Below are 72,089 nucleotides of genomic sequence, written 5' to 3' on the forward strand. Positions count from 1 at the left end.
GTCCCCACAATGGGAAATGGATTTAGTGATGGAAAATATTATACTTTACTGAGAGCAGAATGGAGAAATAAATGCATATAGGAGAAAGGCTAGGAAACAGTTTGTTAGTGCTATTTAAAATAAAAACTTTTTATTTATTATCATATAGTCACTGGAATTTCCTTTTCTTTGTGGAAACTTTTAATGATTTTAGATAAAAATGTAAACAATATATTACATAAGTTTTTCAAATCTCTGAATTTTTTCAAGTAATTTAATACCAACATTAGAATATTCTTATATTTTAATTTTAGTCCTTTTACTTATTGCCATCTGGTTTGATTTTTTTTTTAAATAAAAATAAGAAAGAGAGGAGCCAAAGATGGAAGGAAGGAAAAAATTAAAAAATAAAACTGGTAAGTGTTGCTTCTTATATCTAAAATAACCACAGGGGCACCTGGGTGGCTCAGTTGGTTAAGCAATTTGACTCTCAGACTTATTCTCAGGGTTGTGATATCAAGCCCATGTGGAGCCTACTTTAAAAAATAATGATAATAAAATAAAATTACTAAAGTGTCCATTATTCTTAGTGGAAAAAATATTTAATAAAATCCATAACAAAAGCAACAGTAGTCCAAAAATGCAATTATATTAGTTATTACATTTAACTCTGATTATAACAGAAAATATTCTACCTTTCAACATGATTTCTCAACCAGGATTTGCCTACTCAATGAAAATCAATTGTGTAATAGTACATTTACCATATTGATTAGCTGTAGAGTTATGCTAAAAAAAAAAAACATGCATTCTTAGAGTTACTGTGTTATGATCTTTTCGTTAGACCAACTCCTGCAGAATGTGCCAGAAAGCACAGCATCCTTGAGTAGTCTGTTATTTTGTATATAAGGCAGACAGTGACTTCATGATCATTTTCCTCTCTTACAGAAATAAGAGGGTCTGTGGATTTAATCCACATTTCTGAAGTTCAGATCTCTCATTTTACAAGTGATAATAATGTCTCCATTTGTCTGCGTCGCAAAGATAATCAGAGAATCAAGTCAAATGAGATCACTGAAGTAAAAGTACTTGGTTAACTTTCAAACCACTATAAAAATATGTTATGATTTAGGGACATTGTCAGGTTTTATGTATGATTTTCTGCTTTTGAAAAGGCTAGTGTAAGGTTACAATTCAATTTTTAGAATTGAATTACACATACAGATAGAGATATGAGTGCCATTCTCAGTACATCTCTTATATTAGCCCTTTATTATAGTTGTCAGTTTTATCTTAATGGTCAGTAATAAATGTAATTTTTTAAAGTAATACAATACTAAGTAACTTTGTTCTTACCAAGAATTAGCCTTTCAGCTAGCAGTGTATTTGCTATAACTCTGATTTGGGGCTTTGGGTAGTGTTATCTAATCAGAAATATTCCAAATATAAGGTGGCTTTTTAAAAAAGTATTGTATTTTATGACAAATGCACAGAAGAGGAAAATTAAAAGTTGAATTATCAGGAGATTTTTGAGAAGAAGTCATGGTTGGAATAACTTAGACATTAAGAAAAATCAATGCTAGCTTTTACCTTTCCCTCAGGTTATCAAATTAAATAGGTTTTTACTTACATTTTAATAATCAGAGATGTGTCAAGTACATAATATTAACAGATTGGGAAAAATGGTTGCATTTTGTTCAGGCTTTTTGTTGCTGTTGTTTTTGTTCTTTTGAGAAGTCACATACCTAAAAATGTCTTAATTTTGTTTCTAACCTCATGGTAAAAGTAGATATCCTGAAAATTCTACAATAAAATAAAACTTATATATGTTGATAAAATATGTTTTTAAAAATTGTCTAAAATGCATAGCTAAGAAGAAAATAACAAACCCCAGGGGTTAAATGAGAGAGGTAGAGTGAGAGAGAGAGAGAGAGAGAGAAAGAGAGAAATAGAAAGGGAAGATAAGAGAAGAGAGGAGACAAGAAGAAAAGAAAGAAGGAAGGAAGGAAGGGAGGAAGGAAGGAAGGACGGAAGGAAAGAATATTATAAAGGAAATTTAGTAATGTTGTTAAATATTAGGGTCACAAATGAAATCCCCATGAGTCACCAACAAAATGTAATTGGAAGTGGCAACAAAAGCATAAGAGACCTAAGAATAAATCTAATAAAAGATGTGCATTACTTTATGTAAAAGTAAATTTTTATTGAATGATTATAATAGAACTGAATAAAAGGAGAAACGTAGATTCATGGGTATAAAGATATAATGTAATAAAGCAATCAATAAATTCAATTATTTTTCCATTAAAAATCCCAACTAATTCACGTTTGTGTGTGTGCATATTTGTTTGTGAGAAACTAGATAAACATAATGTAAGTACATGGAAGACCAAAGAGCTAACAGCTGCTGTTTTCAATTAGGTTCTTCAGAAGAATTTATTCTAGAGTAGGTATGCTTGTGCAATTGATTTTATAAAGAACACATGCCAAGAAGATACTAGTAAGAGACAAGGAGGGAGCCAAGCAAGACCATGATTCAGACCAAGTACCATAATAGATTTAGACTGGTTCCATACAAAAACTCTAAAGTAAACTAGTTCAAAGTTGTTCTATTATAATACAGTGGATGTTCTCTCATACTTCTGTACTAGTGCATTATTGGTTAGGGGCTAATTCTAGCCTTCTGTTTATGGACAAATCTGGGTTTAGTAGCACAAAGATATTAGGCCAAACATTTATCTAAACTGAGGGATATATAAAATAGTTAAAAAGGAACCCCCACAATGTGTACACTATTTGTCAAAATAATTTTTAAGAACAAGATGGAAGGTATTTGTCTTGCCAGTCACCAAGAATTATAAAAATAGTGCAATTTATATGTTGTATTTGTGGAAAAAGAGAAAAATAGACCAGAGGACCAGAAACAAATCAGTGAATATTTGATAACTTGAGGGCTCCTGAGTGGCTCAGTCAGTGAGTGTCTGACTCTTGGTTTTGGCTCGGGTCATGATCCTGGGGTTGTGGGATTGAGCTCCACGTCAGGCCTTGTGCTGAGTGTGGGGGCTGCTTAAGACTCTCTCTCTCTCTCTCTTAAATTAAAATTAAAAAAAAATTAAAAATGAATATTTTATGACTTGAAATTATAAGAAAGATGTCTTTGCAAAATTAGGAGGAACAACAATGGATTAAATGGTGTTGGGACATAAATAAAATACAGGTAGATTTCTCTTTCTTATTTATTTATCTATTAAATTATTATACCACAGAAATTTTAGAAGAAAACATAAAATAGGTTTTTAGTTAGGAAAATATTTCCTAAACAAGGCCTTGAAAGCAAAATCTCACAAAAATTCTAATAAATTAAACTACATTAACTACTTTTTTTTGGTTTTCTGACTGTATGTAGATAAGTAAATAGTGGAAATACAAGGCGAAAATATAGGTGGAGAAGAGCTTTGCAATGTAACCAAAGAAGGACTAAATAGCTAATAATTAAAACATACTTAACCTCACTAGTAATCAAAGAGACAGCACCTTTTCTCCCCTCAAAAAAGGGAAAATAAAGAAAGGTAAACAATCATGAAGTCATTATTTTTACTGACTATACCTAGAGTTGTTAGATATATGAAAATAAAACAGATTTTCTTATATGTGTTGAAGAAAACTTGTTTGAACATTTTGTAGACCATATGAAATAATAAAGTTGAATATGAATATACAAAAAAAAAAAGAGAGAGAGAGAGAGAAAACGAATGTACCCACGATATAGTCGTATCACTTCTAGAAGCATAGTACTTTTATAGAGTAGTACTTCTCTGGTATACTAATATTGTTGAGGCCTCAACACAGCCTGTTCCAAAGATGTCACCTGAGGATGTTGGTCTTGTCAGGAGAAAGGACAGACAAAATAGAGTGGATGAGCAGCACAACTGGAAAGTTTATTAAAGTGAAAGTACACTCTTGAGACATGAGAGTGGGTTAGCTCAAGGGTTTGGGTTTTATTGACCATGTTAACAAGAGGGTGGAATATCATTACCCAAATGGGATTTCTTGGAAGCAGGGTTTCATGCTTTTTCTTCTTTCTTTGGTGGGGGGTTTCATCTCATGGCACCTACCATCTTGGGTCTGTCTGGTTTGATCAGGCTCCTTGTGCTTTTTTTGGAACACTGCTAGGACAGACGTCTGACTTTCCAGATAACTGACCATGACTTCCTCTTTGCTGGCCTCCAGGCTCCCTATTAGAACCTAACTGAACTGCCTACTCTAACAGAACTTGTTAGAAAACCTCCAAATATCATAGTTACTAGCTATATATGACTGTTTAAATTTACATTTATATAAACTAAAGTAAAAATTCAGTTATTCTGTCACACTAGCTGTATTTTAAGTGTTCAGTGGCCACATATGGCTAGTGGCTACTGTTTTGGACAACACTGATAGAGAAAATTTTATTATTACAGAAAATTCCATTAGCACTGCCCTAGAGAAGCCCTCATATATATGCACAATGATAATGAAAAGAATTATTTATTGCAGAATTAGACAACAAATAATTGGAAGCGAATACCATCAAGAGGAAAATTAATTATGTATATCTGTAAAATGAAATATATCAGTGAAAGTAAATTATATAGAACTACATGTATCTATGAATACATGGATAAATCACATGGATAAATCACATAAAGTTAATAGGTGAAATAAATAAATATCATGTATCTGACAATTTGTTGAAATTCTCAGTCATTACTGTTTCAAATATTCTTTCTCTTTTTCTTCTGGTATTTTCATTACACATACATTGCTTGTTTTATAGTTGTCCCACAATCCTTGGGTACTCTGTTCTGGTTGTTGTTGTTGTTTTTCTTCTTTTCTTTTTAGTATTTGTTCCCTTTTTAGTTTTGGAAGTTTTTATTGAGATATCCTCAAGCTCAGAGATTCTTTCCTTAACTGTGTCCAGTCTATTGGTAAGCTCATCAAAGGCATTCTTCAATTCTGTTTAGTGGTTTTTATCTCTAGCATTTATTTTTGTCTTTTTCTTAGGGTTTCCACCTGTTTGCTTATGTTATCTGTCTGTTCTTGCATGCTGCCTACTTTATTCACTAGAGCCTTAGCATATTAGTCATAGTTGGTTTGAATTCCCAGTGTCATAATTCCAATGACTCTGCCATGTCTGGTTCTGATGCTTGCTCTTTGTCTTCAAAATGTGCTTCTTTTTGTGCACCATGTAATTTTTTTTTCTTGATAGTGAAACATGATGTAATAGGTAAAAAGAACTGCTGTAAATAGACCTTTAGTAATGTGGTGGGGAGATGTGGGAGCAGGAGAAGCATGCTATAGTCCTATGATTAGGTCTCAGGCTTTTAGTGAGCCTGTGCCTCTGTACTGTGAACTTCACAAATGTTACTCTGGAGTTTTGTTTGACTGGTTGGTTTTGGATTTTGTTTTCTTTTTTCTTTTATTTCTTCCTTTCCTCCCTCCTTAGGTGGGATGGGATGGCTACAGTGAGTTGGAGTTTTTCCCCTTTGCTCAGGTTAATTAGGCTCTGATAATACCTGAACAGGTTGGGCCTCCAGTTAGTTTTTCCCAAGGATAGACCTTAAGAACATAGTGCTCTGGTATATTTGAAAATGGTTCTTTTATCCCTCCTCCCTGCTGAAAGCATGAGGGGAATTTTCTCAGATATTACTATATGGGCCTGGTTAAACTCCTAGAGGTAAATCTAACAATATGGTGGGTAACTGTCCCCCCCCCCCCCCCCCCGCCACTCCCAGCCATGACCAAATCCACCTGGAGTTCTTTTTTTATTATTGTTTATTTATTTATTTTGAGAGAGACAGACAGACAGACAGACAGACAGACAGGTAGAAAGTGAGGGAGAGAGGGAATCTCAAATAGGCTCTACGGTGTCAGTGCACAGACCGACCCGGGGCTCAATCTCACAAATGGTGGGATCATGACCTGAGCCTATATCAGAAGTCAGACACTTAATTAACTGAGCCACCCAGGTGCTCCCACCTGGAGTTCTTAACTCAGCTTTGCTCACACTGGGTCTCCAGCAATTTGTCAATTACAGTTCAAGGTTTTCTCCTTGGTCTCGGTTCCCTAAATGGTCTCTGCTCATGAGTTTCTGTGCCCGTAAGTTGTTATTCTCTGTATTCACCTGCCTCTTCCATCTTGGGAGGAGTGATTTGCCCTGTATCCTCCCCTCTCTTATGTATCCTAGAAGAGTTGTTTTTTCAGTCTATTCAGCTTATACTTGTTAGGACTTCATGTTCCAAAGGACTTCCAAAGTCCTTATATGAGGAACCCAACAACACGTGGGGGCATAATGTTAAGGTATTATATTTACATGACAGTTAAAATATGCAAAATAGTAGATATTGTTTATGGATATAATAATAATATTTTTAATTACATGTTTAAAGACATGCATGAAAACTGCAAATTTAGGAGAGTAACTCTGGTAAGGGTGAAATATGTAAATGGAGTATAAAATTAGTTAGGGCCACACAAGTTTCTTCCTTAGATCATGTTTGATCAATCATGTAATCATGGAAAAGTCTCTTCCAGTGTTCAGAGAAAGCCTTCCAATGTGTATAGAAAGATCATTTAATTTCTTATGTTTCTAATTTGATTTTGGTGACATATAATCATTTTAAAAACAAAAATCTGAGTCAATCAGCCTTTTAACTCTGAAATTGACAAGGCAATCTGCTAAAACAGAAGGGAGGTGAAGGATACAAAAGGGAAAACCACTTCTCAATTCATTTATTTACTATTTACTACTCATTCATTTACTTTTTACATACTAATATATAATAGTATTTACTAGGTTCTATGCACTAGGAAAATGAAATTTTAAATTAAGGCCTTTATTTCCTGAAACAGCCCTATTAGTCAGTCATATCTTCATTTTGCCAATGAGAACATGGAGAAATAATAATCTACCATTTACTGAGTGTTTAATTTGTACTAGTCAGTGATATAATTGCTTAAACATGTTAATCTTCACAGCAACGATATAGGTAGAAACTAGAATCATTCACATTTTATATGTGAAACTATGTGGCAGATATATATTAAGAAACTTGTCCAAGGTCATACAACTTAGAGATTTAGTATTCAATCCTAGACAGTCTGGCTTTAGTACTTGTTCTCTTAAACACAATGTTATAGCTGCTTCTAGAAGTGAGAACCAGGAATCAATCTTAGTATGCCTAGCTGCCAAGCCCCATTTTCTAAATATTGCACTATACTGTCGATAGTCTTTTTCCTATAATGGCAGATTAGGTTGTTTCTGACCTGTGCTTCCCCTTGAAAATCTGAGCAAAACACTTTTAAATATTTATTTAAATGTTTTGGGAAGGTGCCAAGGCAGTAAGGAATTGCATTACAAGGCATTATTAAGGAAAGAAAAGAAGCCAGAAATTCCGGCCCTTAAATCTTGGGGTATATGCAGATTAAAAATATGGTGCCTAAGAGAGCCTACACAGAACTTTTAACAGACTCATTGGATGGAGGGAAAAATTGGAAGCTATTACTTTCAAGTGGGACACAAAAGATCTTAAGAATAAACCAAAGGGACAGTGATTAACCATAAATGTTCCAACTTTGAATTACCTCAATACCTAATTAGATTGATGTTATCTGCTAGCTGCCTGACAGAAGCAAAAGTAAATCCTTTCTAAACTAAGATCAGTACAAGAGAACATAGCATGTGGTGAAAGGTCTAACATAATTGTAATTCAAATCCCAGATAAATTATGAAAAAGATAATAGGGTAGAAGAAATAGTTAAAATGTTAATGACTGATAATTTATTAAACTAAAGCCTTCAAAGTAGAGTCTAAAGATCTAAGGACCCCATCCAGGATAAATTCAAATAAAAGTATACTTAGTTCCATTAAGTAAAAACTGGTGAAAGACAAAATGAAAATCTTAAAATCAACTGGAGGAGGTATAAAAACCCTATATTACCTTCAAAGAAACCAAAATAAGACTGGTAGTTAACTTTTAACAGAAACAAAGGAAGACAGAGATCAATGTCTGTGTATAAAATGTTGAAGGTTAGTAACTGCCAACCTAAAAGTCTATATCTAGTTAAAATATCCTTTGACAAATAAGCCTACTGAAGTCATTTTCAGACAAAAACTGAGATAATTTGTTACAAGCAGGCCTATGTAAAAGTAAATAACAAAAGATGTTTAGGCATGAAAAGTAGCCTTCTGTGCAAATGTTCCTGATTTGAAAAATGTGGGACCTTAAGATCAGGACTGGAAACATCTTGGTAGATGCCCTGGGAAACCTTGTATCCCCAATCTCCAAAGAACACTAAGCCTTTGTGGACTCAGTTTTTGAGTACAAGCTAAAATATAGACTCTTCCTACCCTAGAGTCCCACTCAGGTGTGGCCCTAAAAGACAGAAGAGAGGTGAGAAAAGAAAAGTTTCCAATGGGCAGAGATTTGGGTAGTATTGTCGTTATCCATGTTTTGTTGGTGTGTTAAAAGAGAAGTATCTCTAAGTAATATATATAAAGAGTCATTGGTTTGGATAGTTGGTGAGGTTGTTGGAAGGGAAATATTGGAAGATCAGAGAGAAAGTGGTCTGGGGAAGAGGCATGGGGTTGAAACTTTAAGATAATGCTTGAGTAGGAGCTAAGAAGGCAGAGTAGTAGGAGGACCATATACTTGCCTAGTCTCTCAGACACAGCTAGATAAATATCAAATCATTCTGAATGCCCAAGAAATCTATCTGAGGACTAACAGAACAGAAAAGAAGCCACGTTATGGAAGGTAGGAGGTGAGGAGACCTGATTTGGGGGGAGAAATGGATCATGGGTGCTGTGGAGGGGAGGGAGTCCTGGGCACAGAGAGAGGTGAAAGCACAGAGAGAGGAGCACACAGGGAATAGCACAAGGAAAATACTTCCCCAAAGCCATTGCCTGGGAAAACAAGTGGGGGTGATTTTTGTGAGTTTTTACAACCAGCGAGGCTCAAAGACTGGAATTTTAGAGGTCCAGGGTATGGCCAATGTGGAGCCCTGAGGACACTGCAGTGCTGCTGTGGAGAAGGAAAGCAGCACTGGAGACAAACAGCATTATCTGAGGATCCCATAGGACTGAAAAGATGATTCCCCTTTCTTGGAGGGCACCTGGGAGAGGTGGCATTGCCCTTTGAGGGACAAAAGAGCCTACGGGTGCCATTTTCCCTTCCCTGCCCTTCAGCATAAATTAACTTTGGTAAGCAGCACAGCACCAACACTGGCAGCCTAAACTGCTTACACCAAGACCCAACTCCCTGCATTTCACAGGTGTTGCTTTTCTCAAGCAAGTGTGCCTGAGAACCACAGCAGCAGACTTCTTTCCTAGAAGACCAGTATAAACCCCTTCCTTTTCCCCTCACACACCACATCTACTGACCATAGAGTTCTGCAAAGCTTCAGCTCTAGTGGAAATAGAATCAGGTCTCTTTTAATAAGCAGACCAGAGCACACGTAGTTAAAACTTGCCACACTCTGGCCAAGGCCCAAACACTCCCCACTGCAGGCAAGGAAAAACTCTGCAGAGAACTGACCTGAGGGAAAGAGCAGCCAAAACACAGCAGTAGAGTGAGTACAGCATACACCAGAAACACTTTTTGGAATGCCAGGCTTTGGGCATTGTATATTCTCTACTTCATAAAGCCATTACTCTCAGGAACAAGAAACATAACAGGGTTTCCTAAGACACAGAAGAAGATGGAGACCTAGACCTAATGCCAAGAAGGAGGAATTCATCCCAAAAGAAAGAGCAAGACAAGGTCGTGGCCAGGGATCTAATTGAAACAGTTATAATTGATATGCCTGATTAAGAATTTAAAACAACAATTGTAAGGATACTAGATGGGCTTGAGGAAAGCATAGAAGACACCAGGGACTCCCGTACCACAGAGATCAAAGAACTAAAAACTAGGCAGGCCAAAATGAAAAATGTAATAACTGAGATTTGAAACCAACAGGATGTAATGACACAGGATGGAGGAAGCAGAGGAATAAATAAGTAATATAGAAGATAAAATTATGAAAGAATAATGAAGCTAAAAAGAAGGAAAGAAAAATATTGGATTGGGAATATAGATCTGGGGAACCCAATAACTCCATTATGTGTAAAAACATTCATATCATAGGAGTCTCCTCTTCCCCAGGAGAGGGAAAGAGGGCAGAAGGTTTATTTGAGGAAATTATTGCTGAAAACTTCACTAATCTGGGGAAAGAAACAGACATCCAAGTCCAGGAGGCACAGAGAACTTCCATCAAAATTAATAAAAGCAGGCCAACACCAAGACATATCATAGAGTTAAGTATATAATTTAAAATTTTCAAAATAGAGTTAAAGAAAAAATACTAGAAGCAGTATGACAAAATAAGTCCCTAACTTATAAGGGAAGACAAATAAAGTTAGCAGCAGATCTCTCCACAGAAACTTGGCAGGCAAGAAGGGAGTGGCATGATATATTCAAAATGCTGAATGGGAAAAATATGCAGTCAAGAATACTCTATCCAGCAAGGCTATCATTTAGAATAGGAGAGACACAGAGTTTCCCAGACAAACAAAAACCGAAGGAGCTTGTGTCCACTAAACCAGTCCTGCAAGAAATATTAAAGGGGATTCTTTCAGTGGGATAGAAACCAAAAGTGACAAGACTAGAAAGGAACAGAGAAAATCTCCAGAAGCACTGACAAAACAAGTAATAAAATGGCATTAAATTCATATCTTTCAATAATAACTCTGAATGTAAATGGACTAAATGCTCCAACCAAAGGACATAGGGTGTCAGAATGTATTAAAAACAAAAAACAAAAAACAAGACCCATCTATATGTTTCCTACAAGGGACTCATTTTAGACCTAAAGACACCTGAAGATTGAAAGGGGATGGAGAAATACTTACCATTAAGTATATGCCAGAAGAAAACTAAGGTAGCAATACTTAAATCAGACAAACTAGATTTTAAACCAAAGACTATAACAAGAGTTGAAGAAGGGCACTACATCATAATTAAGGGGCCTATCCAACAAGAAGATCTAACAATTGTAAATACTTATGCCCCCAACTGGAAAACACCCAAATATATAAAACAATAACAAATATAAAGAGGAGTGCCTGGGTGGCTCAGTCAGTTAAGCGTCTGACTTTGGCTCAGGTCATGATCTCACGGTTTGTGTGTTCAAGCCTCACATCAGGCTTTGTGCTGACAGCTCACAGCCTGGAGCCTGCTTTGGATTCTGTGTCTCCTGCTCTCTCCGCCCCCACTTGTGCTGTCTCTCTCTCCCCCCCGCCAAAAAATATAAATAAACATTAAAAAAAGAACAAACATATGGGAACTTATTGCTAATAATGCAATAATAGGAGACTTTAGCATAACACAACAATGGACAGATTAAGCAGAAAAGCAACAAGGAAGTAATGGCTTTGAATGACACACTGGACCAGATTGACTTAACAGGTATATGCAGAACATTTCATCCTAGGGCAGCAGAATACACATTCTTTGCAAGTGCATATGGGACATTCTCCAGAATAGAGCACATACTCGTTCACAAATCAGCCCCCAACAAGTCCAAAAATATTGAGATTATACCATGCATATTTTCCAATCACAATGCTATGAAACTTGAAGTCATCCACAAGAAAAAATTTGGAAAGCCCTCAAGTACATGAAGTCTAAAGCACAACCTCCTAAAGAATGGATTAGTCAACCAGGAAATGAGCAGAAAAAAAAATACATGGAAACAAATGAAAACACAATGGTCCAAAACCTTTGGGATGCAGTAAAAGCAGCAATCAGCAGGAATTATATAGCAGTTCAGGCTAATCTCACAAAGCAAGAAAAATCTCAAATATGTAACCTAACCTGACACGTAAAGGAGCTAGAAAAGGAACAGCAAATGAAGAAGCCTAAAGCCAGCAGAGCAGAAATAAATGATATAGAAACAACAATAACAAAAATGGTAGAACAGATTAATGAAACTACAAGCTGGTTCTTCGAAAGAATAAAATTGATAACCCCCTAGCCAGACGTGAAAGATAAAGGACCCAAATAAATAAAATCACAAATGAGAGAGGAGAGATCACAACCAACACCATACAAATACAAACAATTGTAAGAGAATATTATGAAAAATTATATGTCAACAAACTGGGTAATCTAGAAGAAATGTATAAATTCCTAGCAACATATAAACTACCAAAACTGAAACAGGAAGAAATAGAAAATTTGAACAGACCTATAACCAGCAAAGGAATTGGATCAGTAATCAAAAATCTCTCAACAAACCAAAGCCCAGGGCCACATGGCTTCCCAGGAGAATGCTACCAAACATTTAAAGAAGAGTTAATACCTATTTTTCTAAAACTGTTCCAAAAAATAGAAGTGGAGGGAAAACTTCCAAACTTATTGCATGAGGTCAGAGTTACCTTGATTCTAAAACCAAAGACCCCACTAAAAAAGAGAACTACAGGCCAATATCCTGGATAAACATGGATACATTTTTTTTTTTTTTTTTTTTTTTACATTAAAAGAATCATTCACCACGATCAAGTGAGATTTATTTCTGGGTTGTAAGTGTGGTTCAATATTTGCAAATCAATCAACATGATATGCCACATTAATAAAAGAAAGGATAAGAACTGTATGACCCTTTCAATAGATGCAGGAAAAAAACATTTGACAAAATACAGCATCCATTCTTGATAAAAACCTTCAAAAAGTAGGGATAGAGGGAACATAACCTCAACATCATAAAGGCCATATACGAAAGACACACAGCTAATACACACTCAATGGGGAAAACCTGAGAGCTTTTCCTCTATGGTCAGAAATAGGACAGGAGTGAATACTCTTACCACTGTTAGGCTGGAAGTCCTAGCCTCAGCAATCAGACAACACAAAAATAAATAAATAAATAAAAGCATCCAATTGGCAAGGAAGAAGTTAAACTTTCACTCTTCACAGATGACCTGATACTCTAGTAGAAAACCCAAAAGACACCACCAAAAAACTGCTAGAACTGATACACAAATTCAGCAAGGTCACAGGATATAAAATCAATGTACAGAAATCTGTTGTATTTCTCTACACCAGTAATGAGTCAGCAGAAAGAGAAATCAAGGAATTGATCTCATTTATAATTGCACCAAAACCCATAAGATACCTAGGAATAAATCTAACCAAAGAAGTAAAAGATTTATACTCTGAAAACCACAGAGGACTTAGGAAAGAAACTGAAGACGACACAAAGAAATGGAAAGACATTCCATGCTCATGGATCGGAGAAACAAATATTGTTAAAATGTCTGTATACAACCCAAAGCAATCTACACATTTAAAGCAACCCCTATCAAAATACCTCTAGTGTTTTTCACAGAACTAGAACATACAATCCTAGAATTTGTATGGAACTACAAAAGACACTGAATAGCCAAAGCAATCTTGAAAAAGAAAAACAATGCCAGAAACATCATGATTCCATACTTCAAGTTATATTACAAAGCTGTAGTCATCAAGACAGTATGTTACTGGCAAAAAGCAAACACATACATCAATGGAACAGAATAGAATACACAGAAATCAACCCACAAGTATATAGTCAAGTAATTTTTCACAAAGCAGGAAAGACTATCCAATGGAAAAAAGACAGTCTCTTCAACAAATGGTATTGGAAAAACTGGACAGCAACATGCAGAAGAATGAAACTGGACCACTTCCTTACACTATACACAAAAATAAATTCAAAATGGATGTAATACCAAAACGTGTGACAGGAAACCATCAAAATCCTAGAGGAGAACACAGCCAGCAACCTCTTTGGCATCAGCGAAAGCATCTTCTTACTAGGCATGTCTCTGGAAGCAAGGGAAACAAAAGCAAAAATGAACTTCTGAGACTTTATCAAGATAAAAACTTCTGCACAAGAAAGGAAGTAATCAACAAAACTAACAGGCAACTTATGGAATGGGAGAAGATATTTGCAAATGGTATATCTGATAAAGTGTTAGTAACCAAAATCTATAAAGAACTTATCAAACTCAACATCCAAAAAACAAATAATCCAGTTAAAAAATGGGCAGAAGACGTGAGTAGACATCTTTCCAAAGAAGACATACAGATGGCTAACAGACACATGAGAAAATGCTCAACATCACTCATTATCAGGAAAATACAAATGAAAACTACAATGAGATATCACCTCACACCTGTCAGAATGGCTAAAATTAATAACAGAGCAAACAAGAGGTGTTGAGGATGATGTGGAGAAAGGGAACTCTCTTACACTGTTGGTGGAAATGCAAACTGATGCAACCACTCTGGAAAACGACATGGAGCTTCTTCAAAAAGTTAAAAGTAGAACTACCCTGTGATACAGCAACTATACTCCAAAGGATATGAAAATACTGATTTGAAGGATACATGCACCCCAGTGTTTATAGCTGCATTATCAACAATAGCCAAATTATGGAGAAGATCCCAAATATCCATCAGCGGATGAATGGATAAAGAAGATGTGGTATATATATATACAATGCAATATTACTCAGCAATCAAAAAGAATGAATTTTTTTCATTTGCTAGAATGCAATGGAGCTAGATGAGTGGATGGAGCTAGAGAGTATTAGCTAACTGAAATAAGTCAGAGAGAGACAAATATCATATGACTTCGCTCATATGTGGAATTTAAGAAACCAAACAAATGAACTTGTGGGTGTTAAAAAAAAAAGAGGCAAACTATAAAACAGACTTTTCACTATGGAGAACAAATTGAGGCTTGCTGGAGTAGAGGTGGGTAGGGAATGAGTTCAATATGTGATGGATATTAAGAAGGACCCTTGTGATGAGTACTGGGTGTTGTATATAAGTGATGAATCACTAAATTCTATACCTGAAATGAAACTAAAGTGAACTAAAGTAAAGCAATAAAGTAAAGTAAACCAAACTAAATTAAACTAAAATGCTGAATTATATCCTTTAAAGGGGGAATTTTATTGTATGTGAATTTTAATTCGATAAAAATGGATTAGAAAAAAAAGAAAGACTATGCATGAGTGTGAGCATCTTTTCATCCCATATTAACACCCAACAGAGAGAATTCACTGTTGTGAATGACACAACTAGTTGTTGTTAGCAAGCTTCAGAATTGGTACGATGCATGCATGAGCCTGCCACTCAGATACTGCACCATATCTTAAGGAAATAAACTATCCAACTGATAGCAAGTTGAGTCATGGAAGAACAATGATTCCTCTTGATAAGTTTTCACTTTGCCTTTCCTTCAGAGCCTCACATAACAACCATAAGTAGGTTAGAGAGTGTTCGATTCACCCGAACAGGATACTTATATTAGAACAAGGGGCATACTTTTCAGCAAAGGAGGTGGTACAACTGGCAAATGATATTGGGATTCAGTGATCTTATTACATATAACAATAACAAGGAGGCACTGACCTGGTAGTGATAGAACAGCATGTGAGTGCCAACTCAGAGATAATGGCCTGCAGGTTATCCTGAGTGTGTGGGGAACCATACTGTCAGGATTCAGGAAGACCATTACATCAATGATCACTTGGTGCTTTGTCCAAATAGGCAGAATATGTGGGCCCAAAAGTCAAAATACAGGAGTGTTTCTGCTTACCATTATTTACAGTGATCCACTTTGGAAACTTGGGAATCATCCCCCAGAACTCCATGCTCTGTGCATATAGAGGTTCTGATTTCCATAGAGATATTAACTTTCCCAGGGAAAAGAAGCAAGGGACCAGGAAGCAAGGAAAGGAGTAATCCCCCTATCTAGAGGGGGTAGAGGAGCTATTACACGAGGCAGGCAGGAAAGGAGATTTGGGCGCCAAGTGACGCACAATGGAGATTCGTGGTGCACTCTTGCTCTATTTTGATTGCACATCGCCATGTGCGGTAGTACTGGCTTGAGAAGTTCCTGGTGATTAGAGATTCAGATACCTCTAATCATTCTACCAGGTGACCCACCAAGACCAGTGGAGGTAATACCTGGGAATGATGGAAAATTTAGCTGGAATGATGGAAGTTTAGCTAGAATAAGAAGACAGAAGTAATAAATATTAGTTGCCATTCTAAGACCAGCTGCCAAATAGCAATCATATCTCAAAAGCCTTTCTTGTGTGAATTTCCACGAGAAAAGAGACCAAACCACCCTGAAAAAACTGTTTCCAGGTAAAGAAAATGTAATGCAAGTATATCTGAGGAAGAAAGAGCGCGTATGTTCTGGTGTGTTGACTAGACCCACCTGCATTCCTTTGCCTCCAAGGCACCCATTCCCTGACTGCCATGGGTGGTGGCTGCTGATGGCTTATCTTGAGTCTCTGATTGAGGTCTTCCTCAGCCAAAGGGAACTATCCTGATTAACATTATGCTCTTTTCCTAGTTGATGCAGGAAGGGAGACATTGGGCCTGTCTCAATTCAGACATCTAAGAAATACTATTTTAGAAAAAAATTAAAAAAATAAAAAAGGGGGCGCCTGGGTGGCTCAGTCGGTTGAGCGTCGGACTTCAGCTCAGGTCATGGTCTCGTGGTTTGTGAGTTCAAACCCGCGTCAGGCTTTGTGCTGACAGCTCACAGCCTGAAGCCTGCTTCGGATTCTGTATCTCCCTCTCTCTCTGCGCCTCCCCTGCTCATGTTCTGTCTCTCTCTGTCTCTCAAAAATAAATAAGTGTTGAAAAATAATAAAAAAAAAGAAAGAAAAGAAATACTATTTTAGGTTACTTTGAAACTGCCTCATAGTTGAGATTTCCCCCGTTTCCCAATCATGTTTGTCTTGCTTCCTTACAGATGTTGTACCCAGGAGTGTGTCTGTTTGCATGTCTCAGAATTTCACAGCCTGTGTCCCAGAGAATCTGACCTCTGACATTGTGAGCAATGTAGTCACGTAGCTTAATCCATAGTGGAAGCTCAGAGCTAAGAAAATAACTAGTACCAAGTAAACAGGTGATAGGCAATCTGGAGAAATACGAATATATTTGAGGCAGAATAATGGAGAAGGTAGAAACGTCACCATTTGAAATTTAAGTGGGAATGTGGGAGAGATGGTCAGTCACCTATGATTTTTGGGTGTTTGGGAGTTAACTTCATAAACAACGTGAACTGGAAAGAGAGGAGAGTTAGGAGACAGAATGTAATATTTGGTTTGGGATATAATTTTAGTTGCCTAGAGACCTCTCAGAAGAGTCAGTGGTATGTAGATATGGACTCAAGTCATGGAATTAGAAGGGACTATTTCAGGGATTTTTACTGCAAAAACAGAAGGCAATGGTCCAAATGAGAGACTTTCAGAGATGACCAGGGGAATGGGAGAAGTTCCAAAAGATAGTCCATTGAACTGAGGCAGAGGAGGAGATAAAAATAATCAGTCCTTTTTTGATGAAAAGTCATATTTCTGTTTGCAATTTTTTAAATGTTTATTTATTTTTGAGAGAGACAGAGACAGAGTGTGAGGTGGGGAGGGGCAGAGAGAGAGGGAGACACAGAATCTGAAGCAGGCTCCAAGCTCTGAGCTGTCAGCACAGAGCCTGATGCGACATGGGGCTTGAACTCATGAACTGGGAGATCATGACCTGAGCTGAAGTCAGATGCTTAACTGACTGAGCCACCCAGGTGCCCCTGCAATTTTTCTTTATGACTTAAAACACAAAAAGATTTTCATCATGTTTGTTATTTTGCCTAGTAGCGAGAGTACTAAATGAAAATGCTTTATCAAAATAACTTCACAGTGAATATTTATCCCATATTTTCTCATATACCTAAAATACATGTTTTTATGAACTCAATATATCCTAATATAAAGTTAACTAGATAATATTCAAAACAATTCAAGTAAAAGGATAATTCACTGGAACATTTTTTTTCCCTAAATATTCTTGAATCTTCTTCCTGTTAAACAAGGATCGAGGTATTATATTTTCTTAGGACTAAAGGACATTTGGAGAATCTGAGATTTGTATTGTAACTCTTGATTGTTTCTAAATGTTTTAACTAGTTTCAATAATGTCCCCTGAAAATTCATGTCCACCTGGAACCTAGGAACGTGGCCTTCTTTGAAAATAGGGTCTTTACAGATGTAATCACGTTCAGCTGAAGTTGTACTGGATTAGGATGAGCCCTAAATCCAGTATGACCAGTGCCCTCTCAGGAAGAGGGGGTTTAAGACACAGACACACACACACACACACAGAAGATGTCCATGTGAAGATAGAGGAATACATTGGTATGATATAGCTTCAATCTAAGAAACATGAAGAAATGCCAGCAACCACCAGAAGCTAGGAAGAATCAACAAAGGATTCTTGCTTAAAGTCTTCCGGGGGGACATGGCCCTGACAACAACTTGATTTCAGATTTCTAGCCTCCTGGACTGTGAGGAATACATTTGCTCTTGGTTTTTTTTTTTTTTGTTTTTTGTTTTTTTTGTTTTTGTTTTTTTTTTATTTTTTTTTTTTTCCAATGTTTATTTATTTTTGGGACAGAGAGAGACAGAGCATGAACAGGGGAGGGGCAGAGAGAGAGGGAGACACAGAATCGGAAACAGGCTCCAGGCTCTGAGCCATCAGCCCAGAGCCTGACGCGGGGCTCGAACTCACGGATCGCGAGATCGTGACCTGGCTGAAGTCGGACGCTTAACCGACTGCGCCACCCAGGCGCCCCCATTTGCTCTTGTTTTAAGTCACCGAGTTTGTGGTGATTTTTTACCACAGCCCTAGGAAACAAATATAGTCTTTATACAAAGGGGAATTTGAAAATGCCCATGTGTTTGTTTTTCCTGATACACTTTTGCATTTCTCTCCCCTCAACTGCTTCTGGGTTTAAAATGAGAAATAGAATTGTTTGGAGAGTTGTTTTTTGGTTTTTGTTATTTTTTTTTTTTTAAATATAGCCTATAACCTAGACTTATTTTTTTTCCTTCAAAGTCGCTAAAGCCATTATCTGTACAACTGACCCTGATAGTGATACTCTGTGATATGTCAGGTTGTCATTCACTTTCCCTTGCCTCTTAACTATCCCTTTAATTATTAATAATTAAATAATCCCTTTAATTCCATTATGCAAATGTGATAGCATTATTATATATGTGTGTTTCCTACTGTAGGAAACATTTAAGCCTTTAGAATGAATCATTTAAGGAATAGAATAATTTAAAAAATTTAAGATAGCTATTTTTCCCTTCTGCCTTCTTGGTGTATCTTTCCCTCCCTCCCTTCCTCCCTCCCTCTCTCTCTCTCTCTCTCTCTCTCTCTCTCTCTCTCTCTCTCTGTCTCTCAGACCTGATGAAAGCAGGTAGAGAATTCCATGTTCATTACATCTTTTTCATAGTTCATGTACTTATAGCAAGACAGTAAGTGGTCATAGCCAAGATGTGCAAAATGTGAATTTTTTTTAATTAGCTTACCTAATTATATGACCATCATCATGGCCTATTATTAACCTCCTATGGCCAATTTTTCTGAAGTTGTAAAATTCTTGATTGGCCAAGTAAAGTTTTTTCTTCTGTTTTTAATAGTTTGTAATAGTGTGTATCATCACTAGTGTTTCACTCCCAATTGTTCTTACCTTACATTTCTTTCCCTGGGAGATGGTGTGGTTGCTGAACAAAGCTTATATACATTTAAATCGATCCATCAATCAGCCAGTCAGTCCATTCCTGGCAGCCAGTCAGGGGGCAGAGTTGCATCACCTCAGGCCACCCCACCTAGAGAGGCTCTCCTCTGAGGGTGCCAGAGGACAGTCAGCACAGATCCCTGAGGCAGCCTAGCTTTTCTCCAGTCCTACACTTGGCCACATTCTTCAAACAAAACTGGAATGTTAATGGCCCAGTAGGTTGCCTAATTACCTTTTCCACCTTTATTTTCATTATGATTTGCAGATTAAGCTGGCATTGCAAGGTTGAAGCTTCTTGAGAAGCTTGTAGGCTACCAGTTCACCACTCCAGTTAAGTAGGACACAGCTCCCTTTTTTACATTTTCTCTGAAATCTATATCAATATTTCCACCACTTCCTTCCCTTGATTTTAATCCACAAGCAGAGATCCAAGATACACACATAAACTCTTGTCTTATCCACTCCTCTGTTCTATCATCAGTTCTACTTCCTTCTGGAAAGGATAGCTCTGACAACAGGGATATCTTCTTAGCCTGATTCAGCCAATTATGGCTGCCATCAGGGTCCTTTGGATTCCTTGTGTCTGCAACCAGCAGGTAAGAAAAGAAGTCATCATAATGGCTGTGCTATTTGACACTGACCGGCAGGCTGAGGTAGGGCTACTTTTCCATGATGGAGGTCTGAGGAATATCTGTGGAGTTCAGGTGATCCTCTTGTACACCTCCTGACTACCCTTTGCCCTGTTGTAACTATGAATGGACATGTGCAGTAACCCTGGACTGAGAAGGGTATGACTAACCTTTTGGATTGAAGGCTTGTATCACGCTACCAAATAAGCTACGGAGACCCGTTTTGGTTGTAGATGAGCCTGAGGGAAATTTAGAATCTATGGTGAAGTGTGAGAGGATGAATGTTGTCTGTGGCCCTGAGATTGCCTAAGTGGTGGGGGCTGTAGTTCATCCCACTAATCTTCAGCTTAGGAATTTTCCTTCAGAAATAAAATCCTGTGGGAGTCATGCAAGAGTTGCTACTTGGACTTGTGTGAAGTAGATTGGTGCACAAAAAGGATTCTGAGAATTGCTTCATTTGATAAATGAACAAAGGCCCCAGCTGCTGTACTCTGAAATCCAACTGCCATGCCTCCTTGTACAGCTCCCAGGCAGTGACAAAGTAGAAGGGATATTGAGGCAGGCCCATTCCTGGGAAACTGGGAATCCTTTGAGACTCTGCTCAAAGCTCAAGGATTCCCTGGAGACTTTGCTGAACCTGCCTTAGACTGCAAAGTAGTCCATGATGCTTCCACCCAATCTTCTCTTCCTCTCTCCTTCACTCATGATCAGAATTAAATCACAAATCATGAATCTCTCAGCCCCTTTCAACTTCATCCCTATTTCCTTTTCACACACATATTTCCTCTTTTGTTATTATTTTTTAATCTTTATTTATTTTTGAGAGACAGAGCGTGAACAAGGGAGGGACAGAGAGAGGGAGAGGGAGACACAGACACAGAGGAGGCTCCAGGCTCTCAGCTGTCATGGGGCTTGAACCCACTAACAGTGAGATCATGACCTGAGCTGAAGCTGGATGCTTAAATGACTGAGCCACCCAAGTGCCCCCAGATATTTCCTCTTTTAAAGTCAATGTGTTTCATCCTGTCTTAGCATCTGATGCCCCTTGGAAAATAGGCAGTCAACCAATCTGGTATTCCCAGGATCTGATTTCTGGGTTACTGTTCTTGAACCTTATCCTCTTTGGCCTTATTTAGGATTGGATTTCTCCATGTTTCTTATCCTGGGTCTTGTGCATTCTGTTTAAAAATTTTGCTTTTTAATGTTTATTTATTTTTGAGAGAGAGACAGAGCATGAGTAGGGGAGGAGCAGAGAGAGAGAGGGAGACACAGAATCCAAAGCAGGCTCCAGGCTCTGAGCTGTCAGCACAAAGCCCAACGTGGGGCTCGAACTCACAAACTGTGAGATCATGACCTGAGCTGAAAATGGATGCTTAACCAACTGAGCCACCCAGGTACCCCTTGTGCATTCTTTAGAACAATTTCTATTGGTATGAGTTTAGAGACCAAGAATTTCCTCAGAGATTTAAACATTATTATTTGGGATTTCTTTGACAGTTGGTCTCCGTAAATATTTAGTAGGTTTGCAAAATACTTGTTTTTGATCATTCTTCCAGATATATCTGTGAAATGGCTATTTTCAAAAAAAAATCTCTCATAGGATGATAGTTTAAAAAATTTTATTATAAAGTGGGTTACTAGAAAAAAATAAAATTTAAAAAATATATTGGATGTTGAAGCAATGTTAGAATGTTATGACAGTTTCTAAACATTACTTCCAATCTGTAAGCAAACAGATAATAAGTCAGGAATCTACACAAGTCTGTGAACCATGTTTACAAAAACAATCCTTTAGATCAATTTCATGGGATAAGAGCTACTCAGGGAAGTATTCTAGCATGGGTTTTTGATCTATAGAATTCCTGTTTCTTCAGCTTTATCCATGTTTTTATGCTGATCTAAAGTTAAAGTTTTCTGAATTGAGATATTTGAAATTATACCTCTGTAAAGGGAGACAACTAGCTGAGAATGCCTCACTGGAGCATTAATACAGTGTGTGAGAGACAGAGGGGCATGGGTAAAGAGGGAAACCAGGGGGGAAACCAAGATGATCAGACTTGGTATTTTCTCACTTCCCTCTCTATATGCTGGTACTTCCATTACTGGGTTAGAAAATTTGTTGTATTTTACATTATATAGAATGTCAGATTACCAAATTTACATTTTTTATTGTAGTCTGGGAAACAGGCTTTCTAAGAAAAAACATGCTTCCTCTATTTTCTGTCTTCAAATATCCTTTACATATAGTGACATGTAGAATGCCACAATAAATACTTAATGTATTATAATATATATAGTTAGTTAATGATTTAGTTAGTTACTGCCAAGCTCCCTACTGCTATAGCATTAGTAAATAGGAAACAAACACCAGGCCACAGTGTAATCAGTAGTTTCTCAACAACTTAACAAGTGTTGACAATTCCTTAGCTAAGAATGATGAGGTCCTCACTATTCTCTGCCCTATCTCCTCCATTTAGTCTGACCAAAGGACTTTAATGTCCCCCTCTGTCTTAGTCTATTGAGGCTGCTATTACAAAAATACCATAGACTAATTGGCTTATAAATAACAGAAATTTGTTTCTTATAATAAACTAAAGTCTGGGAAGTCTAAGATCAAGGTGCTGGCACATTTGGTGTCTGGTGAGATCCTACTTCCTGGCTCCTAGACAGTCATCTTTTGGCTGCAACCTCACCTGACAGAAACAGGCAAAGGAGTTCTCTGTGGCCTCTTTTATAAGGGCACTAATCTCATTCATGAGGGCTCCACCCTCTCCAAGGCACATCAATTAATATCATTGCATTGGGAGTTAGGTTTCAAGATAGGAGTCTTTTCTTTTTTTTAAGTAGTTTCTCTCCTTTTCTTTTCTTTTCTTTTTTTTTCTTTCTTTCTTAGATGGAGAGCAAGCAGGGAAGGGGTGGAGAGAGAGACAAAGAATCCTAAGCACACTTCCTGTTGTCACTGCAGAGCTCAATGGGGGCTCAAACTCACAAACTGTGATATTGTGACCTGAGCTGAAATGAAGAGTTGGACACTTACCCAACTGAGCCACCCAGGCACCCTAAGATATGAGTCTTGAGGAACACAACCATTCATTAACTTGATTAAACTTAAGTCAGATCTTTTCCTGATACTAGATCCATGACCTCTCTTTTCTTAGAGAATTTACCTTAGAAAACTTGTAATTATAAATGTTTTATATGCCCCATTGAGACACAAATCTTTTTGGAAGCTTCTTGACAATTTTCTGAAACCCAGTAATGTCTTTCTCAGGGATTGGGAGCCAATCCTTTGGAATGTAATCATCAAGAAATATAGTGCCCCTGTCTCCCATTTTCTGTGGTAGGATAGGGGCCTAACTTCAGTGGGCACCTTGTTTCATGTTATAAAACTACCTCCTGTCATCAAGATACAGCTTTTTTTTCTTTGAGTAATGCCAATTAGAAAACACAGATGGTCTATGATTTCCCCACCTCAGCTCTTAAAACTCTCCCACTCTTTATTTTGGCAGAGTTGAGCTTAGACAGAATTCTGGTCTCAATGTCTCATTGCAAAAGCCTTGAATAATGTCTACCTTGCCTGTTTAACTTTATACAGTGTGATTTTGTTTTGAGAAATTCATTCCACTGTATGTTAATTACAATATCACTTCTTCCTGCTCCCAAATTCTTTATCAGTCAGAAGACTTTCCTCTGTAATGAATAGTGAAATCACAGTGGCCCAAACAGTGGGGAAGTATATTCTCACTTATCATAAAGTCTAGAAGAGGAGTGGAATTCAGGTTGATCCAGCAGTTTAATGATATAATCAAGGTACACAGGTGTTTCTGAATCTCAATATGCTTTCCACATGTTGGATCAGTGCTGAAGTTCTTTAATCTCCTGGTTGCAGGATGGTTGCCAATCACAAATGAAACTAAATGCTTCCATTTTTAAGAATAGAAGGAGAGAGGGAGAGAGAGAGATGTATTGATTTCCACATATCTGACTTGGAAGTTGGGAACAATTATCATCAAGACTTCCAGCAACTTTCTGATTATACTTTTGCTTACATTTGGCCAAATTTCAATCATATTCATGAACCAAACACGGACAGCCACATTAACACTACATGAAGAGGATGGGGTAAAATCGTTGCTAGCTTTCAATGATAATGTCCATTACAATATAATATCTCTAGGGCTTTTGGATTTTAAACCATAGTTTAATTCTGTTTTTAAATTTAAGTAAATTGAAGTATAAAATTGTAATTTCCTTTAAAACCAAAAAGTTTACAGTTTTAAAATACCAGCAATTTGGGGGCACCTAGGTGGCTCAGTCAGTTAAGCATCAGACATCAGCTCAGGTCATCTCACCCTTTGTGAGCTCAAGCCCCGAGTCTGGCTCTGTGCTTACAGCTCAGAGCCTGAAGCCTGCTTTGGATTCTGTGTCTCCCTTTCTCTGCCCTTCCCCCACTTGTGCTCTCTCTCTCTCAAAAATAAATAAACATTAAAAAATTTTTTTAAAATACCAACCATTTTATCTGATGTTCACACACTTGATTCTGAAACACAATTGTCTGAATAATAATAATAATAATACTTGCTAACATTTTGGGACTTGTCTTTAGTTGGATTTCTTCACTTTTATCATTTTACTGGAAACATTGATTTCATGTTATATTTTTCTGTACTTTTAACATAACTGAATAACTGCACAATAAGTTTTTTCTTTGTATAATGTGAATGCTTCTCACCATTCTTCTTCAAGCATGAAATTAATCGAAGTGATTGTAATCATCATAGTTTTTAATGTCATTGCAAGAAGAGTAAGATGGATATTTAACATTGAATTCACTGTTGTAAGTCAATAAGTATGGAGAGCAAAAAAAAATTGAGAACACATAAAGTCTTAACAGTACATTTGCAATCACATCCTACTGAAAATATGTGTATTCAAATTAGGTTATTAAAGTTAGAGTAAAACTTAGTTTGTATTGTGAATAATTCCTTGTTATCTTAAGGCAAATGGCATGCAATAGGCTTGATCATTATTTTGCATGTTATTTTTGTTTTTCGTTGTCATTGGATAATTGCAAATCTCTGACTTGAGCCTCAGAGAAAATATAAATTCACCATTAGTAGCTGTGTAACTTCTATAACATCAAGTCATGATGTTTCCAAAGAAGCAATATCAGAATGATTCATGTGAACACATAGGTTATATCATATGTGTTAAAATGCCAAGATACTGCTCTCTTATTCTTTTAAAGTTGGAAGAAAATTCTTTTTCAGTTTCCTAAATATAACATTACTGAATAGACTTGCCATTCTCCAAATCTGTTCTCTTAAAATTTCTCAACCAATTATCTCAGCAATTTTTCAACCTTTTAGAAACATTTGAGCTGTTATAGGCATTAGTGATCTCTGAGAAGTTACCAGTAACTCTTAATTCACTTGCCACTTTGTGGGTTAGATTCCAGTGACTATAAAAGAAATCTATAGTTTAAATAGGTGAAAGATAATGTAGGTGGTGCCCATTCAATCTTATCAAATTGCAACTACTATAATTTAGTAAATGCTACTGGCAAACATGTAAAAAAATATTCAAGGCATATTAAAATATGTTCTTAAATATATTTGTTATTTAGAAGGTATTTTAATTAGCTTTCCTAGTTTGATAACCTTTATTGTGACATAATTCATATATATAATGAAGTACAAGCATTTTTTAATGTATATATTTCAAAGAATTCTGATAAATTTAAAGATTACAGTTGAAATACGAAGTGAAAATTTCTACCATTCACAAATGTTCTCACATTGCTCTTTATAGCCACGCGCCCTGGATATTTGACTCCCGACAGCAATTAATTAGCTTTATGCCACTAATGACTGACTTGCATCTTCTAGATTTCCATATAAATAAAATCATGCAGCATGTACTCTTTTGTGTCTAACTTCCTTTGTTAAGCATAATTATTTTGACATTCATTCATTTTGTGGCATATGTCAATATCCAGTCATTTTTCTTATTGAAGAGTATCCCATTTAATGGATATGCTGCGCTTATGCATTCCTCTGCTGATGGACTTTAGAGTCATTTTCAGATTTTTGCTATTATAAATGAAGCTGTTATGAGCATAGGTATGCAAGTCTTTTTGTGGCTATGTATTTTAACATAGCTTAGATAATTACCTAGAAGTGGAATCAATTTATAAGACAGTACAGAACAGTTTTCAAAGTGGTGGTTCCCAGCTTTTCATTTTTATCTTTGCATGTGTATCTATATGAAAACTTCCCTCTCTCTCTCTCTCTGTCTCTCTCTCTCTCTCTCTCTCTGTCATCTATCTCTCTATCATCTATGTATGAAAATTCTACCTAGTAAGGTTCACAGTTGGTAAAAATATAGAATATACAAATAAATATTTAAAAATTTTTTTTAACAAATAAACGTTTTTGTACAAATATTTATACATAAATATTATACTTTACAGACTAATTAATAATCACTTTTTTCCTACAACTTATGCAATGTTTCTCCTTTCCTCTGTAATAAAGTGTTTTGTAAGATTATCCTTATGAATTTTAATAGATTAACATGAGTTTATGTTGAATTTTAATGGGTTAACATAATTTGTATAATCAATAGCTTTTTACACTGATTGTTTTTTTATTATAAGAATGCTACAGTATTTTTTACACTCAGTCTTGATTTGCATTTCTAACTAGTTCCTCCAAATTAATGGTTAAATGTAACATTATAAATCAGATCAAATCAATAGTTCTTGAATGTTTTACACAGATTCCAGTTGGTTCTACAGAAGCTGCAGACTCCATTGCATTTGCACAAGTGGTTGACGCAATAGTGCATGAAATTACTATCTAACCCACCCACTTTACTACAATTTGAAAAAAATATATATTTTTAAACCAAATAAAACATTTGTTTTATTTGACATTTACTTAGCTCAATAAGAACTAGAATTTTTAAAAAAGATTTTAATGTGTTTTTTATGACTATTTTTTCCTTCATTCTTTATTTTCTATATAAGTTATTTATCTTTAACCATTTGAATTAAAGTTAATCTCATAAAAATAAGATTTTCTCCCACATATGTCTTGAATATTTTTATCTAATTTAACTTCTTCCTTTAATTTTGTTTTTTTCTTTATCTATGGAAGTTTAAACGTCTTAATTTACTAATTTTATAAATAGTAATATCAATTAATTTTCACATTTAAATATTTATATTTTTGCATTTATTCATGTAGAATATTTAATAAACAAATTGTTCCATCATCTCTATTCACATAATCCATCTATATTACCTTTTAACAGAATACAACATTGATAATTAAAAATTACATAGTTTATGTGCAATATTTTAGCATACTCTATTAAGCCATTTATTTTTATTTCAGAACCATATTGCCTACAAGGTGTTTTTATTTTTAATATTTGTATTCTTACTTTTGGAAGTACATGCTTTTTTGCCATATGTATTATTATCATATTTATTTTTTAGTGTATGTTAATCCATGTTTTTTATGAATGAAAGATTTCATTAATCAAGGAAATGTGAAAACCAGTTTCAAGTGCATTTAAGTGCATTTATATTTATACAGTATTTAATAAAGGAGTTTTAGGGAAAGAATTTCAGATTAGTTTTAAAACTGGTTAAACAACAGAGCAATAAGTGATGACTTTTGAAGTTTTCTTTTGCACTGGACAGAAATCATTTATATCTGCAACAGGTAAACCTTTTCCTGTTAACCTCTGCTCTTACTGAGCTGTAAGATAGTTCAGTACATAGAATAGCATTTAAAGGTGCAAGACCAGTTTAACACTGAAGGGAATAACAGTAATTGCTTTAATTTACTCCCAGGTTCTGCTAATTATTCTAACCCTGTGTGACCACAAGTAATCTTCAGAAATTATTCATGATCACAAAGGGCTGTCCTCATTAGGTTGGCCTATTTATTTCCATAAGTACATCAAAACTATTCATCACTGTTATTAAAAGATAAACTGAGGCATATTAAAAACTTTAGAGTTTGAGCCAAAGTTTAAGCACATTAGTCAGTGCTAAGCCAGAAGTGGCAGGGAACACTCCCCTCACAGGAGCTGGGGGAAAAACCTTTATAGAGAAGATGCTGAAGCAAAGCAAGGGAATTACTTAATGGGGCATAGCTTAAGTGAGGCCTCATATGTGAAATCCTCATTAGCTCTTTGTGATTGGTTGTCATCAGGTTTCTATTTCTTAACCTCGAGGCACTACAGGCTTAGGTTTGGTTTGTTTAGGTAGACTACTAATACCTTAAAGCCACCTCAGTCCAATGGGCTCCCTGTTTATTTTTATTTTTTTAACATAATTTTTGTCAAATTGGCTAACAGTGTGTACAGTGTGCTCTTGGTTTGGGGGGTAGATTCCCATTGCTTACATACAACACCCAGTGCTCATCCCAACAAGTGCCTTCCTCAGTGCCCATCACCCATTTTCCCCCTCCTCCACCCCTCCCCCATCAACCCTCAGTTTTATTTATTTATTTAGAATATTTTGTATTTAAGAGTCTCTTATGGCTTGCCTCCCTCCCTCTCTGTTTGTGACTGTTTTTTCCCCTTTCCTTCCCCCATGGTCTTCTTTCTGTTAAGTTTCTCAAGTTCCACAGAAGAGTGAAAACATATGATATCTGTCTTTCTCTGACTGACTTATTTCACTCAGCATAAGACCTTCCAGTTCCATCCAATTTGCTGCAAATGGCAGGATTTCATTCTTTCTTATTGCCAAGTAGTATTCCATTGTATATTAAACCACATCTTCTTTATCCATTCATCAATTGATGGACATTTAGGCTCTTTCCATAATTTGGCTATTGTCAAAAGTGCTGCTATAAACATTGGGGTACATTGTGCCCCTATGACTTAGCATTCCTGTATCCTTTGGATAAATTCCTAGTAGTGCTATTGCTGGGTCAAAGGGTAGTTCTATTTTTAACTTTTTGAGGAACGTCCACAGCGTTTTCCAGAGTGGCTGCACCAGTTTGCATTCCCACCAACAGTGCAAGAGAGTTCCCATTTCTCTACATCCTCGCCAGCATCTGTTGTTTCCTGAGTTGTTAATTTTACCCACTCTGACCTGTGTGAGGTGGTATCTCAGTGTGGTTTGGTGTGTATTTCCCTGATGATGAATGATGTTGAACTTCTTTTCATGTGCCTGTTGGCCATCTGGATGTCTTCTTTGGAAAAGTGTCTATTCATGCCTTCTTCCCATTTCTTCACTGGATTATTAGTTTTTCGGGTGTTGAGTGTGGTTAAGTTCTTTACAGATTTTGGATACTAACCCTTTATCTGACATGTCATTTGCAAATATCTTCTCCCATTCCATCTGTTGCCTTTTACTTTTGTTGATTGTTTCCTTTGCAATGCAGAAGCTTTTTATCTTGATGAGGTCCTAGTAGTTCATTTTTGCTTTTAATTCCCTGGAGTTTGGAGATACCTCAAACAAGAAATTGCTGCATCTGAGGTCAAAGAGGTTGTTGCCTGCTTTCTCCTCTAGGTTTTTGATGGTTTCCTGTCTCACATTTAGGTCTTTCATCCATTTTGAGTTTATTTTTTGCATATGATGTAAGAAAGTGGTCTAGTTTCATTCTTCTGCATGTTGCTGTCCAGTTCTCCCAGCACCATTTGCTAAACAGACTGTCTTTTTTCCACTGGATACTCTTTCCTGCTTTGTCAAAGATTAGTTGGCCCTACATTTGTAGGTCCAATTCTGGGTTCTCTATTTGATTCCATTGGTCTATGTGTCTGTTTTTGTGCCAGTACCATACTGTCTTGATGATTACAGCTTTGTAGTAGAGGCTAAAGTCTGGGATTGTGATGCCTTCTGCTTTGGTCTTCTTCTTCAAAATTACTTTGGTTATTCAGCGCCTTTTGTGGTTCCATACAAATTGTAGCTTTGAGAAGAATGCTGGTGCAATTTTGATAGGGATTGCATTGAATGTGTACATAGCTTTGGGTAGTATTGACATTTTAACAATATTTATTCTTCCAATCCATGAGCATGGAATGTTTTCCCATTTCTTTATATCCTCTTCAATTTCCTTCTAAGCTTTCTATAATTTTCAGCATAGAGATCTTTTACATTTTGGTTAGGTATTCCTAGGTATTTTAGGCTCTTGGTGCAATTGTAAATGGGATCAGTTTCTCGATTTCTCTTTCTGTTGCTTCATTATTGGTGTATACAAATGCAACTGATTTCTGTACATTGATTTTGTACCCTGCGACTTTGCTGAATCCATCAATCAGGTCTAGCAGCCTTTTGGTGGAGTCTTTCAGGTTTTCCATGTAGAGCATCATGTCGTCTGTGAAAGTGAAAGTTTGACTTCTTCGTTGCCAATTTTGATGCATTTTATTTCATTTTGTCATCTGGTTGTGATGCTAGGACTTCCAACACTGTGTTAAACAACAGTGGTAAGAGTGGACATCCTTGTCGTGTTCCTGATCTCAGGGGGAAAGCTCTCAGTTTTTCCCCATTGAGGATGATATTAGCTGTGGGCTTTTCTTATATGGCTTTTATGATGATTAGGTATGTTCCTTCTATCCTGATTTTCTTGAGGGTTTTTATTAAGAAAGGATGCTGAACTTTGTCAAATGTTTTTTTCTGCATCTATTGGCAGGACCATATGGCTCTTATTCTTTCTTTTATTAATGTGATGTATCACATTGATTGATTTTCGAATATTGAACCAGCTCTGCAGCCCAGGAATGAATCCCACTTGATCATGGTGATTAATTCTTTTTATATGCTGTTGAATTCGATTTGCTAGTATCTTGCTGAGAATTTTTGCATCTATGTTCATCAGGGATATTGGCCTGTAGTTCTCTTTTTTTGTGGGGTCTCTCTGGTTTGGCAATCAAGGTAATGCTGGCTTTGTAGCATGAGTCCTGAAGGTTGCCTTCTGTTTCTATTTTTTGGAATAGCAATGGGCTCCCTGTTTAAATTAACACCATATATAAGCTTTTGGGGACATATGTTATTTAGCAAACTAAGTATTTCTGTTTGTCAATGTTCACATGGAATTTTAGATTGGATTTTTAAAAGTTTTGGGGCGCCTGGGTGGCACAGTCGGTTAAGCGTCCGACTTCAGCCAGGTCACGATCTCGCGGTCCGGGAGTTCGAGCCCCGCGTCGGGCTCTGCGCTGATGGCTCAGAGCCTGGAGCCTGTTTCCGATTCTGTGTCTCCCTCTCTCTCTGCCCCTCGCCCGTTCATGCTCTGTCTCTCTCTGTCCCAAAAATAAATAAACGTTGAAAAAAAAAAAGTTTAAGTGATTACTACCTCTATGCTGACACTAGAAAAGTAAGCCCAAGACATCAGATTTTAGTTCTTAAATTCCTCTGTTACTGAGGTTTGAGAAATCTGCTGAAGCATCTGGCTAGTCAGTCGCTTTACCAGTGAGACTGCATCCCTAGATGCCAGATCCTTAGCCAGTTTTCTCGAGAGGGCTTTGTATAGAGCATTGATTCCACATATAAAGTCAATTTGTGTTCCTTAATAGTGTCCTTGTCAGAACTTGTTAAATGAGAGTTATTTGCAAATATGACACTTCAGGTAGAAAAAAAAAGGATTTACTCTAGAAGCTAGGAAAAGACATGAATGACTTCAGCAGACTATGAAGTATATACTTCTCCAGAAACATAGTTTATTAGCTATCTCAGGTGAGTCACTTTGGCGACTTGGAGAAAATGTACAAAACTGTTAAAGTAGAATTTTCAAAAAGGGTAAAATGATGACTGTAATGAAAATACATGAACGCAGTTAAAAATTGTGTTAGTATTCTTAAAATCCTTGCTTTGTTCCTTCAACCTCTTTGAATCTCCTCAATCTGGTGTTTCTTCTTCATCAGGAATTTCAACTACTCCCCTTAGGAAGAGGGAAAAAATCTCTACTTCCTTTCTCTTGCTAAAGTGACTTTCAGATATTGATCAGGTGAGAAAGGGCATCCTACCATCTCTGTTTCTAGACTGAAGGGGAATATGGGCTGCTCTCACCCAATGTTTATTCTGTAATGCCAATTAAGTCTCCCATGCTACACATAGAGCTTTATTGATTTCCACCATAGTTATTTAAAAAAGCAATGTATATTGCAAAAGTGAGGGCTAATTTTATTTTTTTTACTTTTTATTTATTTTCTGAAGATAATTTTTTCTTAGCTCTATGCACATGCACACACACACGCGCACACACACACACACACACACACACACAAGCATATCCCTCCTGTTGTAAAGAATTTTGACCCTGTTTCTCAAAACATAATAGTACTAGTATTACTTTGTTTAGACACATTTGACTACTTCTGCAACCTGGCTTCTATTAAATATGTCACCATTTTTATAGTGAATTATTCTGTCTTACTCATACACTGTAGGTGATACCAGCTCTAGCTAAGTTTTTTTTCTGATACCTCAAACTGGTCCCTGGGCAATCACCGTTAAGCCAATTTAGAGGAAAATAACATTTCTGCAGTAATAGGAGCGTTATAAAATGTCTCAATTCTCCTTAAGTTTACAGTTAGTATGTTGAACATTCTGTATGATAAGGAGAAAAATCTCACAGGAATTTGTGGATAGAAATAACAAGACATGTGAAAATTCTCTGCCAAATAGTCCATGTCCTGCATCATTTTTCAACAAATTATCCTTTGAGGTTTCATTTTAGGTTGCCTTCTTCCCATTAGTTTCATTCTTTATTCTCAAAGAAAAAAAAATGGAGAGACAGAGTTTTCTCTGAGGATTCATGTACCCTTAGCATATCTCCTGAACATAAGAGCAGAAAAAAATAATAATAAGTCAAGGATTTCAGTTGAATAAGAATGATTTATCTACTGAGTGCTGAAGGACATGAATACATTATGGATATCTTTTTGCATTTGACTTTTATTTCTTTCTTAGCAAGTAGATGGTTTCAGAGAATACTTAAAAACAATTCTGAAATAATATGATGAGGCATTTATTTCTCTCAATGACATAGACTTTTACATTAATTATACTGAGCTATACATGGAATTTCAGACAACTGTATCATTTAAAATTTATCCTAATAGTGTAATTACTTTTAAATTTTCAAAGTTCAGTGTATGACTCTTTAAACTTTCATGGGTTAATGTACTTCAATATTTATGACTGATATTTTTTCCTATTGAATTGATATTAACTATAATTATGAAGCAAATGTAGGCAGAGATTCAGCAATTAATTTTTTGAAGATGAACCTTCTTTATAAAACTACATGCAATTAACTAGAAGAATTTAAATCTGAGATACAGCTTTTAAATTGGTTTTATGCTTGTAAAAGTTTACATTGCTTTTCTTATTTACTTGTATAAGTAGCTTTGTTTATGCTATGTTCAGTTTTCTGTATTTTATTTTATTTTTTAAGTTTATTTAAGAGAGAGAGAGTGTGGTAGGGGTAGAGAGAGAGGGAGAGAGAGAATACCAAGCAGGTTCCATGCTGTCAGTGCAGAGCCCAATGTGGGGCTTGAACTCACAAATTCCGTGAGATCATGACCTGAGCCGAAATCGATTCAGACGCTTAACTGACTGAGCCACCCAGTCGCCTCCATGAAATTTTTCATAATGCTCATCCTCTTCATTTTTCCTCCTATATCTCTCCAATTCTAATACATCATGTATTGCACTGAATTTTTAAATATCTTACTTGCTTCTCACATCAGATTGATAGAATGAGGTTATTACAAGCAAAAGTCATTTTTCTTAATTTACCTATGTTATTATAGTGGCTAATCTTGTCTCGAGGCAGTAAATATTCAATACATTAATGTAATGGATAGTTGGATATGCTTGCAACCCTCTAAAATCTACATTTCTAGGCACAAGTAGTAGTTGGGTTTGTTAGCTATCCTAGTTGGAGAATCACAGGTCAGCTCCTAGGATTCTGGAGCAAATCCAACTTTCTGTAGAAAACTTTTCTCCTTTTGAGAAAAATAATAAAATAAAATAAAATAAAATGAAATGAAATAAAACAAAATAAAATAAAATAAAACAAAACAAAACAAAACAAAATAAAAATAGATTGTGTGACTTGCTACATGGCCTTGGTAGGGATTAAAACCCTAAGCCTCCCCAGTCAAATTGTGACCTGAATTGTCAATTATAAAGTAGGGATTCACAGCTTGTGCACTGCATTCCTCCATAATTTAGAAATACAATATGCAAGATTTGGCTCATACATATCCTAGATTCTTGCATAAGTGAATATGTGGCTTCGAATCCCAAGACATGCACTTTAACTATTAGGCTCCATCTGCTTTCATCCATATCTACTGTCTCACTGAAAGTATATATGTGTATTTGGCTGAATTTTCAGATGGTTATTTGCAATACCTTTTCACCAACCAGATGTACGTTGCTGAAGCATTGCACTCTCCTCATAGGATCTCCATCCAAAGAAAATAGGAAGGAAAATCTTCCTAGTAGCAAAAGGTCAAGGACCACATTTGGTTGTCCATGTGCCTCAGTGAGGATGTAGCCAAAGGACTAAGTTGATTCTGATTCATGACCAGTTTGGTAGGATGGAACCAAGGAGTTTAGTAAGATAATCACAAAGAAGAAAATTCGAAGATTATTTAAAGGGAGGTTGGTAAAGAGAAATATAGATGGACTTTATTAATGGCACGAAGTGTGAAGATAGTTGGACCTAATGGGAGTGCTCACTGTAGGCATGTAGATAATTTGTTAGCTACTGTTCAAGCTGTGATCTCTTTAGTGGAATAAATTAACAGAGAAAAACATTTAATATTGAGCTGCTGATGTGGGGATTTGGAAAATACTCTCCCACCCTTAATTTTTTTTCCTACATATCAGTTAGCAAGGTCCACCAGAAATAGGTACTTTCCAATTGCCAGAACAGCTGTCCATCTCCACCATCTTAAGTCAACGCTCTATCCATACTCTAAGTATCTTCTATTAAGTATTACTCACGAACCTTAATTGTTTCCACAGTGTAGAGAACATCATGTTAGTCTACTACTTTGCTGGCATGCTGATTAGACCTGGTGAATTAGATGGAGAAAGTTTCCTAGTTGTCTTTATAAGACCCATGCATGGAGGAAAACCACACTACTGATGCAAAGAAAAACAGACTTCATGCTCCTTCTTTCAAACAGAGAAGTCTATGCAGGAAACTGGTTGCAAAGTTACTGGAGGAGCTAAGTCAACAAAAGAGTAAGAGGAGAACTGGGATTATAAACTGGGAGGAGGGAAAACAAAGTTTCTATCCTTAATTCCTAAAGAAACCCAGGATTTTGTCTAGGCAGAAGTGGTGGGTTTATCCTGGACCCCAGTGGCCAGTGCAGAGTCAGCACAATTTCAGTGATTCTAGGCTTGTATGGGAGCTAAACCTTTTAGGCAGATCAAGAATTAGATGAAAATCATTTTCCATTATGGAGTAGGTGTTGACTCATATATGCTAGCATTTTAACATTAGCTTTTCTGAGTTCTGGGTTTCTCCTTCCTGTTTCTCTGGATTCCCTGCTTCCTGCTGTCCTACAGAATGTTCTAATAATTTTGTAATGGATCTGCTCTTCCCTTTCCCTCTGATTAAAACACCTAGACTACTTTCTGTTTTTCTGCCCAAAACCTGGATGAAACATTAATAATTGAATTATTGAGTCAATAATGACATGTAACTTTAGTGGGAACTTACTAATTACTGATCACAAGTTCTGCTGTTTCATTGCTTTGCAAATAGTCTAATATGCCATGAAAATAAACATTTGGTTTAACTCCTCTTCAGAGGTCCCACCTAGCTCAGCAGGATATCCATGTCTCAAAATGAATTCTTAACAATTGTATGAAAAATTTAGGTTGTACTTGGTTGGCAATATAAATATCCTGATTCTAATGGGATAATATGATTCCCCCCAAATGAAAACAAACAAGCAAACAAACTTTGCTTTAAAAAGTAACTTGAGTTTATGATATGTGTTTTGCAGTGATATTAATTTCTTGGTTTCACAGACATGACTTTTAATGGAGACTTATGGCCAGATTTTAGGTGTAGGTAATACTGATTCAGAAGTATTCACCTTGTTCAGTTTTTTTTTCCCTATAAGTATAATTTTATCATTAAATTTTTTAAAAATGTTTATTTTTTTGAGAGAGAGAGACAGACAGAGTGTGAGTGGGGGAGGGGCAGAGAGAGGGAGACAGAATCTGAAGCAGGCTCCAGGCTCTGAGCTGTCAGCCCAGAGCCCAATGCAGGGCTCAAACTCATGAACCACGAGATCATGACCTGGCCAAAGTCAGACGCCTAACCAACTGAGCCACCCAGGCACCCCGTATAATTTTATCATTTAAAACTGAGCAGGGTTGGGGCGCCTGGGTGGCTCAGTCGGTTAAGCGGCCGACTTTGGCTCAGGTCATGATCTCGCAGTCCATGGGTTCGAGCCCCGCGTCGGGTTCTGTGCTGACATCTCAGAGCCTGGAGCCCGTTTCAGATTCTGTGTCTCCCTCTCTCTGACCCTCCCCCATTCATGCTCTGTCTCTCTCTGTCTCAAAAATAAATAAACATTAAAAAAAATTAAAAAAAAAAAACTGAGCAGGGTGAAATGGTTATTTAAAATAGAACTTCGGGGCGCCTGGGTGGCGCAGTCGGTTGGACCTCCGACTTCAGCCAGGTCACGATCTCGCCGTCAGTGGGTTCGAGCCCCGCGTCAGGCTCTGGGCTGATGGCTCAGAGCCTGGAGCCTGTTTCCGATTCTGTGTCTCCCTCTCTCTCTGCCCCTCCCCCGTTCATGCTCTGTCTCTCTCTGTCCCAAAAATAAATAAAAACGTTGAAAAAATAAAATAAAATAAAATAAAATAAAATAAAATAAAATAAAATAAAATAAAATAGAACTTCAGTAGCCCTAAATTGGAATTACAATATTCAAATTAGGCAAACATACAGTTTTCCTTCTGTGAGAGTAAGGGTCATATAGGTAGTATATATCTTTAATAAGACAGGGAGAAGAAAGTAAAAACTGCTACTCTAAGCACAGCTGTGTATTTTAATTTATGTAAAAAAAAACTACAAAGGAGTAAATGATCTATTACCCTTCATATGCTATATATATATATAGCAGAATATATATATATATTCTGCTCACTAATTTTATTATACAGTCCTATCTTTGAGATTCTAACATGTGACAGGAAAACAAGATAGAAATATATTCTAGAAGAGCATTTGTTATTGATTTGGAATCATTCACTTGAAAATGTTAAAATATCAAGTTTTTAAGTTTTTCATTATATTTCATTTTCATTTGATTTCATAAGCGTACAAACCAGGTCAGGGCAAAATTAATGTGTGCTTTAGACTTCCTTTTTGCATAGGAGGAAATGATATTTGAATTCAGACTTCTGTTCAGTATAATTGCTTCCCTATGTCTGTACATGTCTTACCAAGCCTTTTCATAGAAATAGAAAGTTCTGCTTCTGGGGGGTGACAGAGACTGCTGGATAATAATTAAATAGATTTGCTTTTCTTCCTAGCTACAATGCTGGCTATGGCACCCAGCCTCCCTTGCAGATAAGTGTGCCCATGACAGGGAGGTAACGGGGTGTGGGTGGAAGTGATATGCACCCCTTCTAGTCTGAGTTTAGGGCTCAGATCTCCCAATACTTTCCCTCCAGCAGAGCCCTTAGGTAAAGGTATCTGTGTCTCTGAATACCTCCTCCAAACAGCTACAGCCACATTGCCAAGCCATTGAGAGGTTTTGCTTTATTTATATTTGCTAAAGTCACTCTAAACAATGCTAGGGATCAGACAACTTGTATTTAACCCAGTTAATATATAGATATAATATATATACACATATATGTCTGTGTATACATACATATATATACACATATACACACACACACACACACGTGTGTATATACATATATATATAGTCAAAAAGTGCTGTAAATGCTTTTACTGTGTGTTGGGTAAGTTTTATTTAAGGCAGAATTTTAAAGTTTACTATTCTTAATTTAAAATTTTGCAAGTAATTCGAGGACCTATTATACAAAGTGATCTGTAATTACTCTGGGTCATATACTTACATCATGAACCTTCAAAGGTGGTAAGTAGCCAAATGCAGCTGGTTACTCAGCCTGGCTATCCAGGTAGCATCTTGCATCTCACAATTTTCTTCTCCTGAACTGATTTCCCCCTATTTAGTAATGCTCAAGAAATTTAAAAAAACAACCAACCAACAAACAAAAAAAACCTTGTGTTTTCATTCAGCCTATGACCCAGTTAAATCTTGATTATAATGTTAAAAAATGTAAATATTCTTTTTTATTGAGGAAATAACTCCTCCAAAAGGTCTTTACGGAATCATTATGCATAAAAGTACTCACTATATTTAAAAAAATTCTATATTTTACATTGTGTGATTTTCTTCATGAATCTTAAAATTTATTGTAATTTTAGCCCCAATGTACTTCATAATATTGACAGGCCTTTAAACAACACTACAAAAGTTATTATGTTTTAAAGAATTTTCAAAGAGATCATGTTTTAAAAATTGATGTTTTCCAATAAACAAAACTAAAAGGCAACATACTGAATGGGAGAAGATATTTGCAAATGACACATCCAATGAAGGGTTAGTACCCAAATATATAAAGAACTGATTCAAGTCAACACCAAAAAACCCCCAAACAATCTAATTATAAATGGGCAGAAGACCAACAGAAGACATGAACAGAGATTTCTCCAAACACTCATCATTGGCAGAATGCAAACTAAAACTACAATGAGATGTTACTTCACACCTGTCAGAATGGCTAAAGTCAAAAACATAAGAAACAACAGGTGTTGGTGAGGATACGGACAAAAAGGAAACTTCTTGCACTGTTGGCTGCAGTCACTCTAGAAAAGAGTATGGAGGTTCCTCAAAAAGTTGAAAATAGAACTATCACTCTGTGATCCATTAATTGGACTATGGGGTATTTATCTCCAAAATACAAAAACACTAATTCAAAGGGATACCCGCATCCTTATGTTTATTGCAACATTATCTACAATAGTGAAACAGTGGAAGTGAGATAGTGTGTATCATGTGTGTGTGTGTGTGTGTGTGTGTGTATATATATATATATATGATATACATATATATACGTGATATATATATATATATATATATATATATATATATATTCAGCCATAAAAAAAGAATGAAATCTTGCCATTTGTGACAACATGGACAGATCCAGATAGTATCATGCTAAGTGATACAAGCCAGTCAGAAAAAGACAAATACCATGTGATTTCACTCATATGTGGAATTTAAAAAACAGAGTAAGTGAAAAAAGGAAAAAAGAGAGAAAGAGAAAGGAAGAAAAAAAACTAGACACAAACCAAGAAACAGACTCTTAACTTTAGAGAACAAACTGATGGTTACCAGAGGGGAGGTGGATGGGGAGATGGGTGAAATAGGTGATGGGGATTAAAGAGTGCACTTATCAGGATGAGCACAGAATAGTGTATAGAAGTGTTGAATCACTATATTGTACACTTGAAACTAATATAACACTGTACGTTAACTACACTGGAATTGAAAGTCAGGTGCTTTACTGAAACAGAATGTACAAAAATACTGAAAACATTTTTTTTTTTAATGATAGGTGGCTATCCACATACATTTTGATTTTTCTGGGTAGGAATAGAAGGATACAAATAATGTATTTGATGTAATCTTGTAGATTTTCAGGGCAAAACAGCCCATTTGACCTTATATACTGAAGATTGATACTTATTTGTTGTAAGATCTTAGAGTTAACTGAGTTTTATTTTATTGAGTATAATATGTTTTTTATTTAATTTAATATTTTGCTTTTACATAAGAAACATTTAAGCAGGAGATAGTACTACTGAGAAATAAAAACTGACAGGGCTTCAAATACAAGGAACAGACCACCACTGGCAGAGTTTTTCATAGCGGCCATGCAGCACTTACCGATTCGCTTTTATGGTCAGAACTTTCAAGGTTTATTTTGAACAGATACTGAAGAACTCAATATTAAATAAAGTACTCAGAAATCAGTTTCTTGTGATGTGTTAAAAGAATGTTGACTTTCAATAATACTTAGCATTTTAGTTTATGTCAGAATGTTAAAAAGGCAATGTTAAATCAAAATTCAAAAGAATCTGGTTAAATTTGAGATGAGATTCCCAGCAGGTGAAACAATATTTTCTAAGAGAAATCACTGTATGGAATACAAAAGAGATATTGTATGTAAGGTTACATGGACAAAAGACTGCCAGAGCAATCATTTTGACTACACAATTTGATTCAGTTAGAGAAAATAATTATGCTAATAGTTGATGGTTTGTTTAAGGGAATTCAGTAATTTTGTCTTATGTTTTACTAGCACAATCATATTTTCTGAAACCTGTTATTGAATCATCAAAGTTATAGCTGGATACAAAAGAGAACCATAAGAGAAGGAAAAATCATATATAAGAGTTTGAGACAAAAATGATTGATTGATTGATTTACTTAGAAAAAAATGGAATATTTTTTCAAAAAAATATGAGAGCCCTCCACACAGGTGTGATCTCATCAAAAACTGGGTCAAATTATATTACCCACAAATATGGGTGGATCTTCTGAGCATGCTTAAACCTACAAAATCTCTGTAGATCTAAGAATATTGCTCATTTTTAAAGCAAAGGCATAAACAGGAAATCAATATAAATTAATATAAAGAAGTACAGATTGTGTAAGCAATTGCACCTGAAAGTTACCATTCTCAATTTCAAATGCAGTCTCAGTTTTAGAAACTATTTAGGAAGAGAAAGTTCCATATGTCTTTTTTTTTTTTTTTTTTTAATGAGAAATATGTTCAAGTAAAGATAAAGTAGAAGGTACTCTGTACTTTTTATAAAGACATAGGGAACACAATTTGCCAAACTTTTTTTTTTTTTTCAAAAAGTCAATTAAGAAAGACATTTTAAAAATTATATCAGGGAAGTAGTTACAGAGCAAGATTATGATGTAATGAAGTTTCTCATTTCTCCTTGTGAAGGATATTAATGTGGAATGAATGTATTAATCATTTTTAAACAATGAAAAGCCCTAGTTAGATTGGTAAAGTTTTTATATGTAATATATAGAGACAGTTGAAAACAACATACATACATGTGTTTTTTGTTGTGGTCTAACTGTAGCATTTAGTGTATTCCGAGAAGCCTTGTCAACAATAAAAATGTTTGGGAGAATGAACCAAAGAATCAATCATGCTGTATTTAAAATGCCATTCTGGAAAATCTACTCATAACCCTTTACAGTAATTCTGATACAATCTATAAACAATGTAATATAATTTCATTAAACAAAAAAGAAGTGGACTCTTTCTATGGAATGACTATTACTTAAGAGTATCTGATAGCAAAGCCCTCAAGGGTTACCAGGAAGCCTTCTGGCTTTTATTGTGTTTCTGTCCAGACAGAATTACTGTTAGTACTTTCTGACACTTTGCTTTTTTTTCTGCCATATTTTTTTAGAGTTGGTTTAAATATGTCTGAACTTATGTAGTGAAACCAAATCTTAAAGGAATTATTTCCTCTGATAATTCTCAAACTAACACAACTAGTATATTGGGTTGTACAAGGAAATTAGAAAATATTTTTCCCTTGAATATCTACAAGTCAGAATGGTAAATTGTTGGCTTAAAATTTTTGGGCAACAAAGAAACTTAATTTTTCATTCTTTAAAAACTTTTCATTATGGAAAAATTTAAAGATATTAAGAAGTGGAGGGAATAATATCATGACTGTGATCCATCCAGATCTCAACTTCAGTAAATGTCAATTTTATTCCATGTAGTACATTCCAACTGATTATTAGTTTGTATCAAATACAAACTTAAGATATTATCATACTACTAACATAAAATTCCTGTATATTATCATGTCTGGTCAGTGTTCACATTTACGTTTTACTTTGTTAGATTTGGAATTCAGATAAGGTCCATTACATTGCATTAGATTAAGTCTGAGGTCTCTTAATATGAGTTACTTCTCTTTCTATGTTTTTGTTCCTTGCTACATTTGGTTGACTTGGTTGAAGAAATAGTCTCGGTGTTGTTGCATTTTTATTTTTATTGTTTTAAGTTTTTTATTTATTATTTACTTTTGACAAAGAGAGAGTGGAAGTAAAGAAGGGGCAGGGTGAGAGGGAGAATCTCAAGCAGTCTGTCTGTGCTGTCAGTACAGAGCCCAGCATGGGTCTTAAACTCACTAAATTGTGAGATCATGACCTGAGGTGAACTCAAGAGTCTGACACTTAACCAACTGAGCCACCCAGATGACCCAGTGATGCTGCATTTTTATATATCTTCTAAGGAGATAATATCTCCCTGTCCATATACTCACCACAAAAAGAATAACTGTCATTGATGGAAAGGAGTATCTTCTTGATATAGCTCAGTGGAAAGAAAGCCCCTTATACAGTATCCTTCCTCCAGGAAGAGCAACCAGTCACCTGATAGCAGAAAATGACATTGGGCCCGTTCCTTGAATAAGCAATCATCTGCCTTCACTGAAATACAGATATACCTTCCTACTTTAAGGTGTATTTATTTATTTTGTGAGGGAAAGAGAACACGTGTATGATCAGGGAAGGGGCAGAGAGAGAGAGAAACAGAGAAACTCAAGCAGGCTCCATGCTGTCCATGCAGAGCCTGACACAGGGCTCAATCTCACAAACTGAGATCATGACGTGAGCTGAAATCAAGAGTAAGACGCTTAACCGATGGAGCCATGCAGGTGCCCCCTTATTAATTTCAATGATTGAGTTAATGCCACCATCTGGAGATTTAGGGAATACCTTATCCAGAGTTACGATACCAAACTCAACATTGCTCTGAAGAAATGTTTCACAACAAAAGATACACAGCAGTGTGTTCATGCCTATAGACTGTAATAATAGTATGGCAGAATTTTCTGAAAGACTGAAGTGCTGCATACTGGAAAGGTATTTCTAATATTTTACGGCACAACAAAAATGCTTGGATTCAAGGATCAAGTGGTGGAATTGAGTGTTGCGTCCCCCACTATTAGACTATAATTCCTCTGTATAGCCAAGTTATTATATTGAATTCTCTCAATTATCTCATGCAATTTCCATTTTACTGAGTTGACCCTGATTGATACACTTAAAATGTATTTTTCAGTCTTTTTCAGAAAGACACATAATTTTGTAACCTTAACTGCATCTCGCAAAGCTCAAAGACCAAGCATCATAAGGTCCAGCTAAAATTTTGATGTAGCTCTGACATTTTTATTTTCTCTCATTTTTACTTTCTCTTTATTGTGTTAGAAGGAAATTCAGTTCCAGTGGAGCTCAAGAAGTGATCTCAGTTCTGGCAGGTTTGCCTATCATAAATTGCAGTAGATCAGACTTAGCAAGAAAATGTTTATATGGCTGAGCTCATGTTTAGCCTCTACACAGCTAGTGTCATGGCAACTTTGTACATGGGTATATTGTGCATACAACAAGCTAAAATGACTGATATCCATAGATCATAAAACATTGTCCATCTGATTCTTAAGAACTGACCCTGCTGTGTGTATTCTTTGGTAGACATTCAAATAGACACAAGTATCTTCACACCCTCTGTATGTAACTTTTGAAAAGTCCATCCACGTACCTCTTTTCTGGACCTTTAAGGAAACAATTTGCCAATCCTAGTCTTTCCAAGATTCTAATCAACTGGTCAAACTTTTGAACACTGCTCTTGCATCACTGGGATTGGGTGGTATTTTCAGTTAAAACAGGAAAATCGGTTGAAGGACTTCAGAGTTCTGCCTAAAGGAGGTATTTCCTTTCACTACTGCATACCAGGAAGACTCTCAATATAAATGTTAATGCTGCACCAAAGGTTTCCATTCATGCATGCATATCAATTAACACAATCTATAACCATTTTTTTTTTCTTCCTAAATCCACTGGTGTGGCGAAACTGTCCATGGGTCTATTGCTGTAGAATGAGGTAAGGTGGATATGTAGCAAGACCACGTGCACTTGGAACCTGAGCCATATGCATCTGGAATTCATTTTTATCAAAAAGACCTATTCAATCCTGATCATGTATATACATTTTCAATTGAGGCTGGGTTACACGTCTAACTTGAATGATTTTATAATATTCAAATAATTATCAGTTTATTTGATTCTATGACAGATACTCATTTTTTACTATTTGAATAATGAGACAGGACCTATTTCTCAAAACTAGAGGAAAAGAGCATGACTTTCTCCCAAACTCCAGAAGTTGATTTAGTGATTCCCTTATTAAGGCCATATAGTAGCTCTACACAATATTCTATATGTCAAGGATACATAGATTATATTTGGATCTGTTTGGTATGAGGCAAAAATAGCAGAATAGCTTTCATAGCACCTTGAAATTGCTGCAAAGCCTACCCTTGGTCTAAGCCCTACTCAAAATGGAACCTTATGGTTACCTTATTAGTAAGCCTCAGAAACACACTCATATGTGACTTTTAATGCCTCTAAAATTGAAAAAGCCCCATTAAGAATTATTCCTATTTTTTTGGTCATAATCAGTGTAAGAAATAACAAACTCCCTTTTATTTTGGAGGGTCAAGATCTCTGGACAGAGATTTCCCTGACATTGTGGATTCATGACCCATATTATTAATGGGTTTCTCTCTCATTTTCTGAGATACATACCATTGGTAAGGAACATTCATCTTATAGACTTGCTGTTTTTTTTTTTTCAGTGCAATTAGCATGACATTATGAATTTAATTGGCCCCTGTGATTATCCATGGGCTATAACTAAGATCTTGGTAACCTTGATCAGTAGTACTGAAAGTAACCCATGGTGTAGGGCTGATTTGAAAACTATTTGTTATTGGGCCAGGAGATAAACACATTAATAGAAGTAAGCTTTTATTTACATTATTAGAGACTGACATAAATCCACAGATTAAACATCAAATAGCACAGGGCAGATCATGGGCAAAAATAGGACAGTCAGCATAGTCCTGAGGCAAAACCATGAAATTGTACTGTCATCCCAACCAGATGATAGCAAACAATTTATGGTAATACATGTAAATTGGTATAAAGGAGAGGAAGCATTTGCCAGATCAATAGCTGTAAACCAAGTGCTGGTTAAAATTTGTTCCAGGTGAGATAACATATCTGGAAAAGCATTTGCAAGTGTATCAGCCATCTGTATAAGTTTGTAATCCATAATTTATTGCTAACGTTCATCTACAGTAAAAGGGGTGTGATGGGTATCTTCCAAGTCTTTAATTGTGGCACTAATTTCTGCAGTTCCTTAAGATATAAACTATTCATTTGGTTCATTATCCTGATAAGAGTAATTTATAGTACTATTCATACTATAATAGCTAGGGTGAGCATTTTAATATATTGTGCACCCCTGGACATTTTTCTAAGTGAAACAGGTGCAGTGATCACATCTGGACAGTAGGTGTAAATTGAGTATGGACAGAATGTATGGTAAATGAAAGTGTTTCTCAATCCCTAAATCCAGGATCCAATGTTGGGATTTTGGACTATGCCTATTATGATTATGGAAAAGAAAATATGAGGCATACCTACCAAAATTGAGACCCTGATACAGTATAGATTATGCTTATTCCAATTATACCCTTAATATCTGATAAAGCAATTACAGCATGGGGCTGCAAGCCCACTATCCTACTGTGAGGTGGCCCAGTGTCAAAATTTCCTTTTGTCTTCTCACTGCCATAGTAGAGTGTTGATTTAGGTCCTCAGGAAATTGCATTATATTGAAGTTAATGTCTGTATATCCTCAAAAGTCTTGAATAATTCCTATTTTTTAGTATTCTGTCACCTTTATAAATGGTCTCAGTTTCTTTAGAGGTACCCTTGGAAGCATAATTACAACTTGTATTTCTCAATACAACAGTTTGTATTTCCATAAGAAAATCTAGCCTCTCACTGAATCAAGGCATCACAGAACTTTGAATAGTCTAGACATTCCTTTAGTTTATTACTTTTCACTGTGACAATACAAATATATCTCCTCTCATCCGAAATATTTTTCTATAATATATTTCAAGTAATAATTAGGATATTAATCTCGTATTTTACTGCTAGTAATCTGTCATTAATTGCCCACTGCAAAGATGATGTCAAACAAAATATTTTGGTTACTACTTAATTGTTTCTGCCTATTATAGTATTTATGTTTGCTTTATAGTATTTATGTTTGCTTTATAGTATTTATGTTTGCTTAATAATCTCTGATTATTAAGTACTAATATTTGTGTCCATTGCTCCTGATGTAATTATACTTGTGGAAATCATTTCACTCATTTCACTGATGCCATTTCTTGTCATCATTTATGGTCTACAAAGCAGCTACAACAGAGTTTATGAGGATGATGTTACAGCCCTCATTAGTGCATCTTAAGTTTTAGTGAAGTGGATATATTCATGACCTGCCTGAGTATATATCAAGCAGGGGGTTTGTCAGTAGCACATGATGAATATACTCTAGCACTCCTATGTCTTAAACCTTTGGGATTTTTTCTTTTCATTCTAGGACATTTTTAGTATCTCAACCAAATTGAATCTAAGCCAACACAATTGAATATCAAGTTTCAGTCAGTGTTTCAAACTTTTGAGTCACTTCCAACTATGCAGGCTAGCTTTTAAATCCAAAATCATTAAGTATATCCAAATTAAAAAATTAAACCTATTTTAGTGTTATATTACATTATTCTAGGACTAACATTTTTATAATCCATTCATGAAGTATTCTTGAGGCCATGTCTTCCTGTATTTGTCTGTCTCTCCATCATGGGAGGAGTGGTTTGCCCTCTGTCCTTCCCTCTATCAAGAGTCCAAGAAGAGTTGTTGATTTTTCAGTATGTTCAGCTTTTTACTTGTTAGGACAGAGTGGTGACTTCCAAGATCCTTACATGTGGAACAGGAAACTGGAAGTCTCCAGTATTTCTTAAATAAATACCACCCAATTTAGCACAAGTTGTCATCTTATACCTTAGAAAAAACTTTGGCCTCTGACATCTCTATTTACTGTTATCTATTTCCTTACCCTTTTAGTAAGCTTCATGTAAGTGGAATCTGTCATTTACCTTCAAATATCTTGCTTCTCAATTATTTCTCATTATATTGCAGTCTGATTTCTATCATAATGATTTTGCTGAAACTGATGTTGACATAATTACCAAAAAACTTAAAAATTCTAGCCCAATAGATACATTTCATCCCTCTATTTTTATTGTCTATGTTGATATTGTTGATACACTACAATTTTCTTTATTTTCTGGTCACTCTTCTGATTTTCCTGTTTTTTAGCCTTTAAGACCCTTCTCACTCTGAGCATCATTTCTAGGTAATGGCCATATGCATTTATTCACTTACATTCTGAGAGTTGATTTTACTCATATCTTTATCCGTAATCAATATTTTTGTCTTTCCTAAAGCCATAAATTAAACTGCCCACTGAAGAGATATACGTGAGCAGTTCCTGATAGACTCCACCTTAATAATTCCCAGACTGATCTTATCCTGTCCACAACAGATCTTTTTTTACTTTCTCATGCTTCCTCAGTTACACAAGCTGGAGACATAAGCCTCACCCTTCACAACTCCTATCATTACACAGACAGCCCATCAATTATCAAATTCCATTGACTCTATCTGAGAATTATTTGTTAGGTGCATTCATTTTCCTACATACCACATGCCACTTCTTCATGTGCATCACCATTACCATTTTTCACTCGGATTCCCACAGCCATTCCAGATTCTTTCTACTACTGCTTTTCTTTTGTCCCATAATATATATACTCCTTAGTGAAGACATAAAAATGGTTCTAAAATGCAAATATCTCCATTACACTTGTCTGCCTAATAGTATTTAAGAGCTTCCATTACCCTGAGGAAAAAGTCCAAACATTTTAGTGTGCCGTTCCTTTATGAACTTATCCATGTTTATCCTTCTAGTCTTTTATAGGCCACTATTACTTCGTGTTAAATTTATAGTGACTTCCTTACTCCCCTCAAAATTTGTCATTCTTTAACTTCCCTTCTGGTGCCTACATTTGCTATTCTCTCTGCCTGTAACTCTCTTTCATTCTTTTATTTCTAGCAGAAATTCCTCTCATCCTCAAGAGCCACTGAGATACCAGTACACACATTATGTTGGCTTTTCCTCCTCTGTTTACCCTTATTCCCAAGAATATACCTAGTATAGCATGTTTTACGTGGTGGTGTTATTGCAATTTGCCTGTTTGTAACTCTAATATTCTGTAAACTTTTTGAGAGCAGGGAATATTATGTATCATTCTAATCACAATGACTCACTTAGAGCTAAACCCATACTAAGCATGAGTTAAATGACTTTTATAAAGACAAGTTGAAGATAAGAAGGAAGTTCTCCAACAAAATATTATCTCTAAAGAATATTTAAGTGGTTTTGTAATATCCACTGTGTATGGAGCTGAACAGAAAATATTTAGCTAGTAAACCAAAGTAAGAGTCAATATTGATCAAACTAGAACTTTAAGCTTACTACATATTTTGGCATATTTTTCTTGCCAAAGATGACTTCAACTTTTGCAAACTACACTATAGCACTTTGACTATAATCACCAAGAAACTGCACCTATAAATATATTTTTTGGATTGTGTGTGTCATCACCAGTATAAAAATTAGTATATTTTTAGGTCAACTAGAGATTTCTACAAATTTAAACTGTATAATGATATTTTATATTGCATTTTCAATTAATAAAATATCATAATAGATTAAACATAAAATATGGATTTTTATATAAAATATACAATGAATGTTATATCTATTTTTAGATTGGGAAAATAAAATATTAAAGCAAATCAAATAATATTTGGTCTGAGAGAATCATTGATATCTTTTCTATTATTAATCAAGCAAAATAGTAGATAACTTTAACAAAAATAAACAGTATACATTGAAAATATTTTCATGATGAGGCAAACATAAGTGTCAACATACACTTAGGTATTTCTCTAGAAGCTCCAACTTAACATTCTAAAGTTAAGTTTTGCCTCTCTTTAACTTCCTTCCCCAAGCTGATTTTTCTTTCTATTATTTCATCTGCAATTTATACAAAGCAGAAACCTGACTTTCACAGATGATTCCTATTTTACCTTTACACTGACAACGTCATAAATAGCAAGACATTTTGATTCCATTTTCTGAATCTCTCCTTAGTGAATTCACAACATGAAATATTCTTCGACATTACTCTATTACTGCCAACAAAGTGTGCTTTACTTGCACGTATTTTAAAATAAGTGTGGTAGGCCTGTCTGAGGACTTTGACTTCACAGTTTACTTGTGACTCTCTAAACATTTATAAATGGAACATATAGAATATGTTCTTTTATATGGGGCTCCTATATTATGTTCATGGGATTCATCCATTAGGTATGTGTAGTACATTTTAGTTTATTTTCATACTATATGGTATACATTAAAAGAATTGCATTCAATGAACATGGCACATTTTATTTAGCATTCTGCTATTGTTGAACATTGGGGGTTTTTTTGTTTACCTGCTTTATTCCCCCGTAGATATTGATTCCAACAATAACGCTACTATGAACACACCAGTGTATATAGTATATATATTTTGGTGGATAATGTACACATTTTGGAGTGAGTATAAATAGGAAATAGAATTCTGGGTCACAGAGTATGGTTTTGGTATGTTATATGCATTATATAACTTTCCCCCTAAATCTTTGGCCATCACCATAGTTTGTTTTCCCAGAAGGCCATATAATTGCAATCATAATATATATTCCTTCAGACTGCCATCTTTCTTTTAGCAGTATACATTTAAGATTCACCCATGTTTTTCAAGATCAGCAACTTATATCTTTTTATCACTGTATAATATTCCATAGTATGAATCTGCCATCTATTGAAAAGCATTGTAGTTGTTTCAGGTTTTTTGGTGATTATAAATAAAACTATTAGAAACATTCACATGTAAGTTTTTGTATGGGAATAAATTTTCAAATTATTTGGGTAAATAGGAGCGCGATTGCTGAATTCTAAGACTATAGTTAGCTTTTAAGAAGCTACTAAATTTTCTCCCAAAGAGGCTCTACCATTTTGCATTCCCACCAGCAATGATTAAGAGTTCCTGTCGCTCCATATCCAGACCAGCAATTGGTATTTTTAGGTATTTGGATTTTGGCCATTCTAATCGGTGTATAGAAATATTGTTAGAGATACAATTTTTAATATTTTCTTCTATACAGTAAATTTGATGAATTCATTTATTATTTTTTTAAGTTTTTATTTAAATTCCAGTTAGTTAACATACAGTGTAATATTAATTTCAGGGGTACAATTTAGTTATTCAATACTTCCATACAACACCTGGTGTTTATCACAAGTGCCCTCCTTAATGCCCATCACCTATTTAACCCATCCCCCACTCACTTCCTCTCTGGTAACCATCAGTTTGTTCTCTACAGTCAAAACTATGTTTCTTGGTTTGTCTCCCTCTCTCTTTTTATTCCCATATGATCGTTTTTGTTTGTTTGTTTGTTTCTTAAATTCCACATATAGAGTGAAATCATATGGCATTTCATGTTCTTACATTTATTGCAATTAGTAGCAATTTTTTCTCTTATTGATGAAAAATACTCCTATTTTTTTTTAATTTACTACAAATTGTCCCTCTACTCTCCAGTTGATAGACATTAGAGTTGCGTCTAGTTTGGCACTATTATGAATAAAGCTTCTATAAACACCATTTGTTGAAGTGTCATTTTTCCTTGAATTTTATCTTGTCAGCTATATGGCACATTAATTGACCATGTATGTATACATATTCCTGTATTGTCTATTTTCTTCCATTGTGTGTATTTATTCTGCCAGTACAATACTCTCTTGGTTGCTTTAACTATATGATAAGACTTATATGAAATAGGATTAGTCCTTCAATATTTCTGTACACCTCCAGTTGTTTTGGCTATTTAGGTCCTTTGCTTTCTCATATAAATTTTTGAGCCAACTTTTCAGTGTCTCCAAGAAATGCTTCCTGGGCTTGGATTGATTGGCATTATACTGAGTCTATAGGTCAGTTTGAAGAGGGTAAACATCTAACTATATTGAATGTTCTGATCTCTGCATATATTTAGGTCTTATTTAATTTTTTTTTCAGTAATTCTATGCATTGTAATTTTTGTCCTGTAAATCTTACAAATGTTTTGTTTGATTCCCCTCAACATTTCATATTTTTATGCTATGGTAAATTGTGTGTGTGTGTGTGTGTGTGTGTGTGTATTTATTTATTTACTGCTTATTTCTTCCTAGTTTATAAAAAGACAGCTGACTTTGCTTTTTGACCTTATGCTCTGCTACTTTAATAAATGCACTCCTTAGTTCTAGCAGAATTTTGATAAATTCTTTAGGATCTTCTGTGTAGACTATTATGTCATGTCTTAGATAGGATTCTTATCTAATACATTTTTATCTTCCTTATCAATCTGCATAGATCGTGTTGTTTCTTGCCTTATTGCATTGGCAATAAGGTTAATAAGGTTAATAAACACACAATGTTTAATAAACACAATCAGTTCAGACATCCGTTAAATTTTCCTGATTCTAGGTAAAGCATCCTTTCATTATTAAATATGATGTTATTACCTGGAAGATATTTTTAAGTGCCTGTTACTAGTTTGAGGCAGTTTCCTTCTATTTCTGGTTTATTGAGACAATGTTAAATATTATATATAAAAACAAATGTGTAGATAATGTGTGATTTTCAAGGATGTTATTTTCTGGCTTAGACAGTTTGCATTTCTTTCTGGCAGGCAGTGGAGTAGGCACACTACTGAACTGGATCATCTTAATTCAGAGATTAGAATGATCCAGCCCTGAGCTTCAGTCACTGTATAGTCTGCTAACATTCTTTGAAAGGTATAATCCTGAATGCTTGGAGCATTCACTAGGGCCTTCTCAAGGTTAGCGCACTTGCAGTCCATTCTTACTGTTAGTTCTTTCATCTTGGGGAGAAAAAAAAGTTCAGCTTCTCTTCTTCTCAACTCTGGGGATTGCCAAATGACCCTAGGAGAAAGATGCCTTAATCACCTCTTTTGGTTTCTCTTCTTTCTTGGATTTTTTTACCTTATAAATTCTGAATACATTATTAGCTCTGTGATGCTTTCAAATAAATGAAAATAATTTGTCCTGGTTTTATAGTTAATACTAGCAGGAAAGTTGATTTGAAAAGCCTAGTTTGTAACTGCTAGAAAGGAAACTGAAAAGACTTGGAAAACAAAATAAAATGAAATAAAGATATCTCTGTGATTAATGCGGGAATTATTTACATTTTATTTTACTACTTCCACTAGCATATTCTAATGACAATATTCTAACCACATTAGCCATCTGTAAAATACAACTTTAATTATTAGCTTTTAATTTGGGGGGAACAATTGAAACATGATATACTTACACACCAAATGTTTGCTACTGGTTTTGCATTGAAATGTATAATATTATATAAGAAAAGATGTGCATTAGAGGGAAGTAAGTAAAAAAAATGAGAAATGTGATTTTAGGTCATTTTGATCCTACTGAAAAGCTGATAAAAGTTAAGAAAATCAACAAATAACATATCGACAATTTCCTTTGGCCTATCACATATATTTCTTGTCTGTGATGCTGTAGTAAATTACCACAAACTTGTTGGCTTCAAACAAAGGAAATTTAGAACTGAGAGGCTAGAAGTCCAAAATCAGTTTCACTGGGCTAATTTCAGGTGCCAGTAGGGCCGGCCTCCCTCTAGAGGCTCACAGGGAGGGTCCTTCTCTTGCTTCTTCCAGCCTACAGGGGCTGCCTTCAATCCTTTACTTGCAGCCACATCATTCTAATCTCATCCTCAGTGTCAAGCTATCTTCTGTATGGGGAAATCATCTCCCTTTGGGTCCCTCTTACGAAGATACATGTGCATTTAGGGATCACACAGATAATCCAAGACTCTCTTCCCATCTCAAGATCTCCATCTTAATCATATCTGCAATGTTCTGGTAAACTATATAACATTCACAGACTCCAGGGATTAGGGCATGAATGTATGTTTTTGGTGCCATCATTCAGCATACCACATTTTATAGTCTCTCAGATCTGCCAAAATCAGTAAGAGAGATTTACAATAATGGTATTTTACACATTGATTATATGCCACTCTTTTATTTTTATTTTTTATTCCATTTTTTTTAAGTCGGCTTCACGCCCCACAAGGAGCCCAATGCAGGTCTTGAACTCAAGACCTTGAGATCGAGGCCTGAGCTAAGAGTTGGACCCTTAACCGAAAGAGTAACTGGGCACCCCTACACTGCCCTTTTAATAATGTGCCATGACATTGATTTGTTTCATTGTTTTTAGGCTGAAAATTATTAAAGTAGAAATGGAAGAATGACATACATTGACAATTTATAATCAGAATTTATATTAATAAATGAAAGCTTATCATATGACTGCAATGAGAAACATTAAAGATGTTTCATAGGAAATATTTAATATAGACCTGTGATTGTAAATAATTTCCATTTAAAATTAATCTCCTAGACTTATCTGGAGCACTAGATTTTCATTATCTCTCCTGTCAAGCATTGTGTTATCTGAAACTTAAAAAGTAGCAGAAGCCTTTTAGTTCAAAACTTGAATTCCAAATTACTCTAATATTTTGCATTTGATTTTAGAGTCATTTATATCATCCTCTAATCATTTTATTTTATTGTTTTTATAAAGTTGTGGCATATTTCAAATACCATGGAAAATTACAGAACTTCATGTGTTGCTTAAAACATTTCTAGTTTGGAGATCTTGAGCGTGATAATATGATTCTCTGTCTTAATTCTGCGTATAAGTTGGAGAGGACCCGAGAGGTGTAGAAGTCCAATCAGAGAGCTATTGCATTACTTCAGGCAAGAAATAAGTAAAATTTAGAAAAAAAATCATTGATATATGTGCAAAAAGGGGATGAAAGGGTGCATTAAAGCAATATTAAATGACTTGATAACACTTTGTAATGGATTGTTTATGGAAGATCTGATGGTATACCTGCCTTAGATAAGAAACTATGGAAAAGTATAGGATTTTAAATGCCTTAGGAAGCCATTATGATTTTATTAGGAGCATTCCAAAATTGATATATTGTTGAGATATCATTGGGGTGATATCAAATAGGTAGCTGAAAAGTTATTGAAACTCTATATATAAATAAATAAATCCCAGCAAAGATTATTTTTCTCTCCTGTGGTCCATGGTATATTCATTTATTGCATAAGATTGACAAGTATTCTATTCTATCCCGTGCCAAAGGAGATAGAGTATTTAAGTTTTAAATAATGAAATTTTCACAAGAATATTTAATGAAAATATGTACTTAGCCCAGCTGTTACTGTCACCTGGGAGAAAGCTACTTGTGCATTCTTGTAAATGTGAACAAACATATTAATTGATTAAGATCATAGAACTTAAAGTTCTAAAAATTGAACTTTATAGTTTCCTCAATATTTTTACATTTTATGACATATATATGTATAGTTACATAGTAACATTGAATACGGAGTTTCTAATCCCTTATTTCTTTTTCAGTAGTATCAACAGTCTAGCTTTCAGATATATTTCATTATCAAACACTAGTGCCTGTAAATATAACTTGTGATTACATATGATAGTAAAATTTTATTTTACCACATTATGGATTATTATTAAAATCATGTGTTTGCAGGTTTCGTGTTTCTTCCAACACAGTTGTTAACACTACTCACCTTTTTAAACCTAATTTAAATGGTTGAAAATGTAACTTTAGAAATGAATATAATAATAAAATAACATGATTTATTATTATGCAAAGATCTATTTTTCACTGATTTTTATATGTGGCCTATAAAGTGATATTTGTGCAACACATAAAGTACATGGATTTTGCATTCAGAGATTCTCGTTAAATAAGTTGAGAGATGCTCTAAACTCCAAACTCAGTTCTGCAGCCCATTCCAGGTGAAGTCCTGTGGACAGTCACTTCGTGACTTGTGAACAAAGCTGAAACAAATGTCCCTTATTAATGGCTTACTCACTCTTAAGACACGGAAAAGCTCCCGCTGAAAGCATGGAAAGAAAGGTTTGACTAGGGATCAGTTATGTCCTTAGGGACTTAGACCTTTAAGTCTTCAGTTTTAGAACCACCTAAGCCTGGTGGATGTTCTTTTCTATTTTGTTGAAGAATTTCTCTTTCACACATTTCTGTTCCTTTAGGAAACTGGTAGAATAATATATTTTTGGTCAAATTTTGACTACCCTCCAATCATGTTGTGTTACTTTCCTGCAGGGGAAAATGTGGCTGCTGTATTTTTACTGATTTCTTTCACTGTTCTGTTTTCTTAGAAAATAAACTTTACAACATTTAGGACTATTATCGATATTTGTGCCAGTCATATGTCAAAATATAATTTATTTTCAAGAAATATATTCTACATATTTGTGAAATGATTATTTTCTTCATATTTCTTTTCTATTTTGATTATAATGTAAATATAAGTAAGTTCTATTAAGAAATAAATTAATGCAATGACCAATTGTGTAGATCAATAAGGAGGATTAGTCAGTTGCTCAGACTATTTCTAGGAGAAGTCACAGGTAGTATAAATGCAAAGAGCTTTGACTTCCAATCCCAGTGAAACTGCATATGTTACTGACCCAAGATTAGTTTTAGATACCTTGAATGCAGCATCTTCAAATGGGATCACAAATGGTCAGATGCCTATTAGCGTACACATAAATTAATTATTTTCCCTAGAGATAGCTCACTTAAAAAAAGACATTATTGTTCTAAATAGGAATATTTTAATCTCCATTCCTGTGATGTTGTTAATGAAATAGACCGCCATAAATTTTCAGAGTTGAATTAAGAATGCTCAGTTTCAGCATTGAGAATACTCCTGAGTTCTTAGCTTATTTTTTCTGACGCCATCACATATTTCGCTCACTGGTTCTTTCATGATGCCACCCAGGTTGGTTACATTCCTTCCCTCATTAAGAACAAAACATAACAAACATCCTTGAAGATGTAATCCTACAAATGTTTGTGATTTTTTTGAAGATGGATACACAGGAGTGGAATGTTTGGTTTATGGGTCATGCACATACTTATTTCCACTAACTACTGCCTGTTTTTCATAAAATACCAAATAACTTCTACTATCCACAGTGCATAAAAATTCTTGTTTTCTCAAATTCTTGATCATATATTTTAATATGTATTTTTCTTAATTTTGTTATTTTATGGGCATAGTGATACTGTAATATTTTTAAACATCTAGTAGGCCTGTTTGCCTATCTGCACATTTCTGTTTCAGAATTTAATTTGCTTATACATATATACTCCACTGTGAATTATAGAATGAATTTGAAAAGTTACTTAGATTTTAAAAAGTAAGAATTTTGATTGGAATTTTATTGAATTGGAAGATAATGGGTTAGAATTTAAATAATATTTTTATGTTATATTTTTCTATTGACAAGCATAGGCTTTATCTATTCAGATCTTAGTTTATGTTACTTTATGCATTCTGTATTTTTCTACATAAAGACTATGTGTATGATTTAGTTTGATTCATGCACATTTTTTTTAATTTTTTTTTTTAACATTTATTTATTTTTGAGACAGAGAGAGACAGAGCATGAACGGGGGAGGGTCAGAGAGAGAGGGAGACACAGAATCTGAAACAGGCTCCAGGCTCTGAGCAGTCAGCACAGAGGCCGACGCGGGGCTCGAACCCACAGACAGTGAGATCATGACCTGAGCCGAAGTCGGCCGCTTAACCGACTGAGTCACCCAGGCGCCCCTCATGCACATTTTATAGATTAAACCACTGCATTGGATAGTAATTTTCTGTAGTTCAGTATGTTTGCTGTTGGTTTTTTAACATGTATTTTTATATATGGCATTCATGTTTAATGATGAATTCGATTAATTCTGATAACTTGTCTATTTCTTCATGGCAATTCTATGTTGATGGTCATATTGCAGATACTGGCATTTGATTCTTTCTCTTCCATTTCCTTTTTCTTTTACTTACCTTACGGCATTGACTGGGGTATGCAATCATGTGTATTTTCCAACCCTTTTCTCTTGGAGTGATGAAGTTTGCAGAGAAAAATCATGCAGTCTTCTACCTAGAAAAATAAACACACAAATGATGCAAGCCAATAGCTGGATTTATCAATTTTCAGTGTATATAATTTCATGTGATTCCTCAATTCGCAATAAGTGATAACACTTAATGCATTATTGTTTATCTCTTTTTGTCTACCTACGATACTTCAGAGGTGTACCTGGTATCATCCAATAATTGAGAATTTTTTAGGCTCTTCCAGTTGGATCAATTTACTTCTGGTCTTCTTCCATTGGTAGTTAAATTTTTGTTTTAATTGAAATACTGAAGATATTTTCCACTTGCCTCTCTGATTGTAACTTAAAAATAAATTTACTGTCGGGGCACTTGGGTGGCTTAGTTGGCTGTGTCTGAATCTTGGTTTTGGGTCAGGTCATGATCTCACAGTTCGTGAGTTCAAGCCCCACATGGGTCTCCATGCTGACATGGGTCTCCTGCTTGGGATTCTGTTTCCCTCTCTCTCTGTCCCTCCCCTGTTCATACTCTCTCTCTCTCTCAAAATAAATAAACTTTAAAAATAAAATGAAATATGTTTACTGTCTTTCATCTCATCATTTCTGACCTTGTGGGTAAAAACAAATAGGGAGTTTTAGTTCCATTTCATGAATCATAATAAAATAGATGTAACTTGTTTTCAACCCACCATTTTTAATTTTTTTAAGTTTATTTATTTATTGGAAGAGAGAAAGCATAAGCAGAGGAAGAGCAAAAGGAGAAAAAAAAATCCCAAGCAGGGTCCACACTGTCAGCACAGAGCCTGATGTGGGGTTCAGTCTCACAAACTATGAGATCATGACCTGACCCCAAATTAAGAGTCAGACACTTAACTGACCGAGCCACGCAGGCACCCCTCAATCGACCATTTAGAATAGAAATTTACTAGACCTCTTGGCGCTGGGTTTTCTTACATGACCAGCATAATTAATTAAGCAGACAAATGATCATGAAGCACCCATATATCACCTATTAAAGTCATGATAGAGTGCTTAAAATGGAATTACATACAATCACAGCATAGTTATTTTAAGTACATGAACAATTACAAGATAGACATTCATAATATTGCTTATTGCTGGATTATCAAAACTGTATACTCTCAGCCTAGAGCTTAAGGAACGCTCAGAATATCTACCCAAATTCTGATTAAAATACTCAAAAATTGTTAGTTTTATAAGCAATGTCAGAAGTGGGGAAATAATAACCATATTAACCATAACGTATTTGACTTTTTATGATGTACTAAAATGTGATATTTAATTCAGCATTTTTTCTTGAAACTTTATTATACTTTTCATTATAAAAGTAATGTATTTTCACTTTAACAAATCAAGAAATATAAAAATGTATGATATTAAAAATAATAACCTCTCTTCATTTGTCACTCACTCCCAGCTAATGTTTAGAATTTGAATATGAGAAAACATATAAAGGTATATAAGTATATGAAAAACTTCAAAATAAGATATAATGCAAATATATAGTTATCCACACATACTATATAAATGTGTGTGTGTATATATGTGTGTATATACTTTATATGTAAACACATTAAAAAATGAAGAAATAAAACAGAAAGATGACTGATTATATGATACAGCCTGGATCAAAGAGGAATATCATATAGTTTAGATATATGTTTTTTCTAATAATATTTGATATATAAAATGCCCTCCTTGATGTCTTTAATAACCAGTGTTTTAATGCTGGGTTTAATCTAATGTAATACTCTCACAGAATATTCTTAATATTCTGTAATGTAATATGGATTCTCTTGTAGACTGTTATTTTCAAAAAAATTAGGAAATGAATACCATACTTCCTCTAAATTTTTGTTCCTTTGAGAACTCTTTAAATCTTAATCCTCCACCTTATATATCAACTGAGATACTATTTTATTGTCTTATATTTCCCTTTAGTATAGTGCCTGTACACCATGTCTTTGCAATTGAGCAATTCATTGTTTAGCTCATATATTTGGGGTTGAATCATGTGTTGTAGTAGCTTATTAGAAGTGCCAATCTTGCCTGAAATTTATTTAAATTAGAGTTATCTAATCTTTTGGGAATAGCCATGGTATTTAGATTTTCTTGTTTTGTTTGGAAATTTTGATTTATGTCATTTTTCCTGTGACTTTTATATACTTCACTGGGAAAATTTCACAAAAACAGAGAGAGGAAGTTCTTCGTGGTTTACTTAGAGTCTCTGAAGCTAATTTACAATACTAGTACCAGTAATTTGAACATGAAAAAATAGCCGAAGTGCTATTGTATATTTTTAAAATAGCATGCAGCTTTTTAACATGGAGCATATAATTCTTTCATTCTTCATAACAAATGTGGTATGTTTTTATCTAAGGTCATACAACATGTTATTGGCAACTCATGGCAATAGAAGACATTGGTCTCTCAAGCAAACAATTTACCTTTTGTATTGTTTTCAGTGCAGAGTATCATAGTTAAGTGCTATCATTAATAGGAATTTGGACATTAAAAGTATATATCACAAAGAACAGCACTCTCAATTATATTTTCTATTATGTTTTTAATGGAGATCTACTTCCTAAAATGGAAGTAGGCACCTAAGTTTATTTAATTCATTTTCTACATATAACAAGATAGCTCTTTTTTAAAATAAGATTAAAAGTTTTTCCCAGAACCCAGTGGTCATGGTTTAGATTTGTCATTAAAGTGACTAAATCAAAGTTGACTTTATAAGGAAAATGTAATGATTTTAATGTTTCTGTTGGAGACAAACTTCGTGTTTGAATGCCACTAATATTTCCTGCAATAGACTAAGTTATGTCATAGAAGAAAAACACTTACTTGAAATTATTTCTACATGGAAGCATTTGCAAAAAATGCCCTTCCCTCCTAAAACTTAATACTAAAATTTAATTAACAACAAAAGTAATGTAGAACAATATAGTCTGGAAAAAAAACAGGAATTTGTAGTTTCATTTTTATATTCAGACTCTTCAGTTTATTTGTATTGGTTTAGTGGTGAACTTTACAAATATGAATAAATAAGAATTTGTTAACAATTCAAGAATATTTGATTTTTTTTAAATGTTCATTTATTTTGGGAGGGGGAGGGAAGATGGCGGCGTAGGAGGACGCTGGGCTCACCGCGCGTCCTGCTGATCACTTAGATTCCACCTACACCTGCCTAAATAACCCAGAAAACAGCCAGAAGAGTAGCAGAACGGAGTCGCCGGACCCAAGCTCAGACGAGAGGCCCACGGAAGAGGGTAGGAAGGGCGGCGAGGCGGTGCTCGCTCCACGGACTGGCGTGAGGGAGCCGGGGCGGAGGGGCGGCTCGCCGGCCAAGCAGAGCCCACGAGTGTGGCTGGCAAAAGCGGAGGGGCCTGATGGACTGTGTTCCGACAGCAAGCGCGACTTAGCGTCTGGGAGGTCATAAGTTAACTGCTCTGCTCGGAAAGCGGGAAGGCTGGAGGACAAAGGGAGGGAGAGCTGCTGAGCCCCCGGACTACAGAGCTCAGTTTGGTGGGGAACAAAGGCGTTCACCAGCGCCATCTCCCCCGCCCATCCCCCAGCCAAAATCCCAAAGGGAACCGGTTCCGGCCAGGGAAATTGCTCGCTCCGCGCAAACACCCAACTCTGTGCTTCTACGGAGCCAAACCTCCGGCAGCGGATCTGACTCCCTCCGGCTGCCACAGGGCCCCTCCTGAAGTGGATCACCTAAGGAGAAGCGAGCTAAGCCTGCCCCCCTGCCGCCGTGCACCTTGCCTACCCACCCCAGCTAATACGCCAGATCCCCAGCATCACAAGCCTGGCAGTGTGCAAGTAGCCCAGACGGGCAACACCACCCCACAGTGAATCCCGCCCCTAGGAGAGGGGAAGAGAAGGCACACACCAATCTGACTGTGGCCCCAGCAGTGGGCTGGGGGCAGACATCAGGTTGGACAGCGGCCCCGCCCACCAACTCCAGTTATACACCACAGCACAGGGGAAGTGCCCTGCAGGCCCTCACCACGCCAGGGACTATCCAAAATGACCAAGCGGAAGAATTCCCCTCAGAAGAATCTCCAGGAAATAACAACAGCTAATGAGCTGATCAAAAAGGATTTAAATAATATAACAGAAAGTGAATTTAGAATAATAGTCATAAAATTAATCGCTGGGCTTGAAAACAGTATACAGGACAGCAGAGATCTCTTGCTACAGAGATCAAGGGACTAAGGAACAGTCACAAGGAGCTGAAAAACGCTTTAAATGAAATGCAAAACAAAATGCAAACCACCACAGCTCGGATGGAAGAGGCAGAGGAGAGAATAGGTGAACTAGAAGATAAAGTTATGGAAAAAGAGGAAGCTGAGAAAAAGAGAGATAAAAAAATCCAGGAGTATGAGGGGAAAATTAGAGAACTAAGTGATACACTAAAAAGAAATAATATACGCATAATTGGTATCCCAGAGGAGGAAGAGAGAGGGAAAGGTGCTGAAGGGGTACTTGAAGAAATCATAGCTGAGAACTTCCCAGATCTGGGGAAGGAAAAAGGCATTGAAATCCAAGAGGCACAGAGAACTCCCTTCAGACGTAACTTGAATCGATCTTCTGCACGACATATCATAGTGAAACTGGCAAAATACAAGGATAAAGAGAAAATTCTGAAAGCAGCAAGGGGTAAACGTGCCCTCACATATAAAGGGAGACCTATAAGACTCGTGACTGATCTCTCTTTTGAAACTTGGCAGGCCAGAAAGAATTGGCACGAGATTTTCAGGGTGCTAGACAGCAAAAATATGCAGCCGAGAATCCTTTATCCAGCAAGTCTGTCATTTAGAATAGAAGGAGAGATAAAGGTCTTCCCAAACAAAGAAAAACTGAAGGAATTTGTCACCACTAAACCAGCCCTACAAGAGATCCTAAGGGGGACCCTGTGAGACAAAGTACCAGAGACATCACTACAAGCATAAAACATACAGACACCACAATGACTCTAAACCCGTATCTTTCTATAATAACACTGAATGTAAATGGATTAAATGCACCAACCAAAAGACATAGGGTATCAGAATGGGTAAAAAAACAAGACCCATCTATGTGCTGTCTACAAGAGACTCATTTAAGACCTGAGGACACCTTCAGATTGAGAGTGAGGGGATGGAGAACTATTTATCATGCTACTGGAAGCCAAAAGAAAGCTGGAGTAGCCATACTTATATCAGACAAACTAAACTTTAAATTAAAGGCTGTAACAAGAGATGAAGAAGGACATTATATAATAGTTACAGGGTCTATCCATCAGGAAGAGCTAACAATGATAAATGTCTATGCGCCGAATACCGGAGCACCCAAGTATATAAAACAATTACTCATAAACAGAAGCAACCTTATTGATAAGAATGTGGTAATTGCGGGGGAGCCTGGGTGGCGCAGTCGGTTAAGTGTCCGACTTCACCCAGGTCACGATCTCGCGGTCCGTGAGTTCGAGCCCCGCGTCAGGCTCTGGGCTGATGGCTCAGAGCCTGGAGCCTGCTTCCGATTCTGTGTCTCCCTCTCTCTCTGCCCCTCCCCCGTTCATGCTCTGTCTCTCTCTGTCCTAAAAATAAATAAACGTTGAAAAAAAAAATTTAAAAAAGACTGTGATAATTGCAGGGGACTTTAACACCCCACTTACAGAAATGGATAGATCATCTAGACACACGGTCAATAAAGAAACAAGGGTCCTGAATGAGACATTGGATCAGATGGACTTGACAGATATATTTAGAACTCTGCATCCCAAAGCAACAGAATATACTTTCTTCTCGAGTGCACATGGAACATTCTCCAAGATAGATCATATACTGGGTCACAAAACAGCCCTTCATAAGTTTACAAGAATTGAAATTATACCATGCATACTTTCAGACCACAATGCTATGAAGCTTGAAATCAACCACAGGAAAAAGTCTGGAAAACCTCCAAAAGCATGGAGGTTAAAGAACACCCTACTAACGAATGAGTGGGTCAACCAGGCAATTAGAGAAGAAATTAAAAAATATATGGAAACAAACGAAAATGAAAATACAACAATCCAAACGCTTTGGGACGCAGCGAAGGCAGTCCTGAGAGGAAAATACATTGCAATCCAGGCCTATCTCAAGAAACAAGAAAAATCCCAAATACAAAATCTAACAGCATACCTAAAGGAAATAGAAGCAGAACAGCAAAGGCAGCCTAAACCCAGCAGAAGAAGAGAAATAATAAAGATCAGAGCAGAAATAAACAATATAGAATCTAAAAAAACTGTAGAGCAGATCAACGAAACCAAGAGTTGGTTTTTTGAAAAAATAAACAAAATTGACAAACCTCTAGCCAGGCTTCTCAAAAAAAAAAGGGAGATGACCCAAATAGATAAAATCATGAATGAAAATGGAATTATTACAACCAATCCCTCGGAGATACAAACAATTATCAGGGAATACTATGAAAAATTATATGCCAACAAATTGGACAACCTGGAAGAAATGGACAAATTCCTGAACACCCACACTCTTCCAAAACTCAATCAGGAGGAAATAGAAAGCTTAAACAGACCCATAACCAGCGAAGAAATTGAATCGGTTATCAAAAATCTCCCAACAAATAAGAGTCCAGGACCAGATGGCTTCCCAGGGGAGTTCTACCAGACGTTTAAAGCAGAGATAATACCTATCCTTCTCAAGCTATTCCAAGAAATAGAAAGGGAAGGAAAACTTCCAGACTCATTCTACGAAGCCAGTATTACTTTGATTCCTAAACCAGACAGAGACCCAGTAAAAAAAGAGAACTACAGGCCAATATCCCTGATGAATATGGATGCAAAAATTCTCAATAAGATACTAGCAAATCGAATTCAACAGCATATAAAAAAAATTATTCACCATGATCAAGTGGGATTCATTCCTGGGATGCAGGGCTGGTTCAACATTCGCAAATCAATCAACGTGATACATCACATTAACAAAAAAAAAGAGAAGAACCATATGATCCTGTCAATCGATGCAGAAAAGGCCTTTGACAAAATCCAGCACCCTTTCTTAATAAAAACCCTTGAGAAAGTCGGGATAGAAGGAACATACTTAAAGATCATAAAAGCCATTTATGAAAAGCCCACAGCTAACATCATCCTCAACGGGGAAAAACTGAGAGCTTTTTCCCTGAGATCAGGAACACAACAGGGATGCCCACTCTCACCGCTGTGGTTTAACATAGTGCTGGAAGTTCTAGCATCAGCAATCAGACAACAAAAGGAAATCAAAGGCATCAAAATTGGCAAAGATGAAGTCAAGCTTTCGCTTTTTGCAGATGACATGATATTATACATGGAAAATCCGATAGACTCCACCAAAAGTCTGCTAGAACTGATACATGAATTCAGCAAAGTTGCAGGATACAAAATCAATGTCCAGAAATCAGTTGCATTCTTATACACTAACAATGAAGCAACAGAAAGACAAATAAAGAAAATGATCCCATTCACAATAGCACCAAGAAGCATAAAATACCTAGGAATAAATCTAACCAAAGATGTAAAGGATCTGTATGCTGAAAACTATAGAAAGCTTATGAAGGTAATTGAAGAAGATTTAAAGAAATGGAAAGACATTCCCTGCTCATGGATTGGAAAAATAAATATTGTCAAAATGTCAATACTACCCAAAGCTATCTACACATTCAATGCAATCCCAATCAAAATTGCACCAGCATTCTTCTCAAAACTAGAACAAGCAATCCTAAAATTCATGTGGAACCACAAAAGGCCCCGAATAGCCAAAGGAATTTTGAAGAAGAAGACCAAAGCAGGAGGCATCACAATCCCAGACTTTAGCCTCTACTACAAAGCTGTCATCATCAAGACAGCATGGTATTGGCACAAAAACAGACACACAGACCAATGGAATAGAATAGAAACCCGAGAACTAGACCCACAAACGTATGGCCAACTCATCTTTGACAAAGCAGGAAAGAACATCCAATGGAAAAAAGACAGCCTCTTTAACAAATGGTGCTGGGAGAACTGGACAGCAACATGCAGAAGGTTGAAACTAGACCACTTTCTCACACCATTTACAAAAATAAACTCAAAATGGATAAAGGACCTAAATGTGAGACAGGAAACCATCAAAACCTTAGAGGAGAAAGCAGGAAAAGACCTCTCTGACCTCAGTCGTAGCAATCTCTTACTCAACACATCCCCAAAGGCAAGGGAATTAAAAGCAAAAGTGAATTACTGGGACCTTATGAAGATAAAAAGCTTCTGCACAGCAAAGGAAACAACCAACAAAACTAAAAGGCAACCAACGGAATGGGAAAAGATATTTGCAAATGACATATCGGACAAAGGGCTAGTATCTAAAATCTATAAAGAGCTCACCAAACTCCACACCCGAAAAACAAATAACCCAGTGAAGAAATGGGCAGAAAACATGAATAGACACTTCTCTAAAGAAGACATCCAGATGGCCAACAGGCACATGAAAAGATGTTCAGCGTCGCTCCTTATCAGGGAAATACAAATCAAAACCACACTCAGGTATCACCTCACGCCAGTCAGAGTGGCCAAAATGAACAAATCAGGAGACTATAGATGCCGGAGAGGATGTGGAGAAACGGGAACCCTCTTGCACTGTTGGTGGGAATGCAAATTGGTGCAGCCGCTCTGGAAAGCAGTGTGGAGGTTCCTCAGAAAATTAAAAATAGACCTACCCTATGACCCAGCAATAGCACTGCTAGGAATTTACCCAAGGGATACAGGAGTACTGATGCATAGGGGCACTTGTACCCCAATGTTCATAGCAGCACTCTCAACAATAGCCAAATTATGGAAAGAGCCTAAATGTCCATCAACTGATGAATGGATAAAGAAATTGTGGTTTATATACACAATGGAATACTACGTAGCAATGAGAAAAAATGAAATATGGCCTTTTGTAGCAACGTGGATGGAACTGGAGAGTGTAATGCTAAGTGAAATAAGCCATACAGAGAAAGACAGATACCATATGGTTTCACTCTTATGTGGATCCTGAGAAACTCAACAGGAACCCATGGGGGAGGGGAAGGAAAAAAAAAAAAAAGAGGTTAGAGTGGGAGAGAGCCAAAGCATAAGAGACTGTTAAAAACTGAGAACAAACTGAGGGTTGATGGGGGGTGGGAGGGAGGGGAGGGTGGGTGATGGGTATTGAGGAGGGCACCTTTTGGGATGAGCACTGGGTGTTTTATGGAAACCAATTTGTCAATAAATTTCATATATATATATTAAAAAAAATAAAAAATAAAAAATAAAATAGAAACATTAAAAAAAAATGTTCATTTATTTTGAGAGAGAGATAGCACGAGCAGGGGAGGGGCAGAGAGAGAGGGAGAAAGAGAGAATCCCAAGCAGGCTCTGCCCCACCAGTGCAGAGCCCAATGTGGGGCTTGAACCCACATGCCATGATGAGATCATGACCTGAGCTGAAACCAAGAGTCAGATGCTTAACGGACTGAGCCACTCAGATGCCCCTAAGAATACTTGATTTTGATTTAACAGTAAACATTTCTGACACATTCTAATCCTTGTAAAGCCTTTTACTACAGCTCACCTCCCCAGAATTAAGAAGCATATGTCTACAAGAAAAATGATCCTAAGAATTCATTTATGATACCAGGTTTAAGTAAAAATAAGTATTGTTTTCTCCTTCAAACCTACCCAAGGAAGGGAATGCTGATAAAAACGCATGAAAACAGAAATAATTGCATGTTTATCTGTTAGAAAAATGTGTTTAAGGGAATGTGAGCAAATGCTCAAGAATACAGGACCCATTTAACTCATGATATAATTTTTTCCCTTTTGGAATATTATTGTTTCTGTTCACATTTTTAGCCATTCAGCTCACCCCACCAACATTTTCTATGATGTGATGTAATCAAGTCCTCAAATCTCATGTGATTCCTCAAATTCAAGATTCCCAGGATATGTCCTGGAATCTGCAAATAAAGAAAAACTCTCTCTAGGTAGTATAATCTATAGAGGCAACATTTGAATGCTAAACCCTCTTCCGTCTGAGGACTTGCAAGCCTCACATCATTATGATTAACTAAAATTACACCACCAGGGCACCTGGGTGGTTCAGTAGGTTAAGCATCTGACTCTTGATTTCAGCGCAGGTCATCTTCTCATGGTCATGAGGTGGAGCTCTGTGACCATCTCCACACCTGCTTAAGATTCTCTCTCTTCCTCTCCTTCTGCCCCTCCTCTGTTTGCACGTGGGCATATGCTCTCTCAAAATGAAATAAAATAAAAAATAAAATAAAAATAAAATAAAATAAAATAAAATAAAATAAAATAAAATAAAATAATAAAATAGTAAAATTACACCACCACACAAGGCAATTCAATCCAATCCAGTCATTACTGCTGCTCGGAATACATCTGTTGTGCTGTCACTACCTTGAGTTTCTCTTTCATTTTATTCTCCGTGTTCCCCAATCTTCCCATATAACATATGACAATTCTGCTACAATATTCACAAATTTAATGGCATCCACATTTTCATTCACATATTAACTGAAACTTTTTTCTACTCTTGAGATGATGCTTCCTCTGCAGTTTTCTTAGTGTTTAGAGTTCTTTTACTGATGGTATAAGTTTGGGACAGTCTCCCCTCCACTGCCACCACGTCCAAATAGTTACTCTTTCTCCTTCATATAAAACCATTATTCTTTTGGGTCATATGTAATTTTATTACCTGCTTTCCATACATGTTATAATCTAGAAACTGCTTCCATCAAAATCTTTCATAGCCAACTAAAAGCGTTATTTTCTTATTCTAAGTCATGCCATTAACATAAAAAATGATACCATCAAATATGATATAGCTAAAAGCCTCAACCTTTAATTCTATAATTACCTTAAGAGCAAGATCATTTTCTGCATTATTTGGAAGTAGAACCCCTCCAGGGTCTTGTCTGCAGCAAAGAACTGCTTTATTTTGTACCTGGTCATCCTGCTCTTTGACCACGGCTTTCTTTTCTTTTCTTTTCTTTTTTTTTTTTTAATTTTTTTTTTCAACGTTTATTTATTTTGGGGACAGAGAGAGACAGAGCATGAACGGGGGAGGGGCAGAAGAGAGGGAGACACAGAATCGGAAACAGGCTCCAGGCTCTGAGCCATCAGCCCAGAGCCTGACGCAGGGCTCGAACTCATGGACCGCGAGATCGTGACCTTTCTGAAGTCAGACGCTTAACCGACTGCGCCACCCAGGCGCCCCCACGGCTTTCTTTTCTTTTCTTTCTTTTTTTTTTTTTTTTGAATGTTTATTTATTTTTGAGAGAGAGAGAGAGAGACTGAACTGAGCGGGGAAGGGACAGAGAGAGAGAGGGAGACACAGAATCTGAAACAGGCTCCAGGCTCTGAGCAGTGAACACAGAGCCCAACGTGGGGCTCAAACTCACAGACCGCGAGATCATGACCTGAGCTGAAGTCGGACGCTCAAATGACTGAGCCACTCAGGCGCCCCGACCACAGCTTTCTATACTTCAGCTCATCACCACACGTTCTCTCAACAAGAACAACCACACACAACACACACATAAACCTTTTTTTTTAGGGCTTAGTCATCATTCCAAGAGCTTTACCATACTAACTTGATGAATTTTCAAACCCTATCATGAAATAGGTACTATTATGATAGCCACTTTAAATTTGAGGAAACTGAGGCACAGAAAATTCAGTCACCTGCCCAGTGTTACTGTATTAATAACAGCGCAAATGAATTTCAAACCAATGCAGCATGATTTAGTATTCATGCCCTCAATTACTACAGTTAATTACTCTTGTGTATCAAAAATTCAAGTAGGTAGGGCCATCTATGTTCATGTTTGTCATCCTCCTCAATTCCTGATCATTTGACCAATAATTTTACATTTATATTTATACCAATATGGTTCTATCCCAAAGCCTGGCAAAACTTGAACCGAAATTTTGCCTATACATTCATATTTTGTGTTTATTAATAATACACTTTAAGACACCTAATAAATATGTCCATGCTCTTCTTTGTTTTGTTTTTAATAAAATCAGTAGCAAAGCTTTCACTTAGCTACTCGAAATCATTTATTTTACATGTTCATGTAAGCAGCAATATATACATCTAGATATAGATATATTTCTGATGTATAAATATGTACTTTTGCTCACTTCCCAACCTATTAGCAATATTGAATAGATTTATTTTTGTTATTTTATTTTATTTTATTTTATTTTTTTTATGAAATTTATTGACAAATTGGTTTCCATACAACACCCAGTGCTCATCCCAAAAGGTGCCCTCCTCAATACCCATCACCCACCCTCCCCTCCCTCCCACCCCCATCAACCCTCAGTTTGTTCTCAGTTTTTAACAGTCTCTTATGCTTTGGCTCTCTCCCACTCTAACCTCTTTTTTTTTTTTTCCTTCCCCTCCCCCATGGGTTCCTGTTAAGTTTCTCAGGATCCACATAAGAGTGAAACCATATGGTATCTGTCTTTCTCTGTATGGCTTATTTCACTTAGCATTACACTCTCCAGTTCCATCCACGTTGCTACAAAGGGCCATATTTCATTTTTTCTCATTGCCACATAGTACTCCATTGTGTATATAAACCACAATTTCTTTATCCATTCATCAGTTGATGGACATTTAGGCTCTTTCCATAATTTGGCTATTGTTGAGAGTGCTGCTATGAACATTGGGGTACAAGTGCCCCTATGCATCAGTACTCCTGTATCCCTTGGATAAATTCCTAGCAGTGCTATTGCTGGGTCATAGGGTAGGTCTATTTTTAATTTTCTGAGGAACCTCCACACTGCTTTCCAGAGCGGCTGCACCAATTTGCATTCCCACCAACAGTGCAAGAGGGTTCCCGTTTCTCCACATCCTCTCCAGCATCTATAGTCTCCTGATTTGTTCATTTTGGCCACTCTGACTGGCGTGAGGTGATACCTGAGTGTGGTTTTGATTTGTATTTCCCTGATAAGGAGCGACGCTGAACATCTTTTCATGTGCCTGTTGGCCATCTGGATGTCTTCTTTAGAGAAGTGTCTATTCATGTTTTCTGCCCATTTCTTCACTGGGTTATTTGTTTTTCGGGTGTGGAGTTTGGTGAGCTCTTTACAGATTTTAGATACTAGCCCTTTGTCCGATATGTCATTTGCAAATATCTTTTCCCATTCCGTTGGTTGCCTTTTAGTTTTGTTGGTTGTTTCCTTTGCTGTGCAGAAGCTTTTTATCTTCATAAGGTCCCAGTAATTCACTTTTGCTTTTAATTCCCTTGCCTTTGGGGATGTGTTGAGTAAGAGATTGCTACGACTGAGGTCAGAGAGGTCTTTTCCTGCTTTCTCCTCTAAGGTTTTGATGGTTTCCTGTCTCACATTTAGGTCCTTTATCCATTTTGAGTTTATTTTTGTAAATGGTGTGAGAAAGTGGTCTAGTTTCAACCTTCTGCATGTTGCTGTCCAGTTCTCCCAGCACCATTTGTTAAAGAGGCTGTCTTTTTTCCATTGGATGTTCTTTCCTGCTTTGTCAAAGATGAGTTGGCCATACGTTTGTGGGTCTAGTTCTCGGGTTTCTATTCTATTCCGTTGGTCTGTGTGTCTGTTTTTGTGCCAATACCATGCTGTCTTGATGATGACAGCTTTGTAGTAGAGGCTAAAGTCTGGGATTGTGATGCCTCCTGCTTTGGTCTTCTTCTTCAAAATTCCTTTGGCTATTCGGGGCCTTTTGTGGTTCCATATGAATTTTAGGATTGCTTGTTCTAATTTCGAGAAGAATGCTGGTGCAATTTTGATTGGGATTGCATTGAATGTGTAGATAGCTTTGGGTAGTATTGACATTTTGACAATATTTATTTTTCCAATCCATGAGCAGGGAATGTCTTTCCATTTCTTTAAGTCTTCTTCAATTACCTTCATAAGCTTTCTATAGTTTTCAGCATACAGATCCTTTACATCTTTGGTTAGATTTATTCCTAGGTATTTTATGCTTCTTGGTGCTATTGTGAATGGGATCATTTTCTTTATTTGTCTTTCTGTTGCTTCATTGTTAGTGTATAAGAATGCAACTGATTTCTGGACATTGATTTTGTATCCTGCAACTTTGCTGAATTCATGTATCAGTTCTAGCAGACTTTTGGTGGAGTCTATCGGATTTTCCATGTATAATATCATGTCATCTGCAAAAAGCGAAAGCTTGACTTCATCTTTGCCAATTTTGATGCCTTTGATTTCCTTTTGTTGTCTGATTGCTGATGCTAGAACTTCCAGCACTATGTTAAACCACAGCGGTGAGAGTGGGCATCCCTGTCGTGTTCCTGATCTCAGGGAAAAAGCTCTCAGTTTTTCCCCGTTGAGGATGATGTTAGCTGTGGGCTTTTCATAAATGGCTTTTATGATCTTTAAGTATGTTCCTTCTATCCCGACTTTCTCAAGGGTTTTTATTAAGAAAGGGTGCTGGATTTTGTCAAAGGCCTTTTCTGCATCGATTGACAGGATCATATGGTTCTTCTCTTTTTTTTTGTTAATGTGATGTATCACGTT

The sequence above is a fragment of the Lynx canadensis genome, chromosome A1 (assembly GCF_007474595.2).
Source record: "Lynx canadensis isolate LIC74 chromosome A1, mLynCan4.pri.v2, whole genome shotgun sequence".
Taxonomy (NCBI): Eukaryota; Metazoa; Chordata; class Mammalia; order Carnivora; family Felidae; genus Lynx; species Lynx canadensis.